This window comes from Eretmochelys imbricata, chromosome 15 (assembly GCF_965152235.1).
Source record: "Eretmochelys imbricata isolate rEreImb1 chromosome 15, rEreImb1.hap1, whole genome shotgun sequence".
NCBI classification, from domain to species: domain Eukaryota; kingdom Metazoa; phylum Chordata; order Testudines; family Cheloniidae; genus Eretmochelys; species Eretmochelys imbricata.
The window spans coordinates 30102197-30163144 of record NC_135586.1 but is presented as its reverse complement, the minus strand read 5'-3'; the positions used below and the strand labels follow the sequence as shown (position 1 = coordinate 30163144).

The window sequence follows — 60948 nt, the reverse complement described above, 5'->3', positions numbered from 1 at the left end:
TCCCCCCCACCGCGTGGGCAACTGGGCAATAAAACCTTTCCACTGAGAAAGCATCAGAAACGTATGGTTTAATGAAAGTAACAGACTAGGCCCAAGCAATGGGGGCGGGCGGGGGAGGGAGCGGAGGAAGAGACTCTGTAGCAGCCAACACATAAATGTACAGTATATTTAACTAAAAAAAAAAAAAATCTGTTCAAGTTTTCAAGTGTTTTTCTTTTTCTTAAATAGCCTCCAGACTGTCCCCAGTTATTAGCTTTACTCAAAGCAGTGCAAGTTATGGACTTAAACTAGAAATTAGGCATTAGCTCCTTCTGGTCATGACCAAGCTGCAATGGCATACAATTCTCGGGGATTGGAGCTCTTCTTTTACTTCCGACTTTCCTGGGGACTCAGCGCAGGACAGAACTGGGGGGTCTCCCACATGCAGCTCCGCCTGGCGCACGCACACAGACACACACTCGCACACACGCACTCGCACACGCGCGCAGAGCGAAACCGTCTCTCCCTGGATAGCAGCAACTTGTGGCGATTCCCTGTTCACATTGGTGGAAATGAAACGACCATTTCAGAGCTCTAGAAACAAGCATTCCTTCGTCCGTGGCTTCCAGCGGGTTTCAGGTGTATCCAGTTCAACGACCCCAATTAATTCCAGCGTCTTTGGGGCCCCCAGCCCCTTTCGTTAACCAACCCCTCCCTCCCCAGCCCTCGCTTTGTTTTGCCACAGACCCTGGCGGTACCGGAGAGGAGAACGGGTACCAGTCAAGTTCCCACCGTGGCCCTTTGTTTGGAAAGCAGCGTCAGGCTCTTATCTGTAGACGGGCAGGCGAATGTGGGCGTGTTGATGGTCCAGGAGTCTTGGCACAGACACTGTCTCGTAGCCCTTGCCCAGCATCTGCTCTTTGATGCACGGTGGGTGGATGTCGTTGATGAGATACTCCAGCGACTGGAGGCTGCTGCTAAGGATGGAGGTATTGCAGAGCGTTTTGCTGGACAGGCCATCGGAGGGGGGCACTCCGAGCTCGCGGTGCCCGTTGGCGAGCTCCTGGGGGTTGTAACAGTCGCTGTTGGGGGTGACCAAGATGCTGTTCCAAGGGGGGGCAAAATACTGGCCCACCGAGAAGTTGCCATGCATGCCCACACAGTTCAAAGGGGAGGAGCTGACCTTCTCCACCGCGCCCGCCAGGGTGTAGGGGCGTGAGACCCCCGCACATGTCTCCGGGGACTTGCTGACGGCGCCCCCCCCTCCACTGCCCCCGCTGTACATTCGGAGCTGCTGCTGTTTCTGCTGCCAGAGAAGGTAATCCATGCCATCCGGGTAGAGGCCGGCCTTGGGGCCGACGGTCATGGCCGGGTTGGAGCTTATGGCGAGTTCTGCCCCTTTGCGGCAGTCGGGCAGGACGGCACCGGCATAGGCCACGGCAGCACCCGCCGTCGCCATGCTAGCGAAGCCACTGGCCGCGCCGTGCTTGGCGGGGCTGGGGTTGGTCACCACTACCCCTTGGCAGGCCTGCTGGGAGCCCTGGGCCTGGCACTGCTGATTGATCTGGTAGATGATGCTCTGGATAGAGGGCAAGTTGGACTGCTGCAGGGTCAGGTTCCGGCCTGCGAGCGGGATGACGGACGTAGCTACGGTCATGTTTGGGGGGACCGGAGCATCAAGCTGCTTCTGAGTACTGTGATAATTCAAGTGCCCGGCGCATGAGAGGCCTGGCGCTAAAGTGCTTGACACTGGGTAGGGGGCAATGGCCACCTGCGCTGGAGACATCTTAGTCCGCTTGCCCTCCGAGTTCTTCACGATGCTTTTGCTGGAGGCCTTTACGATGGCCAGGAGGCCCTGGTAGCCGCTGGAATGCACGGGGTAGGGGCTATAGCGCTGCCCTGTCGTGTCGTACCCATTGACCGTCCGGTTAAGGTGCTTGTGCTGGGGGACCCTGATGTTGGTGGGAAAGATCTTGATCGTTAGGGGGTTGTTGGCGACTTTCTGTGCATAGGCGTCCAGTTCAGCTGGGCTGGGGTAGCGTGGGGAATGCATGGAGGCCGCCGTTTCACCTGCGAGACACAAACGAGGGCAGAGCATTAGACTCGGCCAGGAACGGCACTAAAACGCATGTGGCGAGAGGCCCCGGCAGCAATGGCTGGCACAAGGCCCTGGCAGCTCCAACTCCTGGGTTCCATTCCCAGCTCAGGGACAGGGCGCGACTAGTGGTTAGAGCCAGGGACCAGACGCTCAGACTCATCCTGCTCCTAATGTTGGCTCCCTGGGCAAGTCACCCCTCCTATCAGCGAGCCCCCGGTGAAACGAGGACCTGCCGCCAGGTCTCACAAGGGCTGCGAGGTGCCTCGTTAATTGCTGTTTGGAAAACGGTTTGGGAGCTAGAGAGCATGCAGAAGTACTTACAAGGGAATCCTTCATTTCGGCATCCTGCTGGTTAACATACTGACACTGACGGGGCCATCGGTACCCATGGCAAAACGCCATGCCAGCCTCCTACGGGCACAACTGTTGGCAATGCAGCCTGCCCCAACAGCCAGCTAGCCTCCTCCCCACGCCTTGTCAGTGTCGGCTGCTGGCACCGGCTGGACCATCCAGCCCCCTGCAGTTTCTCCCCGTCACGCCAACAAGCGGGGCTGGAGAGCAGCCACCCACCCCGTTTACCACACTCCTGGTGCACGGGTGAGCGGCACGTCACCCGTTTAATGCGGCTGGCCTGGCGCTGCTGCCGGATCCCCGCAGAGTACGTTATGAGAAGTACGGCGCTGTTACTCCTTTGCAGAGCACGGCATTACGAATGAAATCCGGAGGAGCTGCCAGACCGGGCCCAGCCCCTGCACCAGGACCGGGAGCCAGCCAGGCTCATGCTCAGGACTGGAGTTCGTCCGCGCCGCTGCTGCCATGGGAACTGCTCACTCTGCACCGTCAGGAATGGGGAGCGCAGAATAATTTCCGGGGCACCCAAACCGTCCAAGCCGCTCGAGGGAGCATCAGCACTGAGCCCAGGGCGCCTCAGAGAGAGCCCTCGCCTCTCCGCGCACGCCCCCCGCCACGTGCATGACACCCCCCCTGACCTGGGCGCCCGCCCCCCCTGACCTGGGCACACACACACACAAACCTCCCCCCCGCAACGTGTGCACACACACCCGGCCACATCGGCACGCACAACTCCCCCCCGCCCCCGCCCCGTGCATGACACCGCCCCTGACCTGGGCGCCCACCCCCCCTGACCTGCGCGCCCGCCCCCCCTGACCTGGGCACACACACACACACACACCCTCTCCCCCGCAACGTGTGCACACACACCCGGCCACATCGGCACGCACAACTCCCCCCCGCCCCCGCCACGTGCATGACACCCCCCCTGACCTGGGCGCCCCCCCCCCCGACCTGGGCACACACACACACACACACACACACACAACCTCCCCCCCGCAACGTGTGCACACACACCCGGCCACATCGGCACGCACAACTCCCCCCCGCCACGTGCATGACACCCCCCCTGACCTGGGCACACACCCCCCCTGACCTGGGCACACACCCCCCCCTGACCTGGGCACACACACACACACACACAACCTCCCTGCAATGTGTGCGCACACACCCGGCCACACTCACACACCTCACCACATGCACCCCCCCCCCGCGGGTGCGCACACACACACAATCCCCCCCGCCACACGTGCGCACACACCCACCGCCACACCGGTACGCACACCCCCCCCCGCCACGTGCATGCACACAGCATCACATACACGCCCCCACACAACCTCCCCCCCGCAACGTGTGCACACACACCCGGCCACATCGGCACGCACAACTCCCCCCCCCCCCGCCACGTGCGTGACACCCCTCCACATGCACACCCATGGCCCCCCTGCAATGCGCACTCCCGCCACACAGATGCGCGCACGCAAACTGCCCCCGCAACGCGCGCACACTGTCAAACACACACAACCCCCCTGCAACGTGCGTGCTCACACATCCCCTCTGCATGCGTGCACAGCAACAGCCTCACCTACACTTCCTGACACACACACACACACACTAATCCTCGCACACAGCGCACAGACTCCTCGCCACACAGACACACACGTTCATACTTTAACAGCCCCATGTCATTCCCCACAATCCCACCCTTTATATACACTCACCTGCCCCCCCAAATGTCCCCCAGTGTCTCACCCCCCTTCTCCCCACCCACAGACCCCAGACACCCTCCTGCACCAGTAGCTTCCCCCAACAGCATCTCTACAGCATGGATCACTCAGGCAGGAGCTGCGAGAGCAGATTCATGTGCCCAGCTCCCGCCCAGGGGCGATGCCTTGGTCACGGAGCCATCCCGAGCTGGGCTTCGGTCCTGCCAGCCCAGAAATGCAGGAGCTACAAGTGCAGAGCGTGAGAGTGTGCAGAAATCCCCTCCCCCCCACAGCAGAGGGACGGCCTGGGGACCCAGAATCAGCCCAGCCAGGCACTATGCAGCCCCCAGAGCCAGCAGCTCCTCCATTCTCCTTCCCAGCACGGAAGAGATGAATCCAAATGGAAAAATGGACATTTTCAAAGTAAGTTAACAAGGCAAAGCTGCAATTTGATCGGGTATCTGTTATCTGCCATCCACTTGGGCTAGGGCCACACAGCTGGGGAAGACAAGATTACAGCCATTAAGCTAGTCATGGGGCAAATAGGCTGAAGACGTGTGAGCAGCTCTAGGCTGACGGGGCACTGCTGGCCCCTCTGAACCGGCTCTCTGGGGCCGGCTCCGTTCCCGCGAGCAGTAAGGGGAAGCTGCTCTGGAGAGAAACAAAAAGAAATTCTCTCAATCTTGGAGCCGAATGCATTTCCGAGGAGCTTTGGGAGTGGAGACCGTGCTGGGGGCTCATCAGGCTCTTGATTGAGTGAAACCTCAAAGGAAGCCGTGTCCCTCTCGGGCGGCTGGGCTGGGAGGAGGCTAAGGGGAGGTGAGGAAGTGGGGTGATAACAGAAAGCGCTGGAAGGGCAGAGCCTGCTGCTTAGTCAGCAAGAGGGGAAGTAAAGGCGGGCGCCTCCATGACAAGCCCCCTCGCCCCAGACTCAGCTGCATTCACTAGGCTTCTTGCCGTACCCTACCTGGAGTGGCCTAACGCAGCCCATCAGATGCCATCATCTTGTGACAGGCCATGCAGCCACCAGATATAAATGGGGCACTGCATTCCTCAGTGCACTGAGGCATATAAATGGGGCACTGCTGGGAGCGGTCATTCCTCTGCGCTGCAGGTTGGGGGCCATGGCTACCCGCAGCCTTTCCACTGCACTGGGGCCTTGTTCAGGCAGCTGGCAAGCTGCCCGTGTGGCCCTCAGCCAGGAGCACCTCTTTGGCATGGGTGACCCAGCCGCAGGTGTGCCATCAGCCAGTCTGGCAGCTTCCAAGCCACCAGCAGCTGGAAACACGATGGTGCACTCCACAGGGACAAGCTGCATCTGAACGGAGAGCGGGGCGATGAACAGGCCTTGGGCCCACAGCAGAGACCCTTGTTGCTCCCCGCATGGGAAGGAGAATGCACTGTGACCCCCAGGGCCGCACTAGACCCAGGAGCTGCCCAACATCTCACAAGGCTGACCCAATGAGGCTGCCAAGGACAGAGATCTCAGATTAATAGGGTGCCTGATCCCCTCCCCAACCAACCAACATTCGGGGCCTTGTGTTCTGGGGGGGTCTGATGGCTCCTGCCAATAGCAGCACCCCAGTAGCAAAGGCTCCTGCCTCCGAAGGGAGAAGACACGCACAGCCTGTATTTCCCACCCCAGCAGCTGGGGGCTTTTCCCTGTACTTCCCTACAGCCATCTTCATGGCCCTGAATTGGCTTGGGTAGAGCTGCAGCCCCCTGTACCAGGGCAGAATGTGGACTCCAGAGGAAATACAAGTGGCCCATGGGGACGTAACCAGGAAACATGGAGGTTGGATAAGGGGGGCAGTAAATGACAGTGTATTGGGGGAACATGCCCCAGTTGCATCTGGCATCTAGAGCCCAGCGTGGGAGGTGTAGCAGAACTGCCCATGACAGGCAGATAAACAAGGTTCCACAGGACCTGGGAGGCAGCTGTTTCCACCCCTGCATGTTAACTGCACATATTCATGCCTGTGCCTCTCTCTCCTGCCCTCTGGCAGTCCCCCACTGCACCTGACTAGTGAGGTATTATTCAGTTTTTCGGGAACGCATTGCTCTCGCTTCTGCTCATCTTACTGCCTGATCATTTCACAGTCAATCATCTCTTCTTCTTGGACAGTTTGAGGCTCCTCACTTGAAAGTTCTTCTGGGTCAATTTTAGAAACAACTTGCACAAACCCAACACCCAGCAGCAGGCTTCAGGGAGCTTCTCGCAAGCAATCCCCGTTGAGTGCTCTTTGTACCTCAGCCTGGCAGAAATGAGGTCACAGCGCAAACCTGCCCCCTTTCTCTTATAAAGTCACTTCTAAGTGGCCTAAAATAAACTCAGTGTGGAGAATGGAAATGTCACTTTACCCAACGGGGGGATCTTTCTCTGAGATTGGATTTAAACTACATTATACAAGCAATTTCATGGGTGCTTTGCGCTGCTACGAGAATCTCACCAAAAATGGAAAAGCATTCCATTTACTAGCTATAAATCAGCACTTCCTATAATGAGCACAAAAATGTCACTTTTATGCAATTTTACAGATGAACAAAACTGGTGAAATTAACTGTGGTAACCTACTATAGTCAGCAAAAGCCACTGCAGGAAAAAAAATTATATATGTATATATTTTTGTTCCTCTCAAACTCTTTCCCAAGCAAGTTTCTGCCATTCTGGTGTGAAAACTCATTTGTCGTACCCATTATACTTTCATTTGGAGTTTATCTTGAGTATCCAATGAGCCACCAACTGTGAAAATGATTAAATCTACAAAATCTATCTAATAGATGGAATAAATTAGGTGTTTAAAATCTCCACACACACAAGAAGGCAGAAAATGATGGTTGCTACTGAGTCATTCATAAACTAAACCCTTTCAGGCTTAGATAGCTGCCGGCCTTCTCCTGTGAGACACAAGGGTCATCCAACCACAGCTCTGACCTCTGAGTGAGTTACACAAAACAGCAACCTCCGGCCTTGGGGCAAGCTTTTTCCATCGTTACATTGCGAAAGGGAAGTTTCCTCTCGGGCACTGGGCTGAGACAGGTGAGAATTACCAGGCTCTGGAGCAGATACCCGACTCCTGACAGGACGCACCATGCTCTACAGGGTACATGCTGAGGCATGCCGGGTCTCTACTCCCCTTGAAGCTGACCCAGGTTGGTAGTGGCTGAATGAGACCCCAACTCACTACCATGCGATGGCCAGGTGGCGACGGGGAGGGGGTCTCAGTTAGACCCGCCCCTAGAGGAACCGGTGTCAATGTCACACAAACCACTGTGGTATTGGAGAGGTTTTTGGTCTATTTCAGCAGAGGGGTCAAGGACCTAATGGGCCCTGGAGACGGAACTCCCTTGTAGTCACCCTCAGTGCAGGGGGCGGTATGCTGGGTGGTATACGCGAGGCGGCTGGCCCCGCAGGGACGTCCACCTGCTCCCCTTCACCATTAGCACGTTTACACTAGGTCTTTCAGTGCCGGCATGAGGCACAAAGGCGGTTTCAGCCACACGTGGAGCTCTTCGATTCCACAGGGAAAGCAGGGTTCGTTTTAGGAGAGGCAGTGTGGCCTAGAGGAGAGGGTACTGGGCCGGGAGTACGGAGACCTGGCTCTGCCACTGATCTGCCGGGTGACCTTGAGCAAGCCAGACAAAGCGCCTCTTTTCCCTCCCCTCCCGTCTGTATTGTCTACTCAGGCTGGCAAGCTCTCGGGGGCAGGGCTGGCTCCTACTGTGTGCCCATATAGAGCCCAGTGCAACGGGGCCCCGAGGTGCTATTCTAATATAAATACACAATACTCGTATCCTGGAGACCCAGGGACCATATTCACACCTCAGCAGCACTAGCTTGCACCAAGCCTGAATTTGACCCTCAGCCTCACCGCGGTTCCCATGAGATTCAGGTAGAAGCAAAACACATTGCCCTGCAGGACCACTCGATTCTCGCTGCATGGAGAATCTTCTGGGGCCCGCCTAGAGCAGGGCAGCCTTCTACCAGTCTCCCACAAGCAAAGGCAGATTTACAAGCCAGCAGGAGGTTCCCTGGGGGTTGCCAGAAGAATCAAATCTCCATTACCAGCAGCTTAACTATCGTGTTCCAATGACTCCAGGTGGGGCGCAGAGGCCAGCCAGAGGAGTGACAGCACCGTCAGGGGGTGAAAGAGGAAGACACCGGAGCTAAACTCTGAGCCGCAAGATCTCCAACACGTCACATGGGCAATGCAAGCCTTACAGGGACCCCACGCCTAATGCACATGGCTCAGCTCACCAGCAGTCTGAAAGATCCCATGGCCTCTTCTCCCCAGGAATTAACCAGGAGATGTAGCAGACACAACACGTCTGTTGTTATTTAGACGTTTCAAAGTGGCTGCAGTTGCTGGGGGAGGGTGTGACACACCCCAGGAGCCCAGGGGACTCATTGCCAGCTTCCCACCTGCTGCAGTGGTGGGTTAATAATAGAAATGAGAGACTGAGTTCAAAGCCTGGACTAAGAGTTGCAGATGTCCCATCTAACTGTCCCAGCATTCCACAGCGATCAGACCAGGGTCTGGGTCTGGTGGGAAGCAGGCTGGACACAGGGTTAGTAGGGGCCATGGACCCAGCCCTCCAGGAAACCTTGAAGTCAAACTCAAAGTGGACCTTTCTGAAAGCCTCAAAACACAAAACTCTCCCCCAAAATTCTGAGTTTCTCTTCAGAACCGGAAGGGCCAAAATGTCTCAGGAAACATGGCTCTGGTGAGATGTCCAACACGCTTCTGCAGATGCAAGAGGTGCAGAGGCGGGTCCACGGCCAGTGCCGAGGTTCTGAGCGGGTCAGCCTTCACTGCTCGGATGTCACTAACAGCATGGCCAAGACAGGACCTTGCTTTTCAATGACAAACACACACGTTGTCCACATTTCATCCCGTCCCGGCACGCAGGGCACTGGGCCACGTCACCTGCTCCAGGACATGGTTTTCCTTTAACTATCGCTGGTAATTGTACAAACCGCAGAGTAAAGGACTATTAAAATACTCTTAAAAATGAGGCTGAGCAGTTTGGTGGAAGTGGAACAGCAATCCCACGTAATAGAGACATTAGCCAGGAGGACATGGTTTCACAAAATCTGTTTTCCGAGCATGCTGAGAAACCCTTTTTTTTTTAAAGCCACGGGGAGTCTTTTTTGGAATGCGCATACCACCATATAATGAAGGCACTAGAAAACCGGTCCCTGTGCAGCACTGTAATGTCTCCCCTGGACTATCCAAATCACAGGAGATAGTCCAGCCCCTGGGGTTCTGGCTGTGTGGGGCAGGCAGAGCGGAGGATGCATTGGGCTCAAAATGCAATTGCACACACTCAATTCCAGTAGAAGCAATGGCATGGAAAAAGACAGCGTATAAGCATTTCACTCATACTTTATGAAGATGGAGAAATCGTTCTACATGACTGGGAAGTGTCCTTGCAGCTCCGTTCCCAAAATGGAAGGGCTGCTCCGGCATCAGTGGGGCCCGCCGGCAGGTATGGGAAAAGTGAGCTGGCTAACGAGAGGAAAGGCCCCTTTCCCTTTAACCCAGTGGACAAGGCAGGGAAGTACACGACTGTCCCAACCTTCATTCGGGGCTGGGACGGGTGCACCCTCACCTCCCAAGGCGGATAACGGAGGTGGGGACATAAACAGGCCCTTCATGCAAGAACTCTCCCTGTGCCACAAGGCATGCCCAGCAACGCAGGACAGAGGAGCGGCCCCTGCTGCTGTGTGGCCGAAGGACACGGTGGGGAACGGAGAGGCTGACAGCATTGGGAGCAGAATTAGGACAGCGGTCTAAGCTCTCCGCTTGTGAGCCCATCTCTGCAGCGCTACGGCTCTTAGACTCAGAGAGCTACTGTCGTGATATACAGATTGCTGCCTTGGGGAAGGTCAATCGCTGAGGTCAGAGGGCAAGGCCTGGATACCTAGATTCCTGCCACAGGTCCTGGGATTGATCAAGTTTGTTCCCAAAGGCTGCCTGACGCCCAGCCCCCCTGCCTCCCCAAATAAAACAGAGCTGATTTATCTTGTTAACACCAGCCAGTCCAGGGCACGTAGAGGAGTACCCCATATCCTGGGGGGGGCACGCTGTTAAGCTGTGCGTGGAAGGCTTCAGTCTTTGTGCAAGAGTCCGTGAGTGATGGAGGAGAAGCTCTAAATGGAGCTGGTACAGCAGAACTGATGGAACAAGAGATCGGACCAAGCGATGTGCCACTGAGCAAGCTGCAGGGAGTGAGTATGAATTACACACGCCACATAAATACCACCCAGCATCTAAACCAACCCTCCAGCCACCCGCTCCCTGCTTGCGTGAGAACAATTACCACCGAATAAGCTCACTGTGCAAAACCCAAGTTAATTGTAAACTGTTCAGAATTCGCCATTGTAGTAAACGTCACCTTTAATTTTAGCTAATTAGCGCCTATCTAGACAATCTGAAATTCTGTGGTCAGCCATCCCTCTGCCAGGCGGAAATGACAGACAATTAGTATTCCAGCGACTGGCGAAACCCCCTTTTATATTGATCAGAACCCACAGAGAGCCTGGTGCTAGGAAGAGACTGTGGGTAACAAGCAGTGGAATCTCACACACTGTTCAGCTGGTGGAGTTGCTCCATTGCCCCCAATGTCTTCAAATGACAGCACAGCAAATTGAGATTAAATTTCAGGAAAAACTTCCTACGGTCAGAACAGTAGGCCAATGGAACAGCCTGCCTTGGGAGGCTGAAGTTTCTTCACTGGAAGTTTTCAAAAGGAGGCTGGAGCCATCTGTTTTGGATGGTTTAGGCCCAACAAATCCTGCATATTGGCAGCGGGGATGGTTTAGACTGGATGACCTTTGCAGACCCTTCTAACCCGATGACTCTCTGAAATGGAGAGCTCCCTGGCATGAGAGAGTTGAAGGAATGCTGGACTCCACGCACCGGCTGACCCCTGCTTAAATGAACCCTTCAAGTCAGCTAAAATCCTGCAACTGGCGTCTCATTGCTGAGAAACACATACAACTCTGTGGCCACCTAATCAGCATCTGGGTCCCCCTACAAAGACATGGGGTTTCTGCTCTAGCTGCCTTGTAGCGAAAAATATTCCCGTGCAAAGAGTCCATCTTAGCTGGTGGAGCGGAAGGTGATAGGTCCTACAGAGACTACAGGTCCCAGAATACTGAGATTGCTTGGATTCATATTCAAATTGCTTGGATTATTACCACTGACATCAACAGGGTCCGGCTCAGGCCCGATGACTGCATGGCATGGCAGGCTGAGATGGTCCGCAAAATGCTCCTTTGTGCGTAAGAGGAAGGCAGCTGCCGTTTGCTCCAATGTACGCACCCTGGGCTGCACTCTGCACCATCTCCCATGCTGTGCGACCTCACTGCAGCCCTTGGGATTGCAGGTGCTGTCAAGGGGCCACGTGCCGCTGACTATCTGGTGTCTGCTACATTGGACAGGCTGCAGTTTGGCCTCCCTTGGCTTATCGCTTGCTTGCAAAAGACAAATCCTGCTCTTGAAGTCAACAATATGATGAGCGGTTGGGCCCTATGCTGTTCTGGAATTTCCTCGGCACCTCCGTGGGGAAGCAAGTTCCATGTGCAGAGGGAGGGCAGCAGTGGGTCCTCTGCTCTTGGTACCATTAGACGCTCGGTCTATGTCACACGTGGAGGGCACATGCCCTGCTGCCTCGCAGATTGTGACATGGGGTTTTTCTGTCTCTTACAGCAGCAGTAATGAGGGCTGGGAAGTTTTCGTTTTTTAAAGCTGCATGAGTTTTTCCAAAAGGGCCCATCTCAGCCAGCACCTACAAAGAGCCAGAAACTGGCCTCTTGGTTTAGCTTCAGCTCCTCTGGCTCCTGCTGCGTGTGAGAGACGACAACCTGAGCTGGTGTTGAAGATGAATTTGTGGCATTCAGATCCCTAGACCCTTAGTGTAAAGCCAGCTGCGTGCAGACCCACACGCACACACCGATTTCCTTGCCTGTTCATTGTTCTTCCATTAAGCCTCTGTATTAGTAATTCAAAAGGCAGAATGGAAGAGATCACCGGACATTTCTCCCATTAAGTTAATGTTATGGGCTTTTTACAGGTGTCTTAAATAGACATTGTTATTAACAAATCTATTAAGGCAATTAAAATCAGGCCCTTCGAGCAGGATTAAATGAAGCTGCTGGGAGATCTGAGAAAGACACTCCGGATCAGTGGATGCCTTCCTGCAGAACGTGTGCAGCAACCCGGTTCCAAATCAAGAGAGTGAGGGAGCTTAGATAAACCGGGATTGGGCTGGGGAGAACCAAGGGCTTGCCCAGTCCACTTCCCTGCTGCTCCTATGTGGGATGAATATTACCGACAGTTTGACATCTCTCCATCGGCGATGTAAGCTCCAAACACCAGTGGTTCGTATTCAGACAACAAGAACGGATGCATTCTGCCCCTGCCCCTATAGATTCAATGCACCCGATCCTAGCCCTGCTCAGTGCTCAAGAGAAAGAAGGAATCTAGCCTTCCTGCCAGCGCCCTTGCTTGGGAAAATGACCACTTGCAGCGGGCTTTACTTGCCGAACACACCAAGCCAGGGAGCCAGGCCGGCACGTCCCCTCTCAAGACAGAAGGTTCTAACAAAGCTGAATGGGTGAAATTTACCCCTGTGCTGAGGATCGGCATGAGGCTGAGGCATCACTTAAGTTCTACTTGCCCCAGAGGCCTCGCATTGGTCTTCAGCCCAAGGGTGAATTTCACTGGACAGGGATGGGGAAGTTTTCACAAGGCTGCGTAAGATTGTTGGTGGGAGCGGGTTTCTTCCTTTACATTGAAACATCCCTGCAGTGCCACGAATGCAACACAGCATGCCACCTGTGGGAGAGGCCAATCTGGTCTCTGTGGCTAAGGGAAAGGAATTGCAAAGGAAAACAATGTATAGCAAAAGGGGTGATTTTTTAAATGTCCTTCAGTACTAGGAAAAGTAAAAGGCCTTCAGTACTAGCACGGGAGAGGAGAAAACACACACACACACACACTCTCTCTCTCTATTGTAGCAGGGCTGGTAGTACTGCCTAGTAAGGTAGCCTGGCAATTCCTATTATAAGAACAATGAGGAGAAATGAAAATAATGAATTAAGTGTGTACTGTCCATCCTGTGCACTGAATGAGTCGGGGTCATGTGGAAAAATAGTATGTGATCATGTAATTAAAGACTGTATCATAACACGTATGCACTAGAGGACTAAATTAAGGGGACAAAGGCAACCTTAACTATGGCATTCCTTAGCTTCTGAGTGCTTCACTTTGCAACCTTCATTTTTAACGTAGTTCTTTGTGCATGTAGTATTATATATAATATGTATATGCACCCCTATACACACAGAAGTATATCACATATATATGCACACACACACGCATATACAACAATATATCTGGTGTGTGTGTATATATTATATATATTATACACACAGAGAAATATGTAATACATTTACATACAAATGTATATTATATATATGCTTAACATATACACACACACACACACTTCCACCTTGCCACCCCAAGTTTTGTGTATATAGACAATGTTTGTTTAAAGCTATCTGCTGATAGTGACAACCCAGGCAGCCATGGACATGTTTTAGCCAGGGCTCCCATTCCGAAGACTTCCTATTAAAAGTGTACAAAGAGAAATCAAAGTAAAACCACGCGGAAAATTCAAAGGCCTAAAACCTAACCTTTCTCCCTGCCCTGCAACCCCCATGTGTCTCCATCACAAAAAAAACCCACCCAAGAAGTAAAAATTGGTGGCTACAACCTGCCATCTGCTGCCCTCACACTGGTCCCTCTGTTTGCATGTTCCACCATGCTCCTCTCCCCCTGGCCTGTCCAGTCCATTTAGACCGTGTGCACTTTGTACGCAAAGCGCCCACCATAATGGCACCCTGTTCTGAGTTGGTCTCAAGCGATTATTGTAACAAACAAATAATAACCCTACGTGAAATTTCCGCATCCTCCGCGTCCCGACAGGAACATACGCTCTGCTTCGATCCCATTTTAGAAGGCAGTGCCAGCCAGGGAAGGGCTGTCTCCAGTGCCACAGTAATGGATTCAAAGCCATGTGACACAGACAATGCATGGCAGCCTCTGCTCTGGAACTGCCTGAGAAAAGCCACACTCCATCGGCCTTTCCAGCCACGCTCCAGCAAGAAACTGGCGAATTCCAATGCTCCTGCACCCAGCCAGCTCCAGCACTCTGCGGGCTGCAGGGAGGCCAGTCTGCTCTGGCAAGAAGCTGCTTTGCTGGGCCAGGGGAGCTGAAGAGCAGTGCAGGCCAGAGGGAGCCGGATCTCCACTTTACAGAAGGTGCCAAGGCTGTCAGGCTGCAATCTCCAGGACAGGAAGAGCAGGAGCTTTTACTAGAGCCAGTTCTAATGAGCCCCCCTCGCCCCCCAAACTTATCAGTCTCCCCCCGCCTCAGTTCTTTACACCTAGACTTTAGAAAGAGGACTCATTATTATTACTGTGTTTAAAGAATAGAATGGTTCCAGGGCTCAGGAGGAGCTGGTTCTGTGTGCAGGGTCTAGACTTGCACAATCCCCCAGCCGCTGACTCAGGTCCCCGGGCTTTCGGGAGTGTTTCGTTTGAAATCACCATTAAATAAAGCTGGAAGCTGAGATCAGGCACTGCTTGAGCATGCTGAATGCGAGCGTGCCATCCATCCAGCGCCACGGCTCTAGGCTGCGGCTGGGAGGGGAGCTCTCTGCCCCCACTGCCCTCAGGCTGGAGGCTTTACAGCAGAGGCGGCTGATGGCTGGGGTGTGGCTCAGAGCATCTTGTTTGCAGCTCTGTCACGCAGCATCCCACATCACATCCAGGGCAGGGGACTGGGTCCTTAGCTCAATCTCACAGACATAAGGAAAGGATGTGTGCCTGGGGACGAGGTCGGTAACCCACCAGGGGCCACTTGGTTATCAGTGCTGATTTCAAGAGAGGATGTGACCGAGAATACAGCCTCCCGGCTGCAGATGAGGAGTCCACAAACCCCCAAGCACTTTAATCCAGTTCTAAAGACTGCACCTGGCCTGGGAGAAGCGCTGGATGCATTTCATGCAGTCTGGGGGCCCTGCATGATTTGCTTGAGGGTCTGGCTCAGTCAATATTCCCCACACCAGCTTCTCCTCACGGAGCGTAGGCAGCTGTGCCATGCTGCTAGCCTTGGACGGCAACCAGAGCACGAAGACAACAGAGCCAAGACCCACGTGCCTCTTCCAAGAGCAGAGATGACATTCTGGGCACTAACTCAACAGCTGCTTGGGGCTCGATTCCCAACATGGGGTCATGACGCAAAGAGCCTCGCTTTCAAAGGACGATGCACTGAATTTGCCTATCCATGCTCCCACTGGCGCAGATGGGCAATGCCATATCTGGCTATCACAGGCCTGGCATGGCAGTGCATGGGCCCAATCGCTGTGTGCGTATGCCTGCAGGCACCCCTGCAGTGCCCATTATTGCAGTTCAGCTCATGCCAGGATGGGTGGGCAGTGCCCTCGGAACAAGCACAGAGCTGGGCCCACCAGTGACCAATGTCCAGGCCAGGCCAATTGCGAAGAACTTTCCAACTGGCCAACTTGAATGCAGGGGTCTCTCGGGTGGCCTAAATCCCCTGCCAAGCCACCGTCAATCTGAGCCGTGCATCGTGCAGCTGCTGTAATCCTCCCGACAGACAGGCGGGATGAAAGACACACATCTGCATTCCCCTTCAAGACGGCACCGCTGTCCTTGGAGGTGGCAGCATTGTGAATACTCAATTAACATTCCACTAATTAGCTGGTGACACTTGCAGAATCCCTAATGAAAGCGTTCCATGGAGCAAGGGAGAAAGCGCCATCCATCTCACGGGAGGAAGGATGGAGACAGTGCCTCTGAGTGATGCACCGACGGCGCTAAGCAGAGGCTAGGCTTGCCACAGGCCCAGGCATACTCCATGCTCCTGGCGACCCGGCAGCGAGGCCAGTTGTAAGAGAGAGCGGGTTTTCCCCGGCCGCACGACTCTGCCGTGGCGCTCGGTGGACGGACCCCTGAGCCAATGGGCATTTGCTAATTTAAAGCAGGCAGGAGCAAAAGCACGACAGTGTTTGCAGCACAGGTCCACAGCGGAGCTCTCAGAACAGGGGCCGCCCTGCAGGGATCGGCTCTGAGAGAAGCGCTTCCTTGGGTGGGCTGCCAGGCAGCAGACAGACTCGGTGGGGGAAGATCCCTTTGGATCTCAGCCTGGACAGGTGGGGCAGCTGAAGTTTGCTGCTGTCCCTGCCTCACACAGAGTCAAAGCAGGCAAATTTACCAGCGCAGCTATACCGCTCTCGTTATAGCGGCACAAATCCTGTGTGGCTCTCTGGACAACAGCGTCCACGTGGGCATTCTGCCAGCAGAACCCCCTATGGTCGATTATACCGGTGCATTTCCCCACGCAGACAAGCCCCAAGTCTCTCCCCACAAAGGCGGCAGAGCATGCAGCCAGGGAACAGCAGTTCTCAGGGGCAAAGGATGACGGGGGAGCTGTCATGCAGCATGTGGATGCTGTATAGCCCAGCTGCAGGCATCGCTGTGCGGCTCTGCATGGGCTCAGTGACACACCTGGGCTCGAGGGATACAGAGGAAACGAGCACGTGAGCATTGCCGGAGGCTCTCTGTGCGAGGTTTGGCCAGGGCGTCCCATCAGGTATCAGCCCTGCACAGTGCTCACAAGGATGCGAAGGCAGGGCCTTCCTCACGGTGCCAGGAAGCACAAAGAGGCGTCGGGCATGAACATCCTTGGTGCGCTCATCTCCAGGAGTCCCGAGAGGAGGGGCTGCAGGTCCCACGCAGGGCGGAGAGATTACAGCAGGCTCCTGGCACCAGCATGGCATGGGCTTCTCTCTGCTCCCCGGCACCTGCAGCTGCCCCCCGGAAGCACTTCATAGAAAAGTAAAAAGAATAAGGACGACACAATATACAGAGGGAACAAGGAAAGGCTTTCAAGGCACATAAGGATGGTGTCCTGGAAGGCACAAAAAGGCTTCACTAAAAGCTCATTTATGGAGAGAAGAAAGAGCCCTACTTTGTCGCCCTTCTACACACCAGCTGGGTTGGCTATGACAAGTCACAAATTCAGTGTGTTGTCACATATCAGGGTGACGCACCAAACCCCCACTGGGAAAATTATAGAGCTACCAATTTCCAAGAGGTTCCTGGCGTGTTCTTGCGCTCCACTGGTAAGCGGCTCCCCCTCTCTGGAATAATTACTGCTTTCTAACGGGCTGTAATTACTGTGAGATGCAAACTCTCCCAAATCACCGCCATCACCCGTCACGTACAGACAGCTTGCCTGACACTCAGCCGGTCGCCGGCATTTCTTCCCCTCCTCTGAAACTTGAACTGTCAAAGACATTACAGTAAGCCCCCATCTCAGCTCACAGAATATGCCGCAAACTAGGTTTCCTTATGGGGCCAGGTCAGCAGGGAAGACAGAGAATCTGTTCTGTTCAAAAGTTAATCTGTCACGGAACAATGCACCGCAGGGCTAGATCCTCAGTCAGCTAAACGCTGTCAATCCAGAGTAACTCCACTGACTGCAAGGAGGGCATCCTGGAGCTACAGCAGTGTCATGAAAGCTCAACCTCTGTGTCCTGGGCCTGCCTGCAGACAGCCCCAGCAGCCCCTGGCTTTCACCAGCACTAAATTCACACACACACAGAAAGTTAGCGCAGGAAAAGTCAAACAAGCCTGGGTACAAGCTTGGCCCAGTATCTGTCCATGTCTTATGTCATATTCTGACATCGGCACTCGTAGGGGGAAGAGAAGATACTGCAAATTTCTTGAAATACACAATCAAATGGCAGTGTCTCTGTCCCAGATCACTATCAGCACTGGAAAAGCCCCAAATCGGACCTCCCTTCTTATATCAGTCTGCAGAACCCATGTAATTCTGGCTGTGTTTGTGTGTGTGAGCGAACCCATGTAATTCTGGCTGTGTTTGTGTGTGTGAGCGAACCCATGTAATTCCATGTGTGCGTGCACACGCACCTGTGTGTGTGAGGGTGTGTGAATGCATCTGTGGGCAAGGCTTGCTCTGCAAAACAAATCACTTAAAGCTCTTTCTCCTCGAACAAAACAATGCCAGCAATCCAACTCCCAACAGCAACCCTACAACAACAAGCCAGTGGATGCACTCCCAGTTCTCATTAATCATAGAAATGTAGGGCTGGAAGGGACCTTGAGAGGTCATCAAGTCCAGCTCCCTGTGCTGAGGCAGGATCAAGAAAACCTAAAGCAAGCCTGACAGGTGTTTGCTGGACATGTTTTTAAAAACCTCCAGTAATGGGGATTCCAGAGGTTAACAAACCTTATAGTTAGAAAATTTTACCTATCATCTAATCTCAATCTCCCTTGCTGCAGATTAAGCTCATTATGTCTTGTCCTCCCTTCAGTGGACATGGAAAACAACTGATCATAGACCTCTTTATAACAGCCCTGAACATATTTGAAGACTATTCTCAGGTCCCCGTCCCATCTTCTTTTCTCAAGACTAACCAGGCCCAGTTTGCGTAACCTTCCCTCACAGGTCAGGGTTTCTAAACCTTTGATCATTTTTGTTGCTCCCCTCTGGACTCTCTCCACTTTGTCCAGATCTTTTTTAAGTGCGGTCCCCAGAACTGGACACAGTGCTCCAGCTAGGCCTCACCAGTGCCAAGGAGAGCGGGACAATGACCTCCCAGGGCTTACATATGACACTCCTGTTAACACTCCCCAGAATATTAGCCTTTTTTGCAACTGCATCACATTGACTCTTTCAATTTGTGATCCACTATAACCTCCACATCTTTTTCAGCAGTATTACCACCTAGCCAGTTAGTTAATCCCCATGGTGCACTTGGTTTTTCCTTCCTAAATGAAGCACTTTACCCTTGTATTTACTGAATTTCATCTTGTTAAATTCAGACCAATTCTCCAATTTGTTGAGGTCATTTTGAGTTTTCACCCTGTCCTCCAAAGTGCTTGCAACCCCTCCCACCTTGGTGTCATCTGCAAATTTTATAAGCATATTCTGCATTCTATTACCCAGGTCATTAACAAAACTATTGACTAGTACAGGAACAAGGACTGACCCCTGCGGGACCCCATTAGATATGCCTTCCCATTTTGACAGTGAACCACTGATAATTACTCTTTGGGTATGGTCTTTCAGCCAGTTGTGCACCCACCTTATAGTAACTTCACCTAGAGCACATTTCCCTAGTTTGCTTATGAGAATGTCAAAAGCCTTACTAAAATCAAGGTACAGCATGCCTACTGATTCCCCCCATCCGCTAGGCCAGTAACCCTGTCAAAGAAAGAAATTAGGTAGGTTTGGTGTGATTTGTTCTTGACAAATCCTTGCTGGCTATTCCTTATAACCCCATTATCCTCTAGGTGCTTACAAATTGATTGTTTAATAATTTGTTTCAGTATCGTGGCAGGTATGGAAGTTAAGCTGACCGGTCTATCATTCCCTGGGTCCTTTTTGATTCCCTTTTCAAAGACATGTTTGTCCCTCTCCCGTCCTCTGGGACCTCACCCACCCTCCAGGAGTTCTCAGTAATAATTGCTAAAGGTTCCGAGATAGCTTCAGTTGGTCCTTAAACATCCTAAGACGAATTTCATCAGGCCCTGGAGACTTGAATAGTCCTAACGTATCTAAATATTCTTTAACCTGCTCTTTCCCTATTTTGGCTTGTGTTCCTTTCCCTTTGTTGTTAATATTAATTGTGTTGAGTATCTGGTCATCATTTAACTTTTTAAATGAAGACTGAAGCAAAACAGGCATTAGACACCTCAGCTTCCTTGATGTCATCACTCATTAGGTCTCCTTCCCTGGTAAGTAGAGGTTCTACATTTATCTTGGTCTTTCTCTGGCATTTAAAGAACCTCTTCTCACTGCCTTTTAAGTCCCTTGCTAGGCATAACTCATTTTGTGCCTTAGCCTTTCTGGTTTTGTCCCTACATGCTTGTGTTGTTCTTTTGTGCTCCTTTCAGCAATCTGTCCACGTTTCCACCTCTGTAAGATTCCTTTGTGGTTTTGAGGTCATTAAAGAGCTCCTGATGGAGCCATACTGGCCTCTATCTATTCTTCCTATCTTTCCTTGGCATTGGAATAGTTTGCAAATACAATACAATCTTAAGTTTAATGACTGTACAGAACAAACTCTGGGGACTGTCCCAGTGCTCATGAACGACTCTGCAACAATAAACCAGCGTTCATAAGAAGAAAGAAAAATCAAAGTTTCTGGGGTAGAACAGACTCCAATCTTCTTTTTCTTCCCCTTTATCCCCTAAACTGGGGTCAGTTCATTGCGCAAGTATCCGCTATCTTCATCTGAAATATCCCAGACTGGTTTCAGTAGCCTCTGAGAGATCAAGGCTGATTCCAGGAGACTCCCAGCCAATCCCGGAGGGTTGGCAACTCTATAAAACGCACTTCCCGGCCTCCCTTAGCACACATCAACAATGGCTTCCCCCTTACAAAACTCTGGCTCTCTGTGGGTAATCTCTCCCCCCCGGCTTGTTTTTGAGTGGATAACAATGCTGAAGAATCAGCTTTGGATTTCTCCCCTCCTCCCCTGACCTGTTCTATTTTTCTAGGCCGCACTCAATATCAGCTAAATAATTGAATCTGCTCAGCAGCCAAAGATTTGTTTTGAATTTTATTGGAATTTTAAATTGTTTTGTTTCTTCAGTATTTTATTACTGTAAATGGAAAATGCATTGCCCGCAGTAATAATCCTATGGCTTTTTATATTACTGCAAGCTTCTGCTCAAAGCATTATTGGAAAGCTAGGCAGAAATGAGAAGCCATTATAATGGGCAGCATAGGCTTATAAGATTACGCCTCCAGCTAAACAACTTTTTACTTTAGCAAATTGGCCACCAAACAGTTCAAGATACAGATTTAACTCTCGACCCAAGAATATTGCAATATAAAATAAATCTTAGTTTATGGATTGGGGGCACTTCAGCCTAATTCTGTTCTGAGAAGTGCAGTCATTTCAAAATGTCTGGCTCTGACGGCAAGTAACATTTGGTAGCCACAGGCAGATACCGAGCCCAGAAATGCAATGAGGGCTTTTCAGCCAAGATCCCCTAGAGCGCAGAGCTATTCTGGCCCCCTGCTGAAGGCTGGATCCCTACAGAGAAAGGGCACGGATCTGAGGCGACAAAGAGGCTGCAAACATACAGTCGGACCAGGGGACAGGAGACAGGACCTGGCTCTTTAATCTGAGTCGGCAATCAGCAAAAGCTTCCTTAAAAAGCCCAGATGGTTTGCAAGCTGTGAAAGCCTCCCAAAACGATTAAATAATGTTTAAAGTTACCAGTAACCACCCAGTGTTCTCCCCCAGGCCCTGCCCTGGGACAGGTTCTCTTATTGGCAGAATTCTGGAAGTGCACTGAGCTGGTACGTGTGCAAACCTTTAAATAGAAATTACACAAGTTAACGCTGGGCAAATTACTTTAACGCTTTGTGCCTCAGGTCCCCACCTTACGCTTGCACCCTGCAGTGCTGCCAATCCCGAGCATTCAAAAATCACAAGCCAAGCCAGAAAAAAGCATGATACTGGCTTAAAAATCAGGAGATTTTAAAATCAAGGTGGGGTCTTTTGGTTCTGAGCCTCGGGGGTCACGTTTTCAAACTTTTCTCCGCAGCCATGAGAGCTACACACGTAAGGAACAACATGACTCCAGGAGCTAGGGCTTTAAAGAAAACATCAAATATAGCAACGCATGATTATAGTCCTTCCTCCTGCCCTCTGTGCACCTTGTCTAGTTAGACTGTAAGCTCTTCGGGGCTGGGACTGGCTTCCGCTGTATGTACGAACAGTGCCTAGCACAGCAGGGGTCTCCGGCACTGCAATACAAACATGAGGGGTGAAGCATTACCACCCTTTAGGGGTAGGCACTCAGGGGGCGGGAGGTTTAGTTCATTAAGAAACTATAAGGAGCATTGGGGCAACCACCCTTCCCCAAAACACACCACCACCTTCCCCTGAGGGCAAACCCTCAGATCTGAGGGATGACCAAAGGGAATAATTAACACGCTCATTCTGCGGCCAGAATTACCAAATTCTGGCTGTGACGCTAACCCAGATGAGCCGCATGCTCCCGGACGAGAGGTGCATTTGAGCCCCACGGTTCCCAGCCCTAAGCAGAGAGGTTTGTAATAATCTATTGCATGGGGGGCGGGGGGAGCGTGATGTGCTAAACAAAAACACCCTTATTGAGGGGGAAGAAGAACCCAGCACTAATTGGAAGGCGGACAATACCTGAGCTTGTATAATGCAGGAGCCAGCCAGCCCAAACTCACAACAGTTACCAATTAAACCCGGCAGCACTGCAAACACAGTTCCGGTTATGCTCAGAGACACAATAGACCCTGGAAAAGCCCAGCTGCCAGGCCCCTAATTAACCCTGATTTTCACTGTACACTTTGAAATGCAGGAAGGCAGTTACAAAGTGGAGAACAAGGCAGGGTTAATAACAGAGACCTAAATTGCAGGCCCACAGGGCCTAGGCCTCAATTGAAATAACAGACCTGTCCAGGCTGCTCAGCTGTCAGTCAGTCAAACAATTCAACACCCAGGAGCTTAGTGACAGCAAAGGAACAGCAGCATCTGGGCTCTGACAATCAGTCTCTGCTCATTTCAAACAGCTGCAGGATCAAACTAGCATTTGTAATGAAGTGAGACGGCAGCAGGCTCCAGCCGCCCCGACCCAGCCTGGGATCGTCTCCGTTTGCCTCCCAGAAAAGGGGAGCGCGTCCCGAGGGCCTCGGACCCCCCCAGCATCCAGGCGAGGGAGAGGGCGAGCACAGAGCCAGCGTATGGCTTTAAGTGTGGGCCACGAAGTCACAGGTGCTGTATGCCGTAGACGCTGGGCTCACTGGCACGGATACATAGAAAGGATACGACAAGCCACAAGCCTCCGAGAGCTGGTTCCTGTCCTCGGCTGAGCGAGATGGAAGAGATAACACAGCCGCTCTGGGGCTGGGCTAGTTCACGCCTCCGCTCCCCAGGTTGGGCTGCTGGGGAGCTCAGGCAGGCATATGTGGGTGTCGGCGTTGCCCTGGGAGCATCGCCTATAGAACAAAGGGAGGAAATCGTAACCTGGAGGGTCCTGGCCGCTGCATGCCAGGAATCAGGGGCTTCTGCGCTCAGGGGAAGACGTCAGCGTTTGAGCTGGAACTTTAAGGGATGGGGGTAGTAAATTTAAATAGCAGCTTGGCTAGAAAATGGCCCCAAGTCCTAGACGTTGCTTTTGTCTGGTCTCCGGTTACTTCCATTTGCAGCTGTTTGGCTCAGCTCTCCAGGGATAGCATGGAGCTCGGGAAAGGCTCCTGCTTCAGGGGGTTGCTGCGGAGTTGAAATCCAGTCAGGGACAGGCCTAGGCCTGAGTGGGAACCTATGCAGGAGAGAGAGCACTTAGCCTGATGTGCCAGTCAACTGTGGCAAGAATGAGCCAAGGGCCAGAGCAGGTGGATGGCTCTGCAGGGCACAAGCGTCCAGAGAATACATACAACTAACGGCACTGGCCAACCAGAATCCAACCGGAGTACATATGGGGAGCATATGTGTAGCTGAAAATCAAAGGTCTCATCATTCTCTCTGCACTCCATAGCCCAGAGTGGTGATACTCATGGGCTCCCCAGGAACATCCCTCCCAGAGCCCCCTTTCCCCATCACCAGGGATGGGGGGGCACGGATTTCAGTGGATCATCAGAAGAACACACCTGAACATTCAGGTAAGCGTTCCAGCACTCGTCTAGCAGGCTGCCGAATATTCGGGGCACATCCAACAGGTACTCTCTGCCTGGGGGGACCCAACTTTCAGCAGCACAGCAGATGTGCTCTAGGCAGACCCAAAGGGACCAGCAGCACAACAGATGTGTTCTACCGGGACACACCTGGAACCTCCAGCATTCAAACCAGTCAACCCTGGGCGCGCTGCCTGCTGGGGGACGGCGAGATTAGCTCCCGGCCTATGAAAAGACGTGTCCCTCCCCCGATTTCTTCACTCCTCTGCAGATAAAATGGGACAAATCTTATTTTCATACATCTAACAGGTGAAAATATTTTGCGACAAATGAAATCATAATCTTTGGGGTGAATCTTGATAATACTCCAGAAGGCAAAGCTGGAGATAGTTATACGCTACCTGGGCCCTGAATCAGTCCCAGCTTCCTGCATCTATAAACGCGGCTCTATTTAATTTATTTATTTTAGAAAGAAAAGAAGTAACCAACGTGACCAGCTCACCAAGCACACAACGAAGTGTATGAGGGCTGAGGCCAAGGTAATTTGTATCAAAGGGATCCAGCTACAAAACAAACGCCCAGAGGAGACTGGGCAGACCCAGCGTCTGTTGGTCTTTAGCCTCTTTGGAAAAGCTTTTCCACTATTGCAAGAACAACCCCCTCCCCCAATATGAACACCCTCGTCTACCTAAACACCCGCCTTGGCGAAACCCCATTGGTTTTCCCAGGCCCTCCCAGCACCCTCGTTCACTGAAACCAGCCCAAACAAGCACAAAACCAGAGTTCTGACTCTGAGATAGGGAGAGTCACCCTCCGGGAAGCCCACTGGAGACTACATTGTTGCTATTGATTCTGCATGGAAGGAGCTCCGATACCATGGTGACAGGCTGCAGTCTAAAACCCTAAACGCAACTGATCCTCGTGCCGGGTGGCGGAGCAGCAGGGGATCAGTACGACACATGCTGCCCATTCACGCCTATCAGTTGCCAGTTGCATTATGGTCGTTTCCTAGAAGTCCCAACCCAGCCCAGGCCCCACTGTGCTGGGGGCTGAGACAACACACAGGCAGAGGCAGACCCTGCTCTGGAGAGTTTATACTCTCAAGAAAGATGCTGGACAAAGGGGAACTGAAGCTCTGACGGATTAAGGGGCTTGCCAAGGTCACACAGGGAATCTATGGCAGAGCCAAGGACGGAACCCAGAACTCTGGAGTGCGAGTCCACTGCCCTAACCCCAGGACAATCTTTCCTAGGATAGATTTTTCAGCTCCTCTGCTCTGCATCTCTTCCTGCCGACGACACTGTGCGATATCTAACCCACCCTCTTTGCTCAGGCAGGAGCAACAAACTGTTCGTTTCCGCTCTGCATATCGTCCCTTCGCCTCCCGGCTCGAGCTCGGCGTGAGTGGTGCAAAGTAGTGCACTGTCAACTTGCTGGTAACCACCTCCCAGGGCATGAGCGAGAGCACCGAGAGACGGCAGGATGGAGCGTCTGGGGAGCCCACAGTCGTGGGTTCCTGTCTCTTCTGGGTCAGGGGGGCAGGTTCCTTTTTCCAAACATCCCCCACTCTGCTTCCCGAGCCTGTGCGGCTGGCAGGTGCCGAGTGCATGCTTTCCCTCCTCTCTCTGTACAGACAGGCCACCGGCAGCTTTCTGAAGCCCAGCACACTTACCAATTGTCCCACTTTCCTTTTTAAGTGGAGTTTGAGCAAGGGGTTAAGAGGAGAGGAGCCAGCTCAGAAAGAAACAGGGGGATGCTGCAAAGATAGCGTCACACACTCTCTGCACAAACTGTCTGGAATAACTATGAGCTCGGTCCGGAGGGGGGCCAAGTGCCCCCAGCTGCTACAGCCTGCCCTCTGGATCAGGCCACTCACCCAGGTCTATCACCCTTACTCCACTGGTACCACTCGCAGAGCATGGTACTACTCAACTCTGCCATAACCTCCATGCTTTACTCTCTGTTCCTGGAGCAGTCCCTTGATGAGCCAGACGCTGCTCTGACCCAGGTCATACCAATCCCTCTTTCTGCTGAAACCGTCAGCAGAGAATTAGTTAACAATGGGATCATCACTAGGGTTCAGAGTCAACAGCCTACTGAAATAAGCCCTGGTTTCAGGCTGTCTGCAGACCGTTCTGCACCTGGCTGCAACTCAGAAAGCTTCATTCGCAGCCATAGGGACAGAGACGTTTAATTTGTGTGTTTATTTTAAACAGAAGCTCAGATTCTGCAGGGACAGCTGCTTCCAGCTGAGATGTGCTGGTACAGTGGGACAGTCAGCAGTGGGCCAGCATGCCCCGTGCTGGTGCAGGGGTTCAGTGCACCTAGGCAAAAACATGAAATGCAAAAAATATTTTTTTCCCCAAATCTCAAAAAAGTACGTTTGGGGAGGTGGTTTGAGCAGATTCCTCTTGTGCATCCAGATCTTCAGAAGCAGCCAATATGGTCAATAACCCCCTTTGGGGAACAGGCCCTTCCAGCAGACCGTGCGCATGTTGCCTGCTCCCACGTTTTATTGCTCTGGCTGAGCAGGAGCATGAAAGCTGCAGTGGGGAATCACCAGTCATCCAGCGTCAGAGGAAGGCATCTGACCAGGGTGCCCACTATCCTCTGCTTTCCATCCAGCAAATGTTACAATAAAGCTATCGTGTGTCCAGCGCTGGGCTTCACTCCATCCCCCCGCAGGATGCACTAGGCCTCAGGAAGATGCAGGGGCAAGAGGGCAGTAATTAAGGAGGATTTTAATTTGAGGAGGAGGGAAGGGTTTATAAGAGGCCTTTATATAGGATGGAGGCAGATATTAAAAGCAGCAGGAATTGAGAACCCGCAGCTGATCGATACCGCAGTGATCAGTATGCCAATGGTGGTTATTAAGGGATAATAGCAACCCAGTTGCCTCCCCCCATTCTCCCCTCCCCCCACCAGCTCACTCCTCCAAAGCAGATCTGATAGAGCGAGCAGGCTCCCATTGCCTGGCTACTATCTCTCTGATCTGTAGCACAGACCAAAGTCATTGTGGCGGTCTCCAAGCACGTATCATCCTGTTGCTAAGGGCATCTCAGGCAGGGGGGCCGAGGACCAGCCCCGAGGTACAGCGCCAAACACGGGCCTGTCCGGGCTCTAGTGTTAACGCTAGCTGCATGACTTGGGACCTTTGAATCAGACACTTACAAGCCTGAGGCCGGTCTGTTAAGAGAGGGGAAGGGGAGACCCTAGTGAGGGTCAGGGAGCAACTGCAAGGAGCAGACCTAATTCCCATCTTCCAAGGAGGGGCACGGTGCTACTTCCTGCCAGGGTGATGTCCCTGAATCTTCCTTGGGGACCCTGTCGTCAGCATCAGCCTCTGGCTGACGAGGGCTTGATAAACAGGATGCCCCAGTCTGCATGAAAGGAGAAGGCCCTTTCTCTGCCCCCCATCCCAGAGCTTCCTGATACAGAGAGGAAACAATTTGCTGGTATTGTTTTCTGGGTCACCCTCTTATCTCACTCCACTGCCTGCCTCTGCTATTGCTGGCTGCCTCCCAAGGGGCAGAACTGAGAAACTGACCAGATGGGTAGCTGTTTCGCTGATGCCCACAGGCTTGGAATAGCAGCGGCCAGAAAGAGGCCCACAGGTCCTCTAGTGATGGGCAGTGCACAACCCTGCATAGGTTAGGTCATGAAATGGACCAGAGTCCAGTTAACATCACTATGGGAGAGCCCTGGACAGTAGGGAAGGTGCTTGAGGTGTTTGTCTGCAGACTCAGGCAGCTAGTCCCGCACAGAGGGATACTGGGAAGGTTTCCTTCCTTCCTATCATAACTAGAAATGTTTTTTTTTTTTTAAATTGAAATTTTAAATCTTGCAAAAACGGATGGATCCAGCCCCTTCCCTGGCCAGAGAAAGTTCTGTATTCACCAGTAAGGAGTGGATTTTCATTGTCAATCTATTAGAACAATCCAATCAACAATCCCCATTTCTGTGCCCTACATATAAGGAACAGATTTGGAATACTTAGCTTGCAGAAACCTTTAAAATAAATAAATAAAGATGGGCAAAACCTCCCCTCCCCCCACCCCCCTTTTTTTTTTTTTTAAAAGGGTCCCTGAAGTTAGGTTCCAAATTCCATATATAGGCACCTAAGGGCTTGTCTATATTAGAAAGCTTTGCCTTTAACTATAGTGGCTTTATGATAGTGGCCAAAACAAAACAAAAATACCCCCAGCAATCCAACCAACCGTGAGGGAACAATTATACTGGGATAAAAGTGCTTATACTGGTATAGCTTAATCTGGTTCAGGAAACAAAATAAGCTAATGTCCGTATATCTGAGTCAACGTTAAAGTTTATACTGATATAACTATATTGGTAAAAAATGATGCCCTGACCAGCATAGTTAGACTGCTGTAGCTTTTCTAGCATAGACCAGTAAGTGGCTTAATTTTTGAAAAGTGATGAGCAACCAATAGCTCCTATTAAAGTAATAGCAAACTGTATTGGGCCCATAAAGAGAGATGGGAAAAATTGACCTATGGCATTCTCTTCTATTATTCCCCTTTCAGTACCGCGCCCAGCGAGAGCTAGGAACAGCACAGAACATATATGGGCTGAGAGTTCGAAAGCTGCCTGAGAGATCGGTATGCCCAAGTCCCACTACAATTAATGGGAACTGGGTTCCCCATTTGTGCAGGAGGCTTTGAAAATCTCAGCCCTACTCCAAGCGCAGAGGGACACTGAATCCAGGCAGACAACATGCGAATGCCGGGGGAGGAAAGGTGGGTGGGTCAGGAGGGGATTAGGATGCAGCAGTACTTTCACCCGGAGATACACCAGCTCCCTGCTGCATTGCTATAGAAGCGTTCATGGTCATGAGCTTCGGATGGTCACATTAATGGCATAGGAGCGATGCGGCACACGAAGCCCCCTCCCCCCCTTCCCAAAAGGAGCAAAGAGTATTCAGTGAATGCATTGCACTTGTACAGTTCCTTCCACGCAAGGGCCTCCAAGCGCTTTACAATGGTGAGTAAATGCCAGTAAGCCCATTTTACAGATGAGGAAACTGGCTGGGAGATGGGAAGTGACTTGCTCAATGTCACGCAGCAAACCAGTGGAAGAGCCAGGAACAGAACCCAAGAGCCCTGGCTGCCAGCCCTCGGGCACTCACTACCTCACCACTTCCTCGATAGACAGGTTGTTGTTGTATGCCACCTACACTCGTTTTCTGCCGGGTTCACTCTTCTTTCCAGCCCCTTTGAAGTACCTGTGTTACTAAGGAAGCGGCATCACTGGGATGAGTGGCGCATAGGTCACAAGCACTGTGAAAGTCACTTCATAAAATGGGTTGCAATGAATACGCTGCTTCAATAACTGCAGCGCTTTATGCCCTGGGTATCACGCAAACAGACGCAGTGCGTCTGTATGTGCCTCTGTGATGGCTGCCATCTTGGATGACACACCAGGGATTGAACCAGGGACCTCCAGACCTAAAGCGTGAGCTCAAAGTCTGTGTAGCTCAGGGATGTAACAACTGGGATCATCTGTGGATTGGCACAGAGCGGGAGTCGTACCACACTATCACCGGCAGGTTGCTATATATAATATAGATACGCACAACCCACTCTAGTTCGTAACATTTCATATTCAGTTTTTATCAAGGATTGCTGGGATTTGTTGTATCTCGGGGGTGGTGGGGGGAGGGGGGTCTACAGCCGATTTACAACACAATATTTTAGAAAACCGTGACACTGAAAAGTGGTTTTTGAATTGTTGCTGCCGCAGTCACAAAATCTAGCTGAAATCCCGTAATGTTGGGCCCTTTCCCGGACCCCTCTGTGGTGGAGCTCAGCAAAATGGCCTTGAAACAACGAACTGACCACGCATGGTTGTGACTCCCTCAGAGCGGGTTCAAAATGACCAGCTCTGAGGAGTGTCTGCAGCAAAGAGGAAAGCTACTTAGCTGACTTACTACAAGTACCACACGTTACTGCAACGGATTATTGGTGGTCCCCAACTTTCAGATCAGCAAGGAAATTAAACACCATCCCCCAGGCCACAAAAAATGATGAAGCCAACTAGAACAAAAGCATCTCTCAGTGCAGGTCGGCTCGAGGAGTCAGGGAAAAATGCACATTCACTTCAAGGTCTTGAATTCAACCAACCACAACAGCCGGAGAAATCCATCAGAACAAACCCAGGTGGAAAGCCTCGGACAGTGAAAACCCAGCATCCTTAATGTGCAAAGACAACAACCTTCATGACAAAGCACAAAGAGAAGAGCAGAGGGTTTACCATCCCAACATACTCATCCATTAACACGTTCTCTTTTTAGGCTGACATGTCATTTCAGACGGGCCTTTTTCTCCCCTTTATTCTCTGCACTGAAGAAGCGAGAGGCTTTTCTGAGGCGTTTGCTGGATTGGATCACCCCAGGGCGAGCACTTTATTATCTGCAGTCAAAGCGTCACCACAAATACCATTCTACACACACACAAGTGTCACTTTCTATTTGTCTCCTCTCGGAGGTATTAGCACTGAGCTCTGCGCACAGCGCCACTTACAGAGAGTAAATGAAAAATAAACACTGCAGGATGGGGGGGGGGGTGAGGCTGGGAGAGGAGCATGGGGGAGGCACTTTCCCTTCACGGCCTTGCAAGCAGAAAACTATTTATCCTCAAAGAAACACAGCACAGCCATCTCCTCTGCTGCTGGGGCTGGGTTTGGCTCCAGAGAGACCAACCACAGCCAGCCATATTCCAGGCACCCCGGGAAATTCTAGCTGGTTTATGCAATATGTTCTCCAAGGTACGCGACTCTAAAAATACTTACACCTTCCAAAGAATGCACCTGACTTTAAAAAGTTGGCCTCTTAATATTACTGTACAATCAAAATAATCACAGGCTGGCAGTGACATCAATAGTTAAGGTTGCCTGACACTTCCCTTTACAAGACCCTGTTTTCAGTTGCTTATAACTTGGCCCTCAGGCATCGACTTTCTAATTTCCCTGGGGTCTGCTCAATCTTGCTCTGCCCCAGGCCACACCCCCACCCCTTCCTCCAAGGCCACACCCCCACCCCATCTCTTCCCACCCCCACTCCGCCTCTTCCTGTCCCCGAGTGCACCCTGCCCTCACTCCTCTCCTCCCCACTAGTGCCTCCTGCAAACCGTTGAACAGCTGATCCGTGGCGGGCAGAAGGCCCTGGGAGGAAGCAGGAGGAGCTGATTGTTGGGGCCGCCAGGGGGTGCTGAGCACCAGAAGTTGGCGCCTGTGACTTTGCTAAACTTTAACTGTTTGGGCTGAAATCTTCCATGCCAGGAGCCTGCCTCCAGCTCAATTTTTCTGGAAAGTTTAAGGAAAAATGGTTCAGCCATTTCCAAGATCAAGATTAAGGAAACCTATATTGATTTGTCCATGTCAAAAACTTCCTACAACTGTTTCACTGAGAAGCTCTATCGCTTCCACGCTTTTGGAACAGGGACTTCAAATTTGCCAGGGGAGCTCCCCTGACATCACGAATGTGCCTTTTGCTCTCCCCGCGAAAAGCTACACAAATTTGGCTGAATTATATAGGCTTCTGAACATTGTTGTTTGCACATGCTTAGTAAAGACTTGTGAGATGCTGGCACCTAAATTATCCGAAGATCCCGTTTGCACGGAGCATGCTCAACCCGCACAGAGTGCACTGAACAGGCCTTTCCCTGAAACTGCTCCTCCCTGCTGCAGGGGCAGGCTGCTGGGGGTTCAAGGCACCAGAGTGGAGAACAGGGAGACTGTCACATGTACTCACAACACCTTCCCTCCTCGCTGCCTGTGTTTTAGAGGTGGATAAGGAGGCAGCCACCTGGCTGGAATGCAGGGGGGCAAGGGGTACAGGACAGGGGAAGGGGAATCAGGGACAGGTTCAGGTAGAGTGGGCAGTTAGCAAGAGGGGAAAAAAGCAGGGTAGACAGGCAAAGACGGGAACCGGTGGCACAAGGGTCTATAACTAGGGCCCTACCAAATTCATGGTCCATTTTGGTCACTTTTAAAAATCCTAAATTTCATTATTTCAGCTACTTAAATCTGAAATTTCACCGCGTTGTAATTAAGCGGGGGTGGGGGTGGGTCACCAGTTTTTGTGGCGGGGGCGGGGGGGGGGGGTTGTGGTACTGCTACCCTTACGTCTGTGCTGTTGCAGGCGGGGTGCCGCCTTCGCAGCTGGGCGCCTGGCCAGCAGCCGCCGCTCTCCGGCCGCCCAGCTCTGAAGGCAGCGCAGAAGTAAGGGTGGCACTACGGCAACCCCCCTAAAAAACCTTGCAACTCTCCTGCAGCGCCCTTTCGGGTCAGAACCCCCTGTCTGAGAAACGCTGGTCTCCCCTGTGAAGTCTGTATAGCATAAGGTAAAAGCCCCCAAAAGCCCAGATTTCACGGTCCACGACCCGTTTTTCATGGCCGAGAATTTGGTAGGGCCCGATCTGTAACCGCTAGAAAACACTCCCCTTCCGAACCTGGAAGTGAACCCAGCATTCCTGAGTCCCAGCATTCCTCTGCTGTCAGCAAATGCCATAGAACCCAAAGTGCACGTCTCAGCCCGCTTTAGCGGCTGGCTCGCAAAAGAGGATAACAGCCTACTACTGCTGTAGTTACTCCATTAGCTCAAGTAATACAATGTCTGGGCTGTAGATCTAAAGGTCCCACCCTGCTGTCGACTCGTGTGGTTCAATTAAATAGTCTACTGTAAGGTACAGGCACAAGGGGCTGAATCAAGGTTACACAGGGAAACTTTCTGCATTTTCTGACTTGAGGGTTTGACTTTGCAACTGAAATAATGTTCATTGAATGCAGGGGGTTTGGTGTGTGCTAAATCGTAATAATAGAAAGGAGCCTCGGAGGATCTCAAAGGGTTTTGTGCACATTTGTTGAGCCTCCTGGCTCCCTGAGTTCAGCACTGGAGAGAGGAGGAAAGAAAGGAATGGGGCAGGCTCATCAGTGTTTGGAATCCGTAGCAAGGGAGGTTTGGTGAGAAAACCAGGAAGAGGCTTCTGAACTCGGAGAGCAATTTTGAGAGCAGCACTCAAAAGAGACCAAGCTTTTTGTTAATATACAGGAGCGAGCGTTTGCTGCTAAATAAGGACAACGGATGTGCGTGATGGAGGTTGCGAGTTTTAGGATGAAATCCTGGCCCCGCCAAAATCAATGGCCAATCTCCCATTGATTACAAAAGGGGGTAGGACTTTCCAAATGAAGTTCACACAGCAAGTCAATGGCACAGTTAGGAACAGATCCCAGGATCCAGACTGACAGTTTCCTGCTCTAAATACTAAACAATACTGTATCCATGTAATGATGCCTGGAATATGCAGCCTTTGCTCTTTGTTCTTGGTATATTTACACTTTAGCTATTGTGCACTGATGCTATTACTCCATTATAAAGTGCATGTAATGTTTCTGGGTTCAATCCTGCACACAGACAGCTGTTCGCCATCTCTCCGCAACATACTCCCTAGTCGCACTGACATGATTTTGTTTTGTTTTTTAATCACTGTGCATATTCAGTACTTGCTGTTCACAATTCAAGCTGTCCTGGCTAGTTGTGATTTGTCACAATGCCTCACGACCCCTGACTGCATGAGCAGAATTCATACAGATCAGGAGCTTCTTCAAGCCCCGCTCCTAAGGGTTTGAATCTCTCAAAGAGAGGGAATAGGTAATCACATTTCGGGAAGTGCAGAAATATTCAAACCCTGTCCTTCTGGACCACACCCTTCCACCAGGCACTGTCCCGGGGGGTGGAGCAGAGTTTTAAACTGGCATGATTACTTGCCCCAAGTTTTATGTGGCATTCACTCAGTTCAAATAGAAATCTGGGGCCAGATTCTATGCTGGTGGAAAGTCAGCACAGCATCATTGACTGTGCCTCTCGAACTCTCTGGAGGGGGCCCTAAATTCAACTGGGGCCTCTAGGTGCTGCCATAGTATAAAGAAGAATAAACTAATGGGACCTCTCCGAGCTGGGACAAAATCCCATGCTTACAATGACCAGATGCACATTTAGGGCACTGAACAAGCAAACACGCCTATCCAGGGTTGTAGAATTCCCTGTCACACCTTTAGATTTTATGATCTTAAGGGCACGGATTGTGTCTCCTTTGCAGCCCGTTCTGCACAATAGCAATCCTCACACGCAGTTACAATGCTATCTAAATAATCATACACCGTACAACTACCTGGACACACAGAAGACAAATGCACAGTTCAGCAGGGTGCAGTGCAAAGACTGGAAATTTACAGCATTAAAGATTTTCCATGTATTTTTTAGTTACGCACACCAGGATTTCAGAGAATTGGTTTGCTGTCCCTCGTGCGGAGGGAGTTTAGGAGATGAGCAGACCATCACCCTGAGAGCCCTTCCACCCAAACTCTGGGGCCAGCCGGCCTGGCCTGACAAATTTGTCTCCTTAGTCCTCCAAGAAGTCCACAGGAGAGGAGCGTGGCAGGGCGGACACCCCTGCTGTGCTGAGATGAGGGAGACATCAGATCACTGTGAGCATTCAGGCTTCAGCACCACACCCGGCTCGCCAATCTGCTCCTGGTTTTAAATATTTAATCTGTGCTAAGAGATGCTCACACTCCCTCATGTCTGCAGGGCTCCCTCCCCTTGCCTGCTCTGCTCCCTCTCGTTAGGGCTGGGTCACCCCCAGGTCTATTTCAAAGCAAGAGGAGCAGAAAAGAAATGGGGGGGGGGAAAGAGGGAGGGAGAGGAGAGGAATAGCCCCTCAGCTGTCCCAGGGCAGGGCACAAGCACAGGCAGAGCTGGGGCCAGAAGAGACGCCCCGGTGCAGGGAGCAGTGGCCAGGCCAGAGGGAGCAGAGCAGCACCCAGTATACACCCCCCCCCACACACACACACCTCCCCCAAGGCCCGGGCTCAGCACAAACGGGAAACACGACTGGCACACCAGCAAACGTTGTCAAAACTCATTAGGATGCCTGGGCGGAGAACAAAGTGCCCAGCGCCACGAGGGGGATTTCGCTCGCTCGGAGATTTACACAAATTAACTTCACAGCGCGTCTGGAGTGTTAAGATCAACAAGAGCGACGGGAGCTCCAGGCAGAGGAGCAGGCTGCCAGATGGGATACCGGCCCCCTACTCCCCGCAGCCCGCTCGAGTCCCAGGGCGTGGGGGGAGGCCAGGGCTGGTACACAGGCTGCATGGAGTCTCAGGGCCTTTCCCCTCAAAGAGAGGGGGGCAGCACTAGACCAGGCCCCACTTCCGCACTCACACCCATTTCAGACCAGTCTGCATCCCCTTCCATGGGGGGTCTGATTTCCCCCAGCGTCGGTGAGAGACCAGCAGGCCCGTGGACTCTGACCCTTGCCCCCCCGGCTTCACCTCCCTCTGCAGCGCTCCCGGGAGCCTCTGGGCTGGCCCCAGAGTAACAGCCGCCCCCGTTCCGTAAGGAGCAAAAACTGGGGGTTGAACCGTAGCAGTTTCAACTCTGAGCCCCTTCGCCGATGGGCCTGGGCGCTGCGAAGCCAGGGCACTGGGTGGGGAGGTGAGATCGTCCAGGGTACTATGGGCCGCAGGTCACTGTCTAGCTGACAGGCATCCACATCCGCCAGCACGGACTGGCCTTCGTGTTGGCCAAAGACCGGTCACACCTGGAGAACTAACCCCCCCGCACCAACTCCTGCCGAGGGTCCCTTCAGGTCTCTCCTGTTGGATAGAGGAAGCTGCCGGCCTCGGTAGAGAGGGCTGCTGTCTGCACCCCAACTCGGGGGGCCCTAAGTTCCCTCTAAGCCGCGCAGCCGCCTATCAAGGGCTACCCAGGGCTGCGGTGGGGGGAGGCCCCTCTCCCCGGGCCCTGGAGCTGCTGAGGTGGGTGGGGGGGAGGGGAGGCGCCTCTCCCCGGGCCCTGCCCAGGGACAGTGGCACTTGCACTGGGCGGGGAAGAGCCTGGCGCTCGCTCAGGGCAGCCATCCGCTCAGGTTCCCAGATCCCATCTGGCAGGACGTCCTCCCCCGCAGCCGGGTGAGCGTTGCCGTTAGCAAGGGCCCCTCCCTAGGGAGAGGTCACAGGGCCAGCCAAAAAGCTCTCTCCCCAAGACAGACAACCAAGAAGGAAAGGTCAGTGTGGTGAGCCCCACCCCGCGGGGCCAAGCCTCTAGCTGGGTTGGGCGTTAAATGCAAAGGGTGGAATCCTGGCTCCATTGAGGTCCATGGCAGTTTTGCCACTGTTGGCACCAGGGCCTGGATTTCCCCCAAATATCCCTCAGCTCCCTGCTCCAAGCGCCCGCTCTGGCCTCAGCACCCAGCCCCCTGTAGAACAGTGGCTGCCGGCCGCCGCTCTCTGTCCGTCCAGCAAAGCGCACCAGAGCGGTGTCTGGAGCGGGCTGCTCGAGGTAATTAGAAAGCAAGGCAGAGAGGGGCAGGGATAAAGGGCTGCTTTACACAGACCACAGGCATGTAACCGGGGAGGCAAATGGGGTCAGGCACCTTGTTCAGCAGCCACATAAAAGGAGATTTTATTGGCCTGCTCCCGCTGGCCCGGGGGCTGGCTGCCCACGACCTGCACACTGTGCAGCCCGACCCACCAGCTCCCACAACCCCCCGGGGAGCGTAACTGCTGTGAAAAGCCCCAGCGGAGCAGCGAGGTTGGCCTTCAACGCCCAACGACCATGCTGGGGCTCCAGCGGCTTCCCCTCCCGCAAATACAGGGCAGCTCCAGATATCCAGAGACAGACAGACGCTGACACAGAACCAGGGCAGGCTGCCAATGGGGGGTGAGAACGCCATAAAACCCCCTCTCCTCTACTTCCATGGCCGGCCAGGCCCATGCTTCAAAAGCAGAACCTACTGTGTTGGGCAGCCGGCTGGCCCCATACCTGTGTTTCCCTCTGTGCATGGCCCGGATGCTCACTCGAGGGACTCAGACACATCTGCCTTTGCCCCTCGAGCGACTGTCAGGGCTGCGGGACCTGCATAGAGGGAAGCCCAGGCCCTGGCAGCACCGGCCTCGGCCCTTTCTGCCTAAATCTCCAGGCAGGGGAGTAAGCAAGGCCCGATGCCTGGGCCCTACATCAGGGACATATCAAGCAAGGACCTGAGCTGCAAAGTTTGGATCCAGAAACAAACTTCACCCAACTTGGACGGTTTGAGCTAAGTGGACTCTGAGGGTCCATCCCCACCAGCCGAATCGGCCTCATGCACCGTAGGGCCTAGCTCGATGTGCTGTGCTGGTGTTCCTTATCCATTCATCTCACACAGGCACACGTGACCAATCAAATAGTGTTTTTGCAGCATTTCCTGGCAAAGAGCGAGCATGTCAACAGCACATTTTGGGCAAGGCAGTTAATTGACTCCTCTTTACGGCACGTATATAAATATATAGAGGTAGCACTAACTGATCCCTTGCAGAAGCCGAAAATGAAAGAATTAATCTTATTTCACTCTTGTGTAACCCTTCATGAAATTAAAATGATATTTTATTTGGGTATACAAAAGCGGAGCTTTGCTGCAGCTCCTTTAATGAAAATGCCCTTGGAATAAGTAGAAGTGTGTAATGAGAAGCCATTAAATGTGTTTTTATCCCATATGCAATTAAACAGTTTTATCACTCGTAGGAGAGTTTCCACTGGTGAGTGTCAGAGCAAACACTGCAGCATCCAGGGGATGAGAAGAGAACACAGTCTAAATTTCTAGGTTCTACAGAATTTTCATGCTTTAATTACTCCTGTATGAAGCCCTAGGCTATCCTCTTCCTGCTGACTTCTAGACTTCCTCCGTCTCATGCTCACAGAGCTCTCTGCTCTTACCAGAAGTTACTGGCATCACAAATGGTGAATTAGGAAACTGAAGCTAGAAGACAGGATAACTAGTAATACAAGTGCTCTCCTCCTTTTCTCTCCTTTACACAGAGCCTTTTCTCTAGCAAGGATCCCAAAGTTCTCTCTGAACTAGAAACCACCATTGCTCCAGCTGCAAGTACTTAACACCCCACACCCACAACAATGCTACACAGCCGCAGTTATCATTGCTCATGGTTTTATTTAATGGTTTTTCTTAAGGCACCAGCTCCTGGAGTCATGATTATTTGAGAATTTCAGCTTTTGTTTTTAAGAAAGTCACTTTAACCCTCCTAGCTGTGGAGAAAAAAAAATTCAGAGATTTTAAGATCAGCAGGAACCACTGTGATCATCTAGTTTGCCTTCCTGTATAGCACAGGCCATAAGACTTCTCTAAGTTAATTCCTGCTTCATGCCCAATAGCTGTGATTTGAACTAGGGCATATCTTTTAGAAAAACGTCCATCCTGATTTTAAAATGTTCAGTAATGGAAAATCCACCAGAGTCCTAGGCAAATTGCTCCAACCGTTAAAAATTTGCACCATATTTCTCGTCTGCATTTGTCCAGCTTTAACTTCCAATCTTTGGATCTTGCCAGACCTCAGTCCAATAGATTAAAGAGCTCTGTCACATCAATTTTCTGTTCCCCATACAGGTAAATACAGCCGGTAATTAAGTCACCCATTCACCTTCTCTTTGTTAACTAAATAGACTGATCTCCATCAATCGTTCTTCTCCATCAATCGTTCTTTACTGAACCCTCTCCAAGTTTTCAGCATGCTTCTTGAATTGTAGACCCCAGAACTGGACATAGACTTCCAGTTGCAGTCACACCAGATAACCTTCCTACTCCTACTTCAGATTCCCCTGTTTATACATCCAAGGTTCGCACTAGCCTTTTTGGTCACCAACTCGTACTCGGAGCTCACATTCAGCTGGTTATCCACCACAACCCCCAAGTCTTTTTCAGAGTCACTGCTTCCCAGGATAGAGTCCCGCATCCTGTAAGCATGGCCAGCATTCTTTATTCCTAGATGTATATATTTACATTTGGCTGTATTAAAATGCATACTGTTAGCTCGCGCCCAGCTTTCCAAGCAATCCAAATCGCTCTGTATCTGTGACCTGTCCCCTGCATTATTCACCACTCTCCCAATCTTTGTATCATCCATAAATGTCAGCAGGGATGACTAGGTTTTCTTCCAGGGCATTGACAAAAATGTTAAACAGCATAGGGCCAGGAACCGATCCCTGCTGGACCCCCAGAGAAACGCAGCTGCTTGAAGACGATTTCTTGTTTACAGTTACATTTTGAGACCTTTCAGTCAGCCAGTTTTTAATGTGATTTTTTATTGTTCTTCTTTCTTAATCAAAATGTGCAGTGCCAAAATACATGCCTTACAGAAGTCTATTACCTGGACACTATTACCTTTATCAACCAAACTTCTAATCTCGTCCAAAAATGATATCTAGTTAGATATATATTTTCCATAAACGCATGCTGATTGGCATTAACTAACTTTTAATTCTTTGTTAATTGAGTCCCTTCTCAGCCATTCCATTATTTGGCCTGAGTTTGATGGCAGGCTGACAGGCCTATAATCATCAGGGTCATTCCATTTACCCTTTTTAAAATACTGGAACAATAGCTTTCTTCCAGGCCTCTGGAACTTCTTCAGTGTTCCAATACTTGTTAAAAATCAACATTAATGGTCAAGGAACTACTTGGCCAGCTCTTTTAAAACTCCTAGATGCAAGTTTTCTGGACCTGCTGATTTAAAGCTGTACAAGTTTAGGAGCTGCTGTTTAACATCCTCCTTAGTTACTTTAGGAATAGTAAGTATTTCTTCATCATCATACGATCCTGGCTTTCCCACAAACACAGAACAGAAATATTTATTGACCCTCTAGTACTCTAACGCTTCTGCATTATTATTGACAATTCTACCATTTCCATTTAATAATGGACTAATACCATCGTTAGAATTTACTCATAAATTTTAAGGCCAGAAGGGACCATCATGATCATCGGGTCTGACCTGTTGCACATTGCAAGCCACAGAACCTCACCCACCCACTCCTGTAATAGACCCCTAACCTCTGGCTGAGTTACTGATAGAATCCCTTCTTATTGCCCTCAACTCTGCCATAGAGTTCTCCTTGTGTTCTTTTGCTTCCCGTATCAATTTCTACAATTTCTAGCTTTTAATTTTATATTTATCACGATCAGCTTCCTTTTTTCCATTTCTAATTTATTTATTTTTAAAAAATTATAGCTGCTTTCACCGCCTCTCTAACCCAGGCTTATTTGTTTTTTAAACCAGTGCAGTCCTTTCTCTCAGGTGTGGCTTTGTGGGCATCCAGCAAAATGCTCCTACAAAGTTCCTAATTAGCATCCACATTTTCCGGATTAAATTCTTTCTTCTAGGTGATTTGGCTCGGAATTGTTTTCAGCTTTGTAAAACTGGCTCTGAAAGCTGGGAACATGGCCCCAAAGGCTCAAAAACCAAAAAGCAAATAAAATAAGTGGGGTTTGTATTAAGTCTCATGTTTTTTGGGCTCTGAATCAGGGTTTTTGACTGCTTGGGGATGCCAATACTGCAATAGCTTGGGACAGGAAGTAAAGCAGCAGCTGTATCCTCCTGGTTCAATCCGCACCACCCCCTCCAACCCGCCATCCTTTAACCTGCAATGCACTCACTTTCAAGGTCCTTATCTTGTACTGCACTTGGTAGAAAGTTTGACAGGGAAGCTGCAAATCTGCAGGTTGAAACCCACCCTGTGTAAGAGCCTATGCACACCTTAAACTGAAAGCTCTGCATGCTCTCTCCACTAGGACACATTCCCCTACTGAGTAAAGCGGAGTGTAGCTCTGGTGGGAGACAGACATGCACGCAGGGGCAAAGCACCTTCTGTCTTCATTTTAAAACACACATCGGCCGACCAGTATGATCCTCTGCCTCATTGTGTTACTGTTTTGGGGGTTTCACATGTAGTCCCCTTCCCCTCCAAAATGCTAATTCTGCAAATTAAAATAAGCGTAAACTGCCAGGATCCTTTAACAGAGCCCAAGATGATGGCTCTCCTTAGCGTTTTAATAACACACTCAGAGCTGCATTCAGAGCTCTGTACAGGGTGGTGTAACCTTTTAAAACCCAGCTCTTGCGCCCTCCACAGCAAACTAACGCACAGCATCCTTCAGAAGGTAACGAAATGCAAGATTCCCCCCCCCCCCCCCCGGCTCGCCCCAGGGGAGTAATGATACACAGGCCCCCAGCCTGCTAGAAGAGGTGAGCAGGATCTAATGGGCCAGGCGTGAAATCCAATCATGCTAAAACAGTGTTTACTGTAAAAGGCGGCGTTTTATGTTAGCAGCCAAACCCCTTTGTTCCTTGGCAGGCTTTGGTAAACAAACAGCACTTGTTATCTCATCTTCCTAACAAGCACCTGTGAAAAAAATAAAACACAGCTCAGCAAAGCACTTGATGTGCTGGGAACAGGTGGGTTTATTCCACAAACCTTTGATGCAGTTTGTTCAAAGCAAGGACACGGAGCATCACACTCTGAAGACTTCTCTGCCGCCAATGCTTGGAGCTACTCATTTGTTTTAGTTTCTGCCTAGCTCACTCTTCCTCCACCCCTTCCACCCAGCAGCACAAGCAGGGGAACCTGCTAGCCACGAACCTGACAAGACTTCGCACTTATCTAGTGCTTTACATCTTCAGAACACTTTGCACACCATTAACTCATTAACCCACATAGCACCTCTGGGAGGGGAGCATTTTATATCCTCATTTTACAGACTGGGGGAAACAGAGGCCGAGAGTTAAATGAGCTGCCCAAAGGGTCTTCCCCTATTAGATCTCCTGGCTCCCAAGTTCAGCGGTCAAACCAGCTGCAGTTCAATCACTGCGGAGAGGCCGTGTGATTAAAAATAGGACATGATCAGAGGTTCTACTGGGCTGGCAAGCAAGCAAGCAAAGAAAGAGTTTTCATTTAATTAAAATAAAAAAAAGCAAAGCTGGGAACCACTGTAAGTGCTCACACCTTGAAAAAGCCTATTTAGCATTAACATTCTCAATGTCAGGGGAGCTGTGGGCCCCATTCTGTCCTTGGAGGTGCATGTGGGCGCAATATTACCTATGGGTAACAATACAGCAGGTTCTCCAGGTTGGTTCTCTCTCTCCAAATTAGCAGCCTATGCCACTTCTTTTAGCAGTCAGCATCTTCCCAAACTGAAAGCCCTCAGGTTTGAATACAGCTAATATGCTCGGCAGCAAAAAGTGACCTGGCAAAGGGGCCCATCTGGTTAATCCATAATCAATATTTTCCATGGTGCAGCTTTAATTTTAGACAGCAGTGTGTAAATTAAAAAATATTTATCAGCCAATAAAAGGAGCAATTCAAATAGGCACAGTAATTACTCCCCCCAGAGTGGCACTAAATCTCTGGCAATCTGAGGAGTCTCTCTCCACATGGGACTGGTCAAGGCTGTATTTTACGCATGAAACATGCAGCACAGAACCAAAAAACAAAAAAACCAAAAAAAACCCAGCCAACAGAATGGACCCTCCCCCCAGCCCTTCCAATATGTACCTAATCTGGAGTGCACAATCTGCTGCCACTGATGAAAATGACCTTTCTGACCAATGTCACCCAGACCTTCACCTCCCCTGCAGTAATAGTGCAAGTGGGAATTACTAGCTAAGGCTTCAGCAGCTGTCACAGCCCCCGCAAATAAGCTGATCGAGAAAAGCGCTAGTGGAACAAATCCTGGCAGAAACAGGTTCTTTAATTCCTTCACTCAACTTCTCTTTTAAGTCAGCGTTCCCTAAAACACCCACCCGAAGATCCCCATGTCCACTTTGAACACATGTCCTTCGCCTGCCTGCCTTCGGGGCTGGCGGTTCTGCTCTTTGGGCTGATGCCAGGACAGCAAGCGCTCCAAACGCCAGGGGTTCTTGGCTTCATACCATGGGCAGGAACAACAAAGACTTCAGAAGTGGCATCAAAAGCCGAGCTAAGGACTTCAGAAGGCAGACTGAAAACCTGGGTCTGATAAGCAACCAAAATGCTTGAGTAGCTATACAAAGGAAGTAGTGTCAGAAACAGGCATGCACTGAAATGTCTGAACAGCCTTATCGATGCCGGCACTCTCTCTCCGGGTACAGCACCTTTGTCAGCACAGAGTGCTCCGCCGGCAGCCCCAGCCTGCACCGAGCCCTGGCATGAAGCAGCCATCAAAAGAAAGAGAGAGACGAGACCACGACAGGGCGGGCGGGGTGTGGGGGCGGGAATGAAACTTGCTCTGTTGAGAAAACGTTGGCTGTGAAAGATGTGGCTTCATGGAGCGGCCAAACGATCTCTCAAAGCCAAATGCCTGCCGCAGCTCTACCTGCTGCTGTGCACACAGAGCGGGGCCCAGACGCCCGCGCCGAGACAACGGGGAGACAAACGGAAACCTCTGTGAGGCCCTGGAGCAGCAACTGCACCTAGTGAGCCAGAATGGAGGCCAGTGGCCAAGCAGGTGGAAACTCTTCTTTGCTCTTCCTCTGTGCAAAGGTTAAAGTCACCTTGAAAGCGAGGTAAGTGCCCCAGCTACAAGGTGAAGCCCAGTCTGACGCAGGCAGCTGGAATCCGAAACGGAGTTGGACTGCACAGGCAAAGAGGAAGGCTCCTTTCCTGGGCCGCCAGAGCTGCTCTGTGATCAGCTCCACCCGGGGCTGCTGTGATGTATTACGTGAACAGCACCCCCTGGGTGAGGGCAGGGAGATTTGAGGCTCCGGTTGGACAGGAGTTGCCTGGAGCACTCCTCGGATCCGGAGCAGCCCGCGCAGGACTCCTCAGCGGTGTCCACTGTTGAGATTTCCCGTATGGCCCGTTCAGAGCCAAGGGCTTGCTCCGCTCAAGACACAAATCCAGGGAGGCAATGGGCGCAGAGATCCGAGAGCATGACGCTTGCCCCAGCAAGCCAGCTGCATGCGGAGCCCAGAGCAAGGAGGCAGTTGGGCCCCTCATTTAGGTTTATTCCAAGTAATGTATTTTAGCAGGGCTGTGATTCGTCTCCTCTCAGCACGGAGATGCCAATTCTCCCCAGCCAGCCCCTTGTGTGATCAAGCCCACCGGTGCCCAGGGCGGTCGGAGGGAGTAACACACCATCAGTGCACACCCCCAGTCTGCACAGGAACCAGTGGTGGGGAAGAAACTAGCCCAGTGCCCAGACGCTCTCTGCACTGCAATACATACTGCAGCTACACACGTGGCCTATAAAGCCCTAAATGGTCTCTGGAGCCAGGTTTGCAAAGATCTTCAGGTGCCAAACGATGCAGATAAGTACCTAGTGGCATTTTCAAAAGCATCATAGGCCCCTAGTGCCGTTCTGCATCTTTAGGCACCTAAAGACATTTGATAAATGGTCTAAGCTACCAAAGGCCAGGTTATCTATCATATAGCCTCAGTTCCTCCTTCTTCAGGTTGGCCACTCTCCTCCGGCCACAGCATTTGGAGAGCGACAACTGTAAATTCCCCCTTGTCAAACCTGTTGCTTGACTAATTACTTTCACAGTCACCCACTCCCGATGGAAGCTAGTGTCCGGGCTATGGCCACAGGCTGCATACCCTCAGAAAAACCACAAATGCAATAGTCAATCCGAGCAACCGACCAAGAGTGGCTTCCAAAGGGGGCGGGCGGGGATGCCGCGGCAGAGGATGACCTGTGCTCCCTAAAATGTTGATGGCAGGCAGAGGCCTCTCCTCGGAGTCCCCTGCTGCAGGGAGCTGCGTTGGGGGCTCTGCCCGTTGCATTAGTGCTGGATGAGGGCCCCAGCCGCGCTGGGAAGAGGCTCCCTGTTGATAGCGTTACTGTCTTTCTGACCTGGCGCGCTGTCCAGGAGCAGAGCTGTTGGCCCCAACATCCCGGCCCAGCTCCAGTTTGGAAACTGCATTCAGCCGCTTCTAAAATTACTCAAAAAGAAAAAGAGTACTTGTGGCACCTTAGAGACTAACAAATTTATCTAAGCGTAAGCTTTCGCGAGCTACAGCTCACTTCATTGGATGCATCACAAGTCCTCCTTTTCTTTTTGCGGATACAGACTAACACGGCTGCTACTCTGAAACCTAAAATTACTCAGGCAGCCTCAATAGGATGTGGGAGCCTCTCACTTCTTGCTGGCTTTTGTGATCTGTTTACTAAGTAATGGACTGAGACCACAAGCTCATTTCCCACAGCCCAAGAGACAGCCGTCCGATACGAACAACAGGCAATCCTTATTGACCCGGGCCGGAACTGAACCGGCAACCTAGAAATCGGAGACTCTGGTACTATATACCAGCCTCCTGAGCTGTCCAGCCCCACCACTTGCTACAGTTCAGGCGCCCCTGGGAATCGGTTTTTAATTATTTTTTTTAAATAGAAAGCGAGCGCCTGGCTCAGGAAGCGCTCCATAACGCTGAGCTAAATATCGATCCCAACCAATTACAGATGTGCGCTTCCTGCTCACACCACCGCAGATGCACTAACAGCCCCGGCCTAGCAGCAGATGCACCGGTGTCTAACGGAAGGCACATATCAAGTGACATTTAATTAAATATAAGCCATTGCTACATCAGTGCAGAGAGCAAGAGAAGCGCAGGGCTTGGCCAAGCTGAGAGGGGTATTATTTGATTTATAATTCAAATAAAGCTCAGAGTTCCTGTAACGCAAGGAGAGTAAAATCAAAGGGGCCCAGCGTGCTGAAGTTAATTGGATGTGATATTTTCCCGAGGATGCCGCCTTTTGCAGCGCATCCCTACTCCTCTGCGAGAAGGCCCGGAAAGGGAGAGGGGGAAGGTATGGACGGCCAAGGCATTGGCTCACTGTGCTGGACCCCTCCCTTCCCTCTTGACCATCTGCCCAAAAGCTGGGTGTCCATGCAGGAATTTTCCTCAGCCGAAAGCAAACAACCTCCTCCTCCTCGCTCACCCAGGGAGCGGAGCTTGAAACCACAACACCAAGGGCCTAGCCGAGCAGCTCAATAAATCGGACAGGAAACACTTAGAGATGGCAATAAGTGGGTACAAAGGGAGGCAGGGATGGGCGGGCGACAGCCTAACACGCTGGCTTTAAGAGCTATTACTGGTTTAAAGCCTAGCTGGAGTATGATGCCTGTGGCAGCTGCATCAGAGCCGACATCCCACAAGGCTGCAGGACGTCCCGCAGTGCTCTGGGGCATGCACGACAGCCTTGCTGGGGAGCCCTAGCAATGAAGAAGCTGTAATGAAACGCATCTCTTCACACAGCAGAGATGGCCTGTGCTGTCCCCACAAGGGTACCTTGCCTTCCCCTCTCTGGGAACCAAGTGCCCATTGGTAAGGAGGAGATCAAACGCTTCCAGGAGCACAGGGCTGGAACGTGGGTCCGGTCCATACAGACAAGGCACTCCTTACAGGAGCTGACTGTAGTGAGGGTCCATTCAATTCTCCAAGCCAGCACTGGGATAGCACATGGAGGGCAGGGGATATCTGTCAGAGTTAAACTGCAAACAGCAACATCTTCTTGCCTCGGGAACACAGACACACACAGCAGACACAAGGCCTAGAACGACCCGCCAGGGATAGGTCTCTGCGGGGGGAGGCACACTGGAGCTGTTTGCCAACAAATTCGATAGCGTCCTGGAGGGACAACTAAACGAATGTGGTTGAGTGGAATGCTCTTATCTTCAGAAAGGGAGGAACTCCAGCCACAGACAAGATCCTTATTTACAGCTCAGTGAAGTTTGTGATTACTGGTGGAACAAAGACTTTAAACTTGTGGCATCAGGACTTGAAGCCTCTAGGCTGGGGGATTCTAAGGAGCAGACGACAGAGATATGTAACAAGAGGCAGCATGGCCTAGTGGATAGGACTCTGGCCTAGGACTCAAGAGACTTGGGTGACCTTTGTTTAGCGTGCCCTCTTTCTGCGGACTGCTGGCTCTTGGGAGCAGGGACTGCCTCTCACCATGTGTTTGTACAGCACCTAGCCCAATGTGGCCCAGATATCGGTCAGGGCCAGTAGGTGCTACTGCAACAGAAATAGCAGGTGGGCATTTTGAAGGCTTCCATGAAGCAGATTCCCAGGTAACTTTAGCTTCATGATGCTCTGGCTACCTTGAATGAGGGAACAAAGGCTGTCTAGGCAAATGTGGCTCAGGTGCCCTGGTAACCTCCAACATGTCTGGGTAGTGGTGATACAAGAGGTTTCAGAACTTGCTGGATTGTTTGTTTTTCCAGAATCTCTGGGTGGCTTTTCCAAGATTGAGAAAAATGGTTTGGCCTCCTGGTAGCAGCCTTGGTGCAGTGGAGAGTCTGAAACTGTCCAGTCCGGACTTGGGACGGCAAAATAGAGCACAGATGCCTTCAACTAGCCAGCAGCCTTCCCCGCTACGGGCCCTGCCCTGCTCCTGGCACGGGCTGGGGCCCCTCATCCAGCTCCAGCTCTCTCCCGGAGGGGTGCAAGAGCAGGCATTGCTGGGTCTTGGAGATTCAGATGAGAATCAGGCCAAAGGCCCAAAAAGTTCCATGAAGGATCTCGCAGTGGATGTGGCGTGGGTCTGGAGAAGACACTCTTCTCTCCTCTGTAGGAAAGGACCCCTCTGGCTGGAGAAGCCCTGCTCGGTTCCCCAGCCCCAGTCTCTCCGGCTTCACCTCAGCCCAACCGTACCTCAACACTCAGAGCCACCCGCTCCAGTAAGACCCTGCATGCGGTCTGGGCAGATTTACACCCAACGTCACCAGCAGCAGGCTGGCTTGGCCAAACTAAACAGCACCCCTCCCTGGGGAAGTATGGGGCCCTGAGATGGCACCCACACAGGCCACCCAGTGGGTGAAACAAAAGGCCAGAAAGCCTCACACGAGATGCTCCAGTCCAGCTCCAGGGAGCCCCGCGAGGCCCCACGATCCCTTCGCCCGCTGCCCTTAAGGCACTGGGAAGCAGAACCCTTCCAAGCAGACACTTCCGGCTTATTCTGGTCCTGGGGAAACCGGAAGTGGATTTCCCCCCACAGCAATTCTCTTCTTTTCAGACATTCACACCGGGGTAGAGAGTCCCCAGCCCCCAACCCAACCATGCTATCCCCCCGAGGACGCTTTGGGAAGCAGGCCACGGAGCTTCTCTTCAAGGGCCCTCAGCTCCGAGGCACACTGGGGACAAGCAGGCAGACGGCTGAACCAAAGAACCTCCACACCAGCACAGCGGAGCAGCTGCCCCAGACGGACGCCAGCTGGGTCAGGGTGGGCTGCCCTGCGGCCGAGGGTGCCCAGCACAGTCCCTCTGGCACTGCCATCCCACGAGAGGGAAGAGGTAGAGAGACCTAAAGAGCACTTTGGGGGAATGTGGTTCTCCCTTCCACCCCAATCCCACCCCCCCCGACGGGCTCACCTCCGCACACGACAGCGCTGCTGCGGTATAGCTTTTCAGAGCAGCCCCAGCAGTGGGGACCCCACTGCGGCCCCCCAACGCCCTCCCATACCAACTAAGCAACTCACAGAGCGCGGGTGCAAAGGTCGCTTTCCAGACGCCATGGGGAAAAGGTGTAAAGGGAGGAAAAGAAATTAACTAGCGAGAGAGAGGAAGGGAAACCCTAGGGCGGGGCCACACCTGGGAGGCCAGGGCACCGGGTCCAGAAACGGCAGCGACTCATGCAGCTCCCGGCGCAGGCGGGGAAATTAGGCAGCTCACCTTTTACATGAAATTAATACAAACATTAATCAGAGGCGCAGGCAGGAGAATAGGATTTCACAGTGGTGCCAGGCCAGGCGGCCACCATGCCGAGCGCCAGACTCATTTAATATCGACAGAAACAGTGCCAGAGGACAGAAATAAGACCCATAAAGATAATTACTGGGATACTCAGGAGCAAATTAAGCAATCAGAGGCACTTCTAAATTGTGGCTTGTTGGAAGAGAATGCTATCTTTTTCGATTACCTAAGCAGGCGTTTAGCAGGAGGCTCATCTGCCCCACACTGCACAGGGTCCGGGCTCGCCTTTCATTCTGCATCGCAGGGCGTATGGCGGCTTCCCCTCCCCGCTTGCCACAGGTGTGATAACTAAGGAGGGGAAAATTATACTCAAAACCAGATGCCTGGCCCCGGATGTCACCTACAATTTAATCGGAATGAACAGGCGGCTGAGAGAAAGAGAGGCATGCAGCATTTTCCCATAATGAGCAGAAACATATGGTCAGCTACACTTTGATTACGGTGACCTGGTTGGCAGGTGGGCGGAGGCAGCAAATGCACTGTGGGGTAGGGGCTAGCAGGAGACTGTTGCCGAGAGAGGACAAAGTCGCTCCAAAGTGGCATAAAGTGAATGAGTGGCCCATGGATCTCTTCTTACCCACCCCTCGGACTTGGGGGGGGGGGGGGGCACTAGGGGGCAGGAGGAGGAGAACCCGGCTGAATAAAGATAGCGGCAGTGAGAGAAAGGGGCCTCTCCCACAAAAAAATGCTACAAACCAAGAGACAAACGGGTGCGCCGGGCATGGCTGCCCCAGCAGAGCAGAGGCTGCCAAGAGCCTCCCACCATGCCGTTATCAGGCACAAACGCTGTCCCTGCACTGACTCTCCCTCCTAGCACCCTGGGGCACCAGCCACCACGCAGGGGCCTTGCTCCGTGGCGTCGGCCAGCAGAGCATGCGGCACCCTCTGCCTGGGCTGGTGCAGGTGGCAAGCAACCCCTCCCAGATTTCCCCCGGAGAGGCCAGAGCTGAACCCGCACAGGGCCCGGCGGCTCAGCAGCCCAAGCTAGCCCTAGCGTCCAGAGAGTGCTGGGATACTCGCATCTGGGAACGGCAGTGTACCCTGCTGCTGCTCCTCTGCTCACACTGGGCATCACACCGACAAGCCAGCCCGGTAAGAAATGCCTTAAATAATTCAAACGAAACCACGGCTGTCAAAAGACACACAGAACGGTCCCTCTCCCATTGAATTTGCAAAATCCTGTTGGTTGCCTTGGAGCCAATTGGCCAGGATCGGCCGCATGGCAATTGGTTGCTGTATAGACTTCTCAGGTGCCGGAGCTACTGGCCCCCAAGGGCAGTCTCGGCAGAGGGGCCAAGGACTGGATGTGCACGGAGGCTGCACGCCACTCTGTCCTGCCGAGGGTCTCTCCCGTCCGCACACTGGGGATGCCTGCACCTGTTCTACAGGAGGGCAGGACCCTTGGAGCCATCGCTCCAGGGTCTCCCTCACAGCGCTCACACTGGCGCTGCAGATGCTCAAGGGAGGCTTAGGCTCACAGAGCATCAGGCCCAATCACAACCCTGGGAGCCAGGGAAGGTCCCATTCAGCCGTGGCATGGATCGGAAGTTGGGCAGCCAGCCACTGCACCAATTCACCTGGTCCCGCTCTCTCGGACACGAACACTTAGCTCGCTCTGTTATTCCACTGGCTACATGGAAAACCCTTGCCACTCAGCGCACTAACAGCAGGGCAGCTGGTTTCAGACACTACAGGACTTCACTCATTCCACAACAATGGTAACATCTCACACAGGACTGGGTGCACAAAGGCCTATTAACTCCCCGACTTCCAAAGCTCCTTGGTAATTTAGACACATTTCAGACAAGGACTCCTCCCGCAGGCTGAGCATCCACAAGGCAGAACACAGTAAGAACCCACCCCTTGCTCGTGAACCTGCCAGCACCCGAAGTAGATTGTGCACTAATTGATCCATTGAAGAGGCTCGGGATTCCTCGCGCCCACTCTGTCCTGAATGGGAGGAGGAGGAAGGTGATGGTCTTTCCAAACTTTCCTCCTCCTTTTACTGAGTGCAGCACTTGGCAGGGCTGGTGTGTTTCCCAGGATCAGCCTCTATGGTTCAGAATCCCTCACAAACAAGACAGCTTGCAGCGCACCTGTTGCCAATTAATATTGGAGAATGACAAGCCATCCTCAGCTCCCTGGGCCCGCCCCCAGCGCTGATTCCCACGGCAGTCAGAGGTTCCCTTCCCTGAAGCCCTGCGCGCACATTTCCCTGAGCCTGGCTCAGGGCTCGGCTGGCCCACAAGAAAGGTAGCTCGTTATCCAGGCAAAGAGGAATAATTTTACAACAGCAACACTCAATTTCTTTCCAGAGTCTAGTAAGAAAAAGACCTGAGCAACACTATAAGCTCTGAGCAAGCGTCTACACACACAACCACACGCTCAGTTCGCTCCGCACACTGATCAACAGTGGACTGCAAGACAAAGCCCTGCGAGAGAGGAGAGGCTCCCATGTTTCAGGGGTGGCAACCTTCCCGTTTTGGCAGAGGGAGCAGCTGAATGCTCAATGGTGAGAGTCCCTTGCGTCTTTCTCCACTGGACTCTAATGGAAACACTGGGCGGGTTCTTCCCCTGGGGCACAAGAGAACTCAGAGACCAACATGAACTGAAAGGAAAGGTGCCTTCAGAAAACACAAACAAGTTTGTAGATTTTGAAGGCCACGTGGGCCCAGTGTATCATCTAGCCTTAACATAGGCGTTTCCCTGAACTAATTCCTGCTTCAAGTCCAATAGCGGTTGTTGAACTTGACTGTATCTTTTAGAAATAACATCTGATCACTTCAGACCCTGTCCTCCTCTACTTAAAAAGAAAAACTCAGCAGACTGGTTTGATTGTGCTGGGGTGCACAGGTAGGGGAAAATACGTCTCCAGGTAAATACAGATCATTAACCAAATACCTTGGGGCTGTCACATGGTAAAAAGTGGAGCTTTAGTAGTTGATTTGTCTTCAGCCCGGAACGCTTAAAAATCCAACCGAGACCAGTAGAAAAACATCCACTCCCCTCTTTAAAACACACATTCATCACTTGAGAATCTTAATGTGTCTTTCCCAGCCGGAGAGGTCAAACCTGCCTGCCTAAAGCAGGCTCATTAAATATACATTTAATCATGGTTTGGATTGAGAGACAAAGGCTGCTCGAGACAGGTGCTTTACCGGAGTGACCTTTTGGAACCCATTTTAATGTAACTAGTTTACAGCGTATCTGAAAGGCCAGCTCATCAGGAACAGTCGAGCTACAGCAAACCTGGGAAAAGTCATTATAGGAGAGGGAGGGGGAAGGGAGGGTTAGAGATATTTTAAGGAGGCTTCAGAGCAGGTGTTTGCCATGGCGCTTTGGAGATGGGGCTGCAAAATTTTCTGAAGTTTGATCAGCCAAAGCAACCCAATTTAATTCGCTGATCATGTCTCCTTCCTTTCCCCTCTCTCCTCTCTGGCTTTTCCTGTTCTTGTTAATTATCCATTAAAGAAATGTCTTTTTCAATGAGACAAGAAGCATCAAAGCAGCAAGAAGGCAAATGCTTTCTATCAGGGAGGAAGGGAACTGGACACGGGCTGTCTTCAGTCTCCCATAACAGGAGAGGCGCAAGGCAGAGCTCAGGGCTAACCCGCGACAGGGCGCTTGGAAAAGACAGCTCAAGGGACAACCGGTTCTTGCTTTCCAAGCATGAAGCCCGACAGAGCCAAGGGAGGTTTGAAGGTCAATGAATAACCTGATGTCAGGAAATGAACTGGGGAGATCAGTACAGGAAGCTCCCTCTCAGTGCACAGCGTACGCTGTCTCCCTCGCAAACTCCCGACAGGCACTTACACTTCCGCGGCTCCAGGGTCTTGTTTGGACACGCGAGGTGCTGGGCTGGCGGGTTCTGGGTTCTCTGGAGACAGGCCAACATGGTCCAAGCGTTGGAGGGCGCTGCTGGAGTCACGCCTGGAGACCCTCACGCTGCAAACGGACAGAAAGGGAAGGCGTCAATAAGCAAACGGGATCGGCCCTGGCAGCTGAATGTCTCGCGGCCCCCCCGTGAACGCTGCATGTGGCCAGGAAAGCCAGCCTGTGAGTTAGAGAGAGCGTGATGGGTGGGCAATGCTGGGTCTACGTGCATTAGAAGCAATGTTTGTCATGAGCCCAGTGGCTATGGCTGGTTTAAACATTTCCTGTTAACGCGGGATGGGAGACGACCTTTCTTACACACCGCGGAAATTTATCCCAGTCTAAGTTTTCTCCAACAGAAAATCAAAACCCAAAAAATTTGTAGTTTAAGACTGAAAAAATTTGTTTTTCATACCCTCTGTTGCCCCAAAATCCTCTCTACCCCCAAAAATGTTGGCTTCTTTCCAACTGTTTCCACTCCAGCTCCACAGGTGACACCCCCACAGCAGGGCAGCACAAGACACAGCTATGTGACTTTCACGCTTGTAGAGTTTAAGACCAGTGTAAAGCGGGGCATTTGCAAGGGCAGCTCCAGAAGGCTCTGCAGGTTACAACAGTCCTGGGCTGTCTTCACTGCAAACCAGGTGTGATTATATCTAGCGCGAGGTAACTAGCTACATGCAAAGCCCTAGTGGAGACAAAGCTCTGCAGTTTTTATCTTGATGTAGCTAGGTGAGTTGGGGGGGACATAGTGTTGACTTGGCTAGCTACATGGAGGTAGAAAGCTACCTGCGCCTTGCCTGCGCTAGGTCTTTACAGCCTGGTGGTTATTCTGAGCAAACTACCTTGATGTTAGCACACGTCTCCTTTGCAGCAACACCCGAGGCTGGCTGAGGCAGGGCTGTGTGTTCGGAGTTCCTTTAGCAGCCTTAGGACAGACTCCGGGTGAACAGACCAAACCCCATCAGCGAGGGAGCCCCCAGTCTGCTGAGAGACATGCTGACATCACACAGAGGGGGCGAAGGGCAACGTGTGCGCGCCCCAGACCACTCACTAACACCTCTAACCCGTCCTGCCCATTCATTATCCAGCCTCCTGAGCTGATTCGGCACGGCTGCCTCCAGGAGCCAGGGTCACGCAGGGCAGTGCAGTTCAGTTATCAGCATCTAGCTATTATGACCATGCTCTCCACCCAGAAAGGCAGCGAGAGCTCCTCTCCCAAAGAACTTGCTATCCCAGATAAAGGGCGAAGGGAGGGGAGCGATACATACAGAGATTCTTAAGTATAAATCAATGAGCCGCTCCCACCTGCCCCTCCATCTAACCATGATTAGCGAGCCAGTTCCTCCCAGGTGGCCTGGCCGAAGTGGGTCCCAAGGAGGGACCCCAAAGAGAAAAGGGTTTCAGTTTGTTCCAATTCTGCCTCAGAGGATGCAGCCTACATACCCAGAACAGCCCACTGCAACGTGCCGATGCCAATGTCAGACAGCGGGAGACAGGCCGCTTGATTGTTCACTGGATTGATGGACACCATCTCCTCGCAGCAAATCATAAAGCATTCGATTACTTCCCCTGCCAGCTGGCCATTAAGATCCCAACCGAGATCAAACCCTCCATTTCCAGGGGATATTGGGAAAAGCCCCTCTTAAGAGCCACTCGAGTCCTGGCGTCTGCCACCAGAGCTCAGGCTGGCCTCAAAAGCTAGTTGACTAGAGTCAGAGAGGTCAGGCCAAAGTCATCCCCAACAACAATTTGCACATTTGGAGCTAATTGTATATCCTTCAGGAGCCTAGATGGAAGGCATAAATTAGAACTAATTCCTCCTGATGTACTCTCACTGCCTCGAGCGACTCCTGGTCTGAGCTTTCCTTCACAGACGGGGTAAGTAGAGGTTGACTTGAAGCATAAGAAAAGCAGGCTGCAGTCTCTGACCTTCAGAGCCACAAGTTCTGATCCATTGCTCTCGCTGCCTGAAACTGACGGATGGCTGGATGTCACAGCCGAGACATCATATGGCCCAACGCTTTGTCACAGAAAGTCTGCCCTATCTCAGCTAAGTTCCAGGCAGAGAGGGGACAGTTCTTACCCGCCCCAAGACAGGCAGGGAGCGCCACTGGCCAGGAAAGAGGCAGGCCAGGCTACAGGGAGAAAGATTCAACCGGCTTTACATGCATTGGGTTATTTTGTATATTGTGCACGTACAGATACCCCCAGAGCAGATCACTACTTTCCCCTCCAACAGGTGGGAGCGGTGTGCACCAAATCCCCTACCCCCATATGCAATGTCTTCTTCAAGAGGGTCATGGAGTGCATGCTTTCTGTTTTCCCAGTTTCACTCTCCCTCTTCTAAGTATGAATCCTGTTCATGGCATTTCCTGTTTACACAGAGCAAGGATCCAGAACCAGGACCTAAACCAGCTCTCCCTGCAGGTCAGCACAGAACACCAACTGGTCAGTGCAAGCTATTCCAGCCCACTGCTCCAAAGACTCATTCAGACAGCATCCAAAGCATGCAGCTGCTGTACAGACAAATACCATCTACACCCTGATGTGCTTACGAGGTAACTTGTAATAAAATAAAAATGATTAACAATCCCCGCCCCACTCTGCTGGTCTCTAGTCCCTCCCATCCACACAAGTCACAGTGCTAGGGTTTGCCAGGGGTCCGGTTTTTGACCAGAATGCCTGGTCGAAAAGGGACCCTGGCAGCTCCGGTCAGCACCACTGACTGAGCTGTTAAAGGTCCGGTCAGTGGTGCAGTGGGGCTAAGTCAGGCTCCCTGCGTGCCCTGGCTTCGCACAGGTCCCGGACACGCCAGCCACTTCCGGGAGCCTCCTGAGATAAGTGCCGCCTGGAGCCCGCACCACCTCCTGTGCCCCAACCCCCTGCCCCAACCCTGAGCCCCCACCTGCACCCCAAACCCCACATCCCCACTCCCACTCCAGACCCTGCACCCCCAGCCGCAGCCCTTACCCCTTGCCCAAGCCTGGAGCCCTCTCCCATACCCTGAATCCCTTATTTCTAGCCCTACCCTGGAACCTGCACACCCAGCCAGAGCCCTCACCCCCTCTTGCACCCCAATCCCCTGCCCCAGCATGGTGAAAATGAGCAAATGAGCGAAGGTGGGGGGGGATGGAGTGAGTGGGGGCAGGGTCTCAGAGAAGGGGCAGGGCAAGGGTGTTCAGTTTTCTGCAAAGTTGGCCACCCGACCAAGGGCCCCAGGGGGAAGGAGAGTGCAATAGGGTGCAATTTACAGATAAGGAATGTGGGGTGCAGAGAGGGGGAAGTGGACATACAGCAAGTCTGTGTTGGGACCAGAACCCAGGAGACCCCAAATCGCTGTCTCCTGATGAAGCTACTAGAGAATTCTGTCCCCGAGCCACAGAGATCCTTGGTCTGCGCATGCCAGGGGAAACCGCTCACGGACCAGTCTGTGGTGGGTTTCCATGGCCCAGGCCCCGATGCTCACCTGAGCAATGGTGTTTAATGCCAGGGCTGCTGCCAGAGACCCTCGCTGCAGGCTCAGAACATGTGTCCCCAGAGGGATCCCATGGTGTCTTTGAGTGGGAAGCAGATGCTCAGTCTGACCAGCCAGGTCGACAGTGTTAACAACGGGACGCGGCACCGGAAACTCCTGCACACACGGCCCCCACTCGCCACCTTGCGGGGGGGGGGGGGGAGGAGGCCGGGGGGGAGAGCTCACGACTCTGCCCCCCGGCCGGCTTTGCCGACAGACACAAAATGGCCTGTAACTCACTCTACATAGTTCTAATGCTGGGGAACCCCAGGGATGGACACGGAAGAACAAGTCCCCTTTTCATTATTTCCAAAGCAGCCAATAATCACAAACGGGGAGGGGAAGGCTCATCAGGGCTTGGCCACTTCCTCACATGCCAGCAGGATGTGCGAGCCGAGCTGAGATGAAGGAGAATGACACGCCATTAGCGAGATCAGAACGGGTAAGAACACTGCTGCTGTCCGTGACTTCCCGCTACCTCCCTACGGGCCTCCAGAACAGACGGCAGCCAAGTAGGAGGGTGTCTGAGACAAGGCGAGAGGTGTCCACAAATCCTAGCCTGGGCCTCCTGCAATGTGCACTTAGCAAGCGAGCGAACCCCGAACCACAGACCTCGGCTGCTCCCTGCCATTTGAGCGCAGGGCTCAGACCCCAGGGGCAGGCACCCGAGAAAGATCTGAGATAGACACCCACATAAATAAACTCCCCCCAAATCCCCCAGCGGTCTGCAATAAAGTTAACCCTCTGCCCACATCACGTCTGTCCGTCCAGTAGAGTTCCTTTTCCAAGGGACTGAGCGCTACAAATTTGTTAATGACCAATATCAGAGAGGGAATTGCGGTCTCATCCCTCCCGCTCCCCCCGCCCCCACACCTGACTAGTACAAATTGGTCTCTTCACTGCGTTCTCGAAGCTTGGCCCAGGTTAATTTTATGGCAAGTTCCTCTGTGCTCCTTTTCTGTACGGCTCAGAGCACACAAAGGACTCCAGGACAGATCCTGCCCAGAACCTTCTACCCGTCCAGTGCTCAGACCCGAGCGCCACTCAGGGAGACCTGCCAGCTGCTCAAGCAGGGAGCCCAAACCCATGCTGCTCCCAAGCACAGCATATACATGGGACCTGCAGATGGAGGGCTCCACCGGTGCCCCTAGGGGAAATCTGCTCCATCACCCAGATCCTATTAGCGGACATGATCTGCAATTTCTGAACATCTGGGGTGTTGGTTCCTTCCAATGCAAGCCACAGACATCTGGCCAGGTTCCAAGCTCAGGTCCTGGATTCCCAGGTCTCATTAGCACCTATGGAAAATCAGGGCCCACGTTTCTGAGGCTGGGCCCCCAAAAATGGAGACACCCAGCAGAGTCACACTGTGACTTTTCTCAGCTGCAAAAATGCCTTTTGGTTAAGGCGGCAGAGTCATCCGGGCTGGGGTTTGACGTGAAACAGAGGGCACCATGCATTCAGATGCAACGCTGTCACAAGCTTCTCAACTCTCCCCCAACTCAGGATGGAGCAGCCAAAGAGCGGATTTCTCTTCGCGGCCTGGATCCAGGATTGTATTCAGCTGCTGGGAATGAAGTTAGCAGCAGTCAGAGCGAAGCTCAGTAAAATATTCCAGGCACAGCCTGACCCACTGAGTTGCCTGAGAGCAAGGGGAAAGAAATGCCTGACAACCTGGCAGATCTCCCCTACCCAACAGAACAGGCAGGAGCAAATTAGGGCAGATCGGCAAGTTGCTCTCATTTTCACAGCATTTGTTCCTATTATTTCGTCTTCGGCTCTTGGATTCTGCTGCAGCGTGAGGAACAAATAGACTGAACGCACGGGAGTTACAAACATGCCACGTACATGTTATTTGTATTGCACATGCCCTGCTATCCACAGTTGTCCATACACATAGTCTGCAGAATTACAGGCTGTCCAATTTAGCAGGCCTGCCCCTGTGCCCTGCCACACCACAGAAGAGTCAGGCCAGTGTCTTGTCGTGACAACACAACCTCAGGCCATGACCCTGGTGCTGTGACCTGGCTGCACGCACGTCACACCAGACACGACTGGCCTGCAGGCCGGACATGCTAGCGACGACGCACCTGCTTATGCGAATGCACTTCTCGCGAGGACACAGCACGAGGCTCAGGGGATTGGAGCCTTTAAATGGTGGGTCGCTGCTCCTAGGGCAGCCCGGACTAGCAGTGCCAGAAATGCATCGCCCTTTGATGGCTGCTTGAAGGCCGACGGACCCTGCAGCTCATTTCACATTTCCCAGCAGACAGCTATGGACGTGCCTTGGACCATCACCACAGCTGGCCCCCCTTGGCTAGTGGCAACAGTGGAGATGGCCAGGAATGAATGGCCCAGAGATACTCAACTCCCCATTCCCCCAGAGGGGCTGGAGCTGAGACTTATCCGGAAAGGCAGCGTGTGGGGACGCTTGCCTGGAGATGCTCGAAGGATCCACAGAGCAGGCTGCACTCACCGAACTCACTCCTGAGTAATAACTAACACCACCCCTGAACTGCCCTCAGGGCTTTTCCAACCTGTCCATTTTATTCCTGGGGCGTCTGCTCACAAAGATACCCAAGGACCCAGCACAGACAACATGGAGCGCGCCCTGGCTGAACAGGGAGTTTGCTGACCCAGGAAATGGCTCCTAAATACCTGCTATTGTACATTGATGTCTCCCAGGTCACTCCTGGAGCTGCCTGCGCTGAGGGGGCTCCCAGGCCAGCGAGGCAAGCCCCAACCAACCTATCGAGGGAAGCACCCATCCAGCTGGGATACAAAGGGCAGACCTTCCTCTGCTGGGACCAGACCTGCACCCTCTGTCCATGCAGTTCCCACTGCACCAAGGATTTCCCTCCTCCCACTCCCCACCCCCCATGTAGACACTTTCCCCCTCGCGGCGGCTAAAGTTGGAATAGCCGCTCACTCTGCTTTGACTGCAGTGCACTGGCTAACGGTTGTGTCTGAGCAATTATAGAAATAGCTTTTTCCTGAGCACACTGGACAGACGGTCTTGGAAACCGCTTGCTTTCGTCTCTGAACTGACAAATGATCTTGAACACACGGGGATTGCTCGCTCCCTGTCTCCCCCTCCTCCTCCCAGGAGCGGTCTCTCCCCCTGTGGGAAGGCAGGCTGCAGAGTACCCTGTGTAACTCCCAGCAGAGGGCAGGTGCAGACGGGGCTGATAAGGTGGGAGCTGGTTCTCGGGGATATGCGCCCTCAGATTCGTCCTTCAGAACCGGCCCCACCTCCGGAGCCAGGCAACGACATGGAGAAGGGAAAACACCACCTGTTGCATCACTGAAGCAAAACCTTCAAGTGCAGCCATGCTCTGGCCTACGGCCAGCTAATCCAGCCAGCTCCAGCTCCCCTCAGGGACAGTCACAGACTGCCCAGGCCAAGGGGCTGGTTGGCTAGTCCCGCAGGCTGGGAAGGGATGCTCAGCACTGCTGCCCCAGGTTCCCACTTGTGCACAGAGGACAGCACTGTTTTGCCAGCTGCTTGGTCAGCCCGTCCTTAGCAAGGCTGAACTGGGCGCCTTACGCTGAAGCCTTGATTTAGTTGGGATTGGTCCTGCTCTGGGCAGGGGGTTGGACTAGATGGCCTCCAGAGGTCCCTTCGAACTCTGTGATTCTATGATTCTAAGCCCAAACAGCTCATCACAACCAAGCTTGGTGCCCCCTGGAAGCGCCAGAGATGACGGAGAGCTAAAGATGCAAAACTGGCAGGCAAGGAAACCAGCTGCCAAAATCCCACGTGCCCAGCCTTCTTTCAACCCGCTACCTCCCCAGATGGGAAAACCCACTGCCCTCCTCTCCAGCAGCAGCAGGATGGAGGCAGATTGGAGCAGGGGGGGATTGCTATTGACCCTAACAGAGATCACAGATCACACTCTAACCCCATCCAGGTTGCCAGCCCAAATGCAGCTCACGGGACAGAGCCCCATTCCCTGCTCTAAACACGTTGCAGTTGGAGCCAGGACTAGCAGCAGAGGGTGCTTCCATTTACTGCGTGATCCTCCGGAGCCCCCCAGACCTCCCCACGCTGCTGCATACAACAGGCATAACACCTCCCATGTGCTCCCCGGCCTCCCTAATACTGGCTTGGGAAGGGCTCCTAGCACGGCACCATAGCCAGCCGTGGGACAATCTGAAGGTCCCCTGTCAGGCTTCCATCAGCATTGGGTAACATCGCCTTGGGGGGACGCTCCCCTGTGCTGGCTCCCCACGCTTCCCCGGGGAGTCAGTCTGGGGCCCTCCTTGCACTTAACTGCCCTCATGATGTGCAGTCCCAGAAGTCTGCACAAAGGAGGCGGCAATAAACGGGATCTCTGCCTACGGTGAAAGGCGACCCGCGGGGAGGCACCGTCCAGCGATGATGGATGAGGAGCTCAGCAGCAGCAACTTCCCTCTGTTGCTATTTATGCATAATCCAGTGCTTGTCATTAGGAGCCTCCAGGCTCAACCCGGTGCCTGGAGGGAAAGTCAATCCCGCAGGCGCTTCAGAAAGCCCAGCAGGTTGGTTAGAGCGAGCCAGTATTTCAGAGATGGCATTGATCTGCCTTTGAGAACAGCCCTCCAAGACTCTAGAGCCAATTTCAGCTTCCCAGTCTCCCTCCCCCAGAACTGGTTGGGCTGAAAAGTTCAGCACACACGATACTCTTTTCAGAGACAGGTGGGGTGGGGGAACGGGAAGAAGTTATTTCATGCTGAACAGGTGTCTGGAGAACCCAAATTGGGCTGTTTTCTACTAATAATGAAGTATTCATGAGTAAAAGCCTTTTCACGACTTTCTTAAGATACTAATTTCACAACAAGCGCCTTGTTACCACGCAATTATTCCAATCTTGTATTTTGCTGAGATTCCATCTGTCCTAGCCGCTCTTTAAATGAAAGACAATCATGTAACCACCTTTCATTATTCACTATTTTCCTTTCAGCAAAGGTACCCTAAAAGAAATGATTTCCTCTGAAAGGGACTTTTATTCAGTTTCAAAACCAATTTTCTCCTATTACTGTCTTAAAAAAAAAAAAAAAAGGGAGTGTTTTTATTTCA

At 52.2% G+C, this 60948-nt stretch overlaps 1 protein-coding gene across 1 annotated transcript; it reads right to left on the bottom strand.

Annotated features, from left to right (window-relative positions):
• Positions 1-805: 805 nt before the first annotated feature.
• Positions 806-52402, bottom strand: FAM222A (family with sequence similarity 222 member A). The gene is made up of 2 exons (XM_077834603.1): positions 52313-52402; positions 806-2049 (listed from the first exon to the last, which is right to left on the bottom strand). Exons 1-2 carry the CDS (start codon positions 52392-52394, stop codon positions 806-808), a joined length of 1326 nt encoding a protein of 441 aa, XP_077690729.1. The 5' UTR covers positions 52395-52402.
• Between the last annotated feature and the right edge of the window lie 8546 nt (positions 52403-60948).

What these genes read in the sequence shown, in the direction of transcription:
- FAM222A (XM_077834603.1), bottom strand. Translation starts at nt 52,394, where the DNA reads ATGTTGGCCTGTCTCCAGAGAACCCAGAACCCGCCAGCCCAGCACCTC. An exon ending in GACCCTGGAGCCGCGGAAGT is followed by an intron (nt 2,050 to 52,312) that starts GTAAGTGCCTGT and finishes TGTGTCTCGCAG; the next exon opens with GTGAAACGGCGGCCTCCATG.